Source organism: Pleurodeles waltl, chromosome 7, assembly GCF_031143425.1.
Source record: "Pleurodeles waltl isolate 20211129_DDA chromosome 7, aPleWal1.hap1.20221129, whole genome shotgun sequence".
NCBI lineage: Eukaryota > Metazoa > Chordata > Amphibia > Caudata > Salamandridae > Pleurodeles > Pleurodeles waltl.
The window spans coordinates 1,423,414,403-1,423,486,491 of record NC_090446.1 but is presented as its reverse complement, the minus strand read 5'-3'; the positions used below and the strand labels follow the sequence as shown (position 1 = coordinate 1,423,486,491).

The following is a 72,089-nucleotide window of genomic DNA, read 5'->3' as shown; positions in this document are numbered from 1 at the left end:
ACTTTCTATTGCAGAGTCGCCTTTGTCCACAGGTATATTTGGAGTTCATGTTCTTGCCTCATGATTCAAAGAAGGGCCATGCCCTATCCAATACGGTCTCAACTTGCTACTGAAGGGACGCCTTTGTCCATAGGTATAATTGTGAGTTAATGTTCTTGCTTTATGGTTCAAAGAAGGGCAACACCCAGTTTTTAAGGTTCTCGACTCGCAACCACGGAGATGCCTTTGTCTAAGAGTATAATGACATGTTAATGCTGTTATAGATGAGTAATACATATCTGTTTTAACCATTTTCCTTTTCAGATCTCTCTCCCTGCAGTTCCCTATCCTAATTTCCCTTCTCCCCCCTTGGCTTCATCAATACTCAGTGTTCTAATAACTTTCTGAGTTGGTGATGCCAGGAGGTGGGCCATTAGCTCGGCGGTGTGCCGATCCCTAGGAAAGGGCATTGTGACAGGCAGGGGCAGAGGTGCCTGGGGCAAAGGAGATGCCCTACCTCCTTGGTGAGCAAGCACGAGCCACAGGGTGGGGAGCTACCGGGAGGGCGGTGCTGGTATGGAGGGTGGCCGACAAGGATGATGCAGGCATGGGGCCTGAAGGTTCCGCCACCACCAGGGAGTCACCATCAGAGGAAGAATCAGATGATGGTGTAAATGTTCCTGTCTACCTGTGGTGTTCCACTTTCCCTCCGTCCCACTGGTCCCCTCGGCTCCGCTGGTATCAGCCTCCTGGGTCTTGTGGGATGGAGCTTCTAAATGCTTGTTAGAAATGGGGTCTTTGGTTGGCAGGTTACCCCCTGTTCAAACAAGGACCCTCACTATAGTCAGGGTGAGTCAAACACAATCCAAATTATCCTGTGCCCAACAACTGGTAGCTTGGCACTGAGCAGTCAGGCTTAACTTAGAAGGCAATGTGTAAAGTATTTGTGCAATAACTCATGCAATAATACAGTATAACACCACAAACATACACCACACAGTGTTTAGAAAAATATAGAATATTTATCTGGTTAAATGCAGGTCAAAACGTTCAAGATTTGATAAGTACACATTAAAATATCACTTCGGAGAATGATAAAAGGAGTCTTTAAAAAGTAACAAGTGTCTCTTGCAATCACAAAGTACCTGGTTTGCGTTCAAATTCTCCGCACGGGACCACACAGGAGGAGATGCATGGAAAACGTGGAGGTGTGTGTCGTTTTTTCTGGGCGCACACAGATGATGTGTCAATAATTTGCCACACAGGGAAGGCTTTGCGTCGATTTCCGGCACACTGACTTGGATCCTCTTTAGGTTGTGGGGTTTTCAGACCCTCCGCGGATGATGCAGAGAAATCCTCAGGGTGCAGGATCAGGTCACAAGAGCTACATCGATCCGGTGGGCGATGCGGGGACATTTCTGTGGCACGCAGGCGCTGCATTGATTCTTCTTGCAGGAAGTCAGGCTGCGTTGTTCTGGCTTGGATATGCGTCAATCCAGTGGGCCATGCGTTAAAGTTCTGGTCGCAATGCTGGTGCTGCCTCGATCTCCTCTCAGAGAGCCGGGCTGTGCTGTTCTGGTTCGGTGTGCGGTGGCTTTCTCACCTTGATGTAGGCTGTGCATCCTTTCTGGCAGGCTGTGCATCAAATATTTGCCGCACAAAAAGTTCTTTGCAGGAGGAAGACTTTTTGGTCCTGAGACGTCAAGGAACAGGAGGCAAGCTCTATCCACGCCCTTGGAGACCACTTCTCAGCAGAGCCAGAGGGCAGCAAGGCAGCAGGGCAAAAGCAGAGTAGCAGTCCTTTGCATAAAAACAGTCAGGTGAGTCCTTTGGGCAGCCAGGCAGTTCCCCTAGGCAGGTTGCAGGGTCTGGTTCAGAGTTTCTTCACCAGTGTGATCTTGTCCATAAGTGTCTGAGTTGGTAGGGTCAGAGGCCCTGTTTAAATACCCAAATGTGCCTTTGAAGTGGGAGAGACTTCAAAGGCTGGCTTGGAAGTGCACAAGGTACCCTTTCACTTCCATCCTCTCAGCTAGGGTCCCAGTAGAGGGTTTGGCAGTCCACTGTCCTTTCAAATGTAAGTGTCAGGCCCTCCACCCTCCCAGCCCACAAAGGCCCATTCAGTATGCAAATGTGTGCAGGCATGACTGAGCATCCTGTGTTTGGGGTTGTATGGGTGAAATGCACAAGGGAGCTGTCAAGTAATCTAGCCAGACGTGGATTGTAAGGCACAGAAGCATTTAAGTGCAGAGAAATGCTCACTTTCTAAAAGTGGCATTTCTAAAATAGTAATATTAAATCAAACTTCACCAGTCAGCAGGATTTTGTATTACCATTCTGGCCATGCTAAATATGACCTTGTTACTCCTTTCAGATCAGAATCTACCACTCAAACAGTATATGAGGGTAGTACTAATGTTAGCCATTGAAAGCAGCAGGCCTCTTAGCAATGTAAAACGAATGTAGGAGTTCTACACTACCAGGACATATAAACTACAAAAGTATGTGTCCTGCCTTTTACCTGCATAGCACCCTGCCCTATGGGTTAACTAGGGCCTCCCTTAGGGGTGACTTATATGTAGAAAAAGGGGAGCTTAAGGCTTGACAAGTACTTTTAAATGCCAAGTCAAAGTGGCAGTGAAACTGCACACACAGGCCTTGCCATGGCAGGCCTGAGGCATGGTTAAGAGAATACTTATGTGGGTGGCACAATCAGTGCTTCAGGCCCACTAGTAGCACTTAATCTACAGGCCCTGGGCACATATAGTGCACTTTACCGGGGACTTACAAGTAGATTAAATAAGCCAATTGGGCATGAACCAATGTCACCATGCTTTAAGGGAGAGAGCATAGTCACTTTAGCACTGGTTAGGTGGGGTAAAGTGCACAGAGTCCTAAAACCATCAAAAACAGTATCCAAAAGTGGAGGGAGGCAGGCCAAAAAGTTAGGGGTGACCACCCTAAGGCTGTCAGGTCTAATAATGCTGTTGTACGCAAAGACAGAGGAGGCGAGGGAGGAAGAGTGGGTCCGTGAGAGACAGGGTGGGAGAAAGAGAAACAGGGAGCAAGTGGGCAATGCCGGCACAACAGCCACACACAAGTCACTACAACATACTCTAGTGCCTTGTCATTACATGCCATGCCTTCAGACACACATGCTACTGCAATGACAGCCTATGCGTGCCACCTCAGTCATGCACATGAGTTTCATTCATGCTGACACACAATGTATTCTGTACAGGATGTAAGCCATACTCTCAACACATGCCTGACCCACCCCATTGGCTCATGGTTCTTTAAGATCACTAGAACCATATTTAATACTCTATGGGCATTTGGAGTCATACTTGCACAGCCACATAATCCAAGCACATATAGCTGTATGATGTGAAACCTCAGACTTTTCAGACCACACATACACCACATGCCAGCAGACAGGGATGTGGCCCCAGAAACACTGATTGGATAGCTGGGAGAGCAACGTGTGAGAAGCAGGTACCCTGTCCACATCTAAGACCCTGCTCATGTACTACACAGCTTCCCTGTCATCAATGCCACTTAGCAGTTAAGTCAACCTCAACTCACATCCTGCACGGCATATGAACACTTGTATGTAGCCTTTTCGGCCTCTATGTGTCCCAAGCCTAGTCCGACAGTAGCTGCCTAGCACAAATTTCACAGCTGTCACACACTGCACAGGCTGCACCTATCACTCACCACATAACCTACGTACGAATGTGAACTCACCCCCTTGTGGATGCTGTGCTGCCCTCTAGTGCCCATCCACCTCAGGGTACGCCACTGCCAAAATGCGGGACATAAGGGGGCTCAGGGTGCGACAGACACTCCTCCCTTGTTTGGAGGACATACCCAGCTGGGCCTCACCGATCTTCCTCGCCCAGCGTCTAGGTCCTCCAGGGTCCGCGCTACCACCATGACGTCTTACGCCGGCGGGATTCGCTCACTTCCATCTGTCCTGTGCACTCAGGACAGGCAGCTGCCATTTTACTTTTAAAATGTGTACGAGGTGCGTCATGGATGTTAGATAGTGACCTGCGCACAGCTCCACTGCGTCCACACAGTCCTTAATGCACATAATGATTGCCTCTCCCTCCTATTCCCAAGTACAGTGGAAGAATGATGGTGAGTAATGCTCCTGTCTACAGGCCCCTGGTCGATCTTGCCACCCTTGGAGAGAGGCACGTCATCCAATGCTATTGGGTCAACCGTCAGACCATCCTGGAGCTTGTGAGACTGTTGGAGCTGGATCTGCAGCCTGGTATTTGTCATCCCAATGCCATCACAGCCATAGTACAGGTATTGGCAGTCCTTCACTTCCTTGCCTCAGGCTCCTTCCCAATAACAGTGCGCTGGGCTGCCGCAATGTCCAAGGCCATGTTCAGTAACATCTTGAAGAACATCCTATGTGCCCTACTGAAACATAATGGCAGCTATATCAGGTTATAATAGAACACACCTTTGGAGTGCTGAAAGCCAGATTCAGGTGCCTGCACCTTACTGGAGGGACCCTACTGTACAGACCAGCAAAAGTTTGCTAAATCATTGTATCATGCTGCATGTTGCACAATTTGGCTCTCTGAAGTAACATCCCATTACTGAATGCTGAGGAGATTGCAGCTGTGCCCGTGGCTGATGAAGGGGACAAGGGAAGTGATGAGGAGGAGAATTACAAGGATGCAGCTGATTCCAGAGCATAACTGATACAACAATACTTCCACTGCCACACAGGTATGTGCCACAGCCATGAAATGTAACCAGTAGCAATGTGTGCTGTGTGCATGGGTTGAACCCATTACTTTAGACGTGGTGCTGTTAACTGTATTATAGAATTTGTAAATGATTGCTCCCCCTTCTGGTACTGTCACATGAATTTGTAGGTCAATGGTCTTCCTATTACATATGTCATGCCTGTATATTTTTTACTCATGGTAGATAAAGACGTAGACAGAAACTGTGCTCAAAAGGGTTTATTTTTATAATAATACAAGTGCAAGGCTTATGAATGGGGTCATGGCGAGTGAGATCATCAGAGTACTTAGCCCACCCTCGGGGAGTCATTGTGCAGTATGATGGCCATGTGAAAAAGGTGTTATGACAGTGGACAGTCAATAGGGTGCCAAGCAGACAGTGGAAAGTGCGACGGGTGCTGCTGCACCCACCGCACCGCCACATTGCCGCCGGCTTCATTAGGAGCCGACTGCAATGTTATGGCCCACATCCCTGCCGGCCCAGCGGGGATGTTGTAATGCGGCCGGCAGGTTTGCGGCCTTTAGGCGGCCTTTAGGTGGTTCAACATTGCCGGGCAGCCTCCGCCGCCCACCAAGGTTGTATTGATGGCCTATATGTCTTGCCCAGCAAGGATTCAGACTTGTAAGGCTTGTGGGGGCAAGGGTCACATTAGCAAATGTTGCAAGATTAAATTGGAAGGGATTACTTTAGACACAATTTCAGAAGTGTGTCAAGAAGTGGTATTACATATAAGCGGGGTAACGAAGGATTATCCCACAGAAGCAGTAGAAATTGATCGAGCACAAGTCTCTTTGAAATTTGACACTTGTTCACAGGTTATCACAATCTCACAGAAGACTTAAGAGAATTGCTTTCCTGGGGGAAAGAATTGAGGGAGATGGATGTCAATCCTTGAGGATATGGTGGATCTCTGATCAGGATGTTGGAATATTTTTAGGTATGCATCAAATTTAAAGACAAGCTGACACATGGGAATGTGTTTGATGTAGGCAACTGGCCCCTTGTTTCAGTTTCCCAGCACTTTTTGTCTGATATTTGATGCTAACTTGCCTGAATGTGTGCTGGGATTCAGCTAACCAGGCCCCAGCACCTGTGTTGTTTCCCTAAAACCTTATTGTTGCTTCCACAATTGGCACACCACTGGCACACAGCTAAGTCTCTTGTAAAAAGGTACCAGTGGTACCAAGGGCCCAGTGGCCAGATAGGGTCTCTAAAGGCTTCAGCATGTATTATGCCACCCCAAGGGACCTCTCACCAAACACATGCACACTTCCACTACAGATTGTGTGTGCTGGTGGAGAGAAAAAGTCAAAGTTGACATGGTACCCCTCCCTGGGTACCATGCCTACAACACACTGCCTGTGGCATTGGTAAGTCACCCCTCTAGCAGGCCTTACAACCTTAAGGCAGGGTGCACTATACCATAGGTGAGGCGATAGCTAAATGAACGATATGCTCCTTCAGTGGATAAGTCCATTCTAAGACATTGTAAGTACAGTGTAGCCAAGTTGAGTACATGGTCTGGGAGTGTGTCACTATAAACTCCACAGCTCCATGATGGCTTCAGTGAATGTTGGGAAGTTTGGTATCAATCTTCTCAGCTCAATAAACCCACACTGATGCCAGTCTTGGATGTATTGAAAAATGCACACAGAGGGCATCTTAGAGATGTCCCCTGAAATTCACCCAACACAGTAGTGTATGGCTGACCAATCTATGACAGTCTGCCACCACTGGACAACTTTCTGACCTCATGAGCTGAAGGCCTTTGTGCTCTCAAGGGTCAGGGACAAAGCCTGCTCTGGTTGGAGGTGCTTCATACCTCCCCCTGCAGGAACAGCAACACTTGGCGGTGAGGAGCCTCAAAGGCTCCTGCCTTTTGTTATGCTTACCCAGGGCACTCCAGGCAGTGGAGATGCCCACCCCCCTGGGCCAATCCCAACTTTTGCAGCGGGTCTGGTGGGAAAATTAGTAAACACCATAAGGAGTGTCCACCCCAGGTGGGACCACCCCCTAGGGTGCCCAGAGCTCAGGTGAACCCCTCTCTGTAGAATCCTTCATCTTGTTTTGGAGGAAGGTAGCCAATAGGGTTAGGAATGTGCAATCTGTAGCAATCCTAAATCTAGTATTTAGGGACACCCCGGAGCCTTGCTCTTCAGGTTCTTGGTGATCTTAAAGAAGAAGAAGGACTGAAGAGCCTCACAAGCAGGGAAGACTCCAGATAACAACTGACTTGACCCCAGCCCTACTGGCCTGTCTGCAGCTTCAAGATCCCATCTACAAACAGACGACTCATCCTGCAGGACCAGTGATCTCTACAAACCCCCAGAGGACTGCCTGCCTACCTAAGGACTAAGAACTCCTGAGGACAGCAGCCCTGTCCACAAAGAAACCTCCAATAATAAAGAGGCACTCTGTACCTGACACCCACGGCCCAACTTCAGGTAGCCTACTAGTCCAGAGAAGGTCACCAAGAGACCTTTACAATTACAACAGCTAATGCCTTCTGTAAATTTTCCTGGTCTATTTGCCTTAACCTGGCAGCAGCTTCTTGTTGGGAAAGCTTCCAAATTTCATTATATACTGCATATAAGAAGCACTTTCTCCATTGCTTTCTGGGGCCTACCAGGAAGTCCTATAAGTCAGTGTTATTAGACAGGAGACTGAGGTGTTCTCTAGCAGCATCTAGTAAGGAACTCTTTAACCATTGTTGGCATAGTTTCCCTACACTGTATGTTGTTACTATACCCGCATGTTCGGATGATACAAAGCGAGGGTCCAGCCTACTAGATCTAAAACCCCCCATGGAGGGGCAGGAATACTCGGTGCATTCAATTCCTTAATCTTTGCTATGGCTTAACAACTTGCTTGTTGTACAGTTTCATTTAAAAATAATATTTGAACAGATATCAGGCATGCTCTAAACAAAGCTTCCTTCCCCCTTATGTGCCAATTTGCGGTCCCAACACTTTTTAAATCAATCAACTTCAGCCAATATTCATAGCCTTCTATAGCCAACTGGAAAACAAAGGAATCTGAATAAATACATTTCATATCCTTCAATAATATATGTACATTTTCCATTGATGGCAATTTAAAATAATCTGACTCAGCATTTTTTAACACTGTGCCCAGAAAAATATACAAACTTTTCAGAAAATGTTTTAGAACTCCCCTGTGGTGCAGTCGGACAATGTTCCCATTGTGTGTAATTAAAATAGTCTTTGGGGTACTTGCTCTGTGAATTAAATGGTGGCCATAATAATTATAGCAAAACATATCACCATAATTCTCTTTAGATTGATAAACATCTTCACTTTTAAATACAGTATAATACTGTAATTCAGTCATCATAGAAACAACTGTTTTCACATCCCAGTCATCAGAAACAACTCTGAGTATTATTACATCATTTATTGAAAGTTTAAACACATAAGGTATTTGAATGACCTCTGTCAGGCCGTCTATATCAAATGTTACTTTATCCCAAATAATCCCATCAGGAATTGGTATAGCGGAAATGTTCACAAAAGACAAGTCTCTGCGGCCCTTGTGAGAAGAAAAATGGGTTTTGGGACCTCATCAACCAGTTCAACTGTTGATCTTTCAGGAAGAAAATGACCATGTATTAATAAAAAGAATGTTATGACAAAACCAATCCAAAGGAAACAAGCTAATATAGTCAAGGAGAGCAACAGATAGTTCCATGGGAAAATAAAGTTATTTGTTTTAAGCCAGTTTATCAGCTTATGTGTTTTTGACAGTTCAGATGTAGAAGAGTCGAATGAGTCCGAAAAGGTGTCATTGACGTTGGCAAAGTATCCAGAAGCAGTTCATGCAAAAACCTGAGCTGTGTCTGTAGGTGGAGAACCGGTGGGTGATTCAGAATGAATAACGCCTTCCGTCTGTGATGACGTTGTGTCAAATTGATCAGTTATTTATGTATTATTTGTTGAAATAGATGTCAGTGGAACTAATGTCAGATCATTTTCAACCCTCCCCAAGCTCGGAGAGGTGTCAGTGTTGCTGCTCACAACTTGTAGAGGGATGTCTTGACCAGTAGTGAGAGGGATTTAGGAACTACTGGCTGTTCCTCTTGGTCTGCTGTGCAGGATCAGCCACATGGTGTAACTTGACATTGTCGATAGATACAAAGCGGTTTCTTTAGCACCAGCCAATGGTGGTAGAATGACAGTTCTGGTACTGTGTATTCCCAAGACTGGGACAGGTGCAAGATAAGAAAGACCGAACTCCTTTTTCACAGCAACTTTCTCATGTACTAGATCCCCAACTTTTGGAATCCAGCCGGTAGGTGTTATTGGTACATCCTAAATTCCTGTGGAATCAGCACTGGCAAAAGCGCTCTCATCACGGAACTGTTGTAATTCCTGTAAGATAGTGACACTTTCATTTATGTCAAAAGGTGTTTCTCCCACCACCACGCCAGGAACATCAAGATCTGGAACATACAGTGGAGTTCCGAACAGGCACTCGTATAAAGTACGATTCCCCAAGGACCTTGTAGGAAGATTGCTATGTGCTCTCTGGACTCCATACAGGTGATTAAGCCAACTACGACCCGTACCTAAGACTCTGGCTGATAAGGACTGCTTTAAATCACGGTTTTGTCGCTCCATTACACTATTTCCCTCGGGATGAAATGGAGACAAGTAATGGAGTTGGATCCCTAATGAAGCCATGGCATCCCTGAATGCACTTGAGACAAAAGCAGGGCCCTAGTCTGAGTGGAAAGGAGCAACTGCATATGTACCGATAAAGACTCACAAATCTTTACTAACAGTCCGAGTGTCAGCAGAGCATTGTGTCCACACCCATAGAAATCTGGAGCAAGAGTCATCATCGACTAAAATGTATTTGTATGCACTATCCGGTGTTAGGGGACCACAATTGTCCACGTACACACATTGCAATGATGGAAGTTAGGAGGGGTGTCTGCGGTGGGCGTTAGGTGGTGGAACCCTTAATTTGTTGGCAGATGTCACAACAAAGGACATACTGTTTGTCCTGTTTGTATAGACCTGGCCACCAATAACATGCTTGCAACAATGATATTCTACCCGCCACACCAGCATGGGCAGATGCAACCCCCTCATTCGCTGCTTTAATCAACTCTGACCGTATGTCTTTGTTGGGAATTACTCAAACCCCTACTACTTCAGAGTCTAGGAAGCCTCCCTTTCAGCAGGAATATTTAGCAGGAAATGCTTTTGGATAAGGCGAGCCTTCAGCCGTAGCTTTCACAGCAGCCCATATGTCATTGTCCGGTTTTGCTCCTGATCGAGTTACTGCAGCAACAGTAGCCATAGCAACAGCTGCTTTAGTGGCTTCATCAGCCAGTGTATTTCCAGCAATGTGTGTTCCAACACGCTGGTGTCCAAGTGTATGTACAACATGGACGTTTGGTAGCGTTTCCTAAAGATCCTCTACTTTTCCCCACTCTGAACCCATTCTGGTGCCAGTAATGCAGGTATTCATTGAAGGACTGGACACAGTAGTACGAATCACAGACAATCAGTGTTAGCTGTGTAGGATCCGTATGTTCCAATGTAATCACCAGAACCTTCAGCTCTGCCAATTGTGATGTGCAATCGCCTAGGGTTTGCGTGAACGTATGCTGGGGACAAAATTTATTATCCTGCATATAGCCACATAGGACAGAGCAAGCAGCGGAGTATTGATGTTTTGTGTCAGTTGCAGGTTGTGCTGAGCCATTGGTATACATGACTTTTTGATACTGATCAATATGCAATATGCATTGTATTTGCTGTAACTGGGTATTCTAGTTCATAGTGCAAAAATTCTTGAGTTTGTGATTTTGGGTAACAAATGTAGTCTACATCAATGGCTGTCAAAGACATTGCCCATTGAATCCAACGTGGACATAGGCCCTCATTACAACCTCGGCGGTCTTTTCCAAAGACCGCTGAGGCTGAGGGCGCCAGAATACCGCCAGTACTGGCGGTATTTCTGGCTCCCTATTTTGACTTTTCCGCTGGGCCAGCGGACGGTAACAGTGTTACCGTCCGCTGGTCCCAGGAAAAGTCACATCAACATTGCTGGCGGTTCGTAATAGAGCTGGCGGCAATGATGATGTGCAGTGGGTACAGTAGCACCTGTCTCGCATTTCACTGCTCGAAATTCGGGCAGTGAAATGCATGACAGGGCTATGCCTTGGGTCCCCTGCACTGCCCATGCCAAGTGCATGGGCAGTGCAGGGGCCCCCAGGGGCACCCCAAGTCCCCCTTACCTCCAGCCTTTCCATTGCGGTGTTTACTGCCGTGTGCCGTGGCCAGGCTGGTGGTCGGGACTGATAATCCCCAGGGCAGCGGTGTTTGCACCACTGCCCTGGGGATTATGACCACCAGGCAGAAGCCTGGCGGTATAGTGGAGGGTCCAGTGCTATTGCGCCATGGTCATAATAGCTGGCAGAACATCGTCAGCCTGTTGGCGGTCTTACCACCGGCCACCAGGGTCATAATGAGGCCCATAATACTTAAGCGTCTGGAACGCTGGCTTTGGTAACAGCCTTAAGGGCTGGGACCAGAGAGATGACAATGCGTTTGCCTTGGGCTAGAGGTCTTTCTTTAACCCCTTCACTGCCAGGCCTTTCCCCCCTCCTGTGCCAGGCCTTTTTTTGGCTATTTGGGGCAGTTCGCGCTTAGGCCCTCAGAACTTTTTGTCCACATAAGCTAGCCAAGCCAAATTTGCGTCCTTTTTTTCAAACATCCTAGGAATTCTAGAGGTACCCAGACTTTGTGGGTTTCCCTCAAGGAGGCCAAGAAATTAGCCAAAATACAGTGACAATTTAGTTTTTTTCAAAAAAATGGGAAAAAGGGGCTGCAGAAGAAGGCTTGTGGTTTTTCCCCTGAAAATGGCATCAACATAGGGTTTGCAGTGCTAAAATCCCCATCTTCCCAGCTTTCAGGAACAGGAAGACTTGAATCGGAAAACTCAATTTATCAACAAAATGTTGGCATTTTACTGGGACATACCCCATTTTTATAATTTTTTGTGCTTTCGGCCTCCTTCCAGTCAGTGACAGAAATGGGCATGAAACTAATGCTGGATCCCAGAAACCTAAACATTTATGAAAAGTAGACAAAATTCTAAATTCAGCAAAGGGTAATTTGTGTAGATCCTACAAGGGTTTCCTACAGAAAATAACAACTGAAAAATAAAATATTGAAATTGAGGTAAAAAAACAGCAATTTTTCTCTATGTTTTACTCTCTAACTTTTTCCTGCAATGTCAGATTTTTTAAAGCAATATACCAGTACGTCTGCTGGACTCCTCTGGTTGCAGGGATATATAGGGCTTGTAGGTTCATCAAGAACCCTAGGTACCTAGAGCCAATAAATGAGCTGCACCCTGCAGTGGGTTTTCGTTCTATACTGTACCGGGTATAAAGCAATTCATTTGCTGAAATATAAAGAGTGAAAAATAGCTATCAAGGAAACCTTTGTATATCCAAAAGGGGCACAAGATAAGGTGTTGAGGAGCAGTGGTTATTTGCACATCTCTGAATTCCGGGGTGCCCATACTACCATGTGAATTACAGGGCATTTCTCAAATAGACGTCTTTTTTACACACTCTCTTATATTTGGAAGGAAAAAATGTAGAGAATGACAAGGGACAATAACACTTGTTTTGCTATTCTATGTTCCCCCAAGTCTCCTGATAAAAATGATACCTCACTTGTGTGGGTAGGCCTAGAGCCCGCGACAGGAGATGCTCCAAAACATAACGTGGACACATCACATTTTTTGAAAGAAAACAGAGGTGTTTTTTGCAATGTGCCTACCTGTAGATTTTGGCCTCTAGCTCAGCCGGCACCTAGGGAAACCTACCAAACCTGTGCATTTTTGAAAACTAGAGACCTAGGGGTATCCAAGATGGGGTGACTTGTGGGGCTCTGACCAGGTTCTGTTACCCAGAATCCTTTGCAAACTTCAAAATTTGGCTAAAAAAAACACATTTTCCTCACATTTCGGTGACAGAAAATTCTGGAATCTGAGAGGAGCCACAAATTTCCTTCCACCCAGCATTCCCCCAAGTCTTCCGATAAAAATGATACCTCACTTGTGTGGGTAGGCCTAGCGTCCACGAAAGGAAATGGCCCAAAACACAATGTGGACACATCACATTTTTTCACTGAAAACAGAGGTGTTTTTTACAAAGTGCCTACCTGTGGATTTTGGCCTCTAGCTCAGCCGCCCCCCGGGGGGGCAGAAATGGCCTGAAATAACTATGCCCCCCCAACCTCCCGGGAGCGACCCTTGCCTACAGGGTCGCTCCCTTTGCGTGACATTGGCGCAAAACAAAATCCCCGGTGCCTAGTAGTTTCTGCCACCCTTGGGGGAAGATTGACCTCAAATCGGCTGATCTGCCCCCAAGAGAGGCAGAAATGGTCTAAATACAATTTGCCCCCCAGGGGAGAGACCCTTGCCTAATGGGTCGCTCCCCATCTCTAAAAAAAAATAAAAAAATAAATAAAAAAAGTTAGCCCTGGTGCCTAGAGGTTTCTGCCCCCCCTGGGGGCAGATCGGCCTACTAACAATAGGCCGATCTGCCCCCGGGGGGCAGAAAAGGCCTAAAATAAATTTGTCCCCCCATCCCTCCAACTCCCCCCGGGCGCGACCCTTGCCTACGGGGTCGCTCCCCTTGCGTGACATTGGCGCAAAAAAAAAAAAAGCTCCGGTGCCTAGTGGTTTATGCAGATTGACCTAAAATCGGCTGATCTGCCCCCAATGCCGGCAGAAATGGCCTAAATACAATTTGCCACTCCAGGGGAGCGACCCTTGCCTAAGGGGTCGCTCACCATCTGTAAAACAACAACAACAACAAAAATGCCTGGTGCCTAGTGGTTTCTGCCCCCCTTGGGGGCAGATTGACCTAAAATCGTCTGATCTGCCCCCAAAGGCGGCAGAAATGGACTAAATACAATTTGCCCCCCAGGGGAGCGACCCTTGCCTAATGGGTCGCTCCCCATCTCTAAAAAAACAAACAAAAAAAAAAAACACACACAAAAAAAATTAGCCCTGGCGCCTAGAGGTTAATGCCCCCCCTGGGGGCAGATCAGCCTAATAACAATAGGGGGGGCAGAAATGGCCTAAAATAAATTTTAACCCACAACCCCCCCGGGAGCGACCCTTGCCTACGGGGTCGCTCCCCTTGCGTGACATTGGCGCAAAAAAAAATCCCTGGTGCCTAGTGGTTTCCTAAAATCGGCCGATCTGCCCCCAAAGGCAGCAGAAATGGCCTATATACAATTTGCCCCTCCAAGGGAGCGACCCTTGCCTAAGGGGTTGCTCACCATCTGTAAAACAACAACAAAAAAATCCCCAGTGCCTAGTGGTTTCTGCCCGCCTTGGGGGCAGATCGGCCTAAAATAAATTTGACCCCCAGGGGAACGACCCTTGCCTAAGGGGTCGCTCCCCTTGCGTGAAATTCACGAAGAAAAAAAAACTCTCTGGTGTCTAGTGGTTTCTGTCCCCCTTGGGGGCAGAGTGGCCTCATAAAAAGAGGCCAATCTGCCCCCAAGGGGGGCAGAAATGGCCTAAATGTAATTTGTCCCCTAGGGGAGCGACCCTTGCCTAAGAGGTCGCTCCCCACCTCTAAAATAATTTTTTTTTATCCCTGGTGCCTAGAGGTTTCCGCCCCCCCTAGGGGCCGATCGGCCTAATAATAGGCCGATCTGCCCCCAGGGGGGCCAGAAAAGGCCTTAAACAAAATGCCCCCCCTGGGAGCGACCCTTGCCCAAGGGGTCGCTCCCCTTGCGTGAAATTCGCAAAAAAAAAAAGACTCCCTGGTGTCTAGTGGTTTCTGTCCCCCTTGGGGGCAGATTGGCCTCATAAAAATAGGCCAATCTGCCCCCAAGGGGAGCAGAAATGACCTAAATGTAATTTGCCCCCTAGGGGAGCGACCCTTGCCTAAGGGGTCGCTCCCCACCTCTAAAAGAAAAAACAAAACAAAAACAAAAAAACAAAAAAAATGATCCCTGGTGCCTAGAGGTTTCTTCCCCCCCTAGGGGGCGATCGGCCTAATAATAGGCTGATCTGCCCCCAGGAGGGGCAGAAAAGGCCTTTATAAAAAATGCCCCCCTGGGAGCAATCCTTGCCCAAGGGTTTGCATCCTTGTGCCAATTTCCATATAAAAATTAAATCCGGCTTTTGAAAACCTGAGAGAGACTTAAAAGGGAAGGAAATACATTTCCTTCCCTTTGAAGCCTCTCTCGGCCTCCTCCACTTGATCGGAAGAGAAATGCAAAGCGCTGGAAGCTGAGCTTCCAGCACGAAGGAGGAGGCCTCTGTGACAATCAGCGCGCAATGCGTGCTGACGTCACAGGGGGGGTCGAGGTGGAAGGGGAAGGGATTCCCCTTCCATCCACGACGGGGGTGTGTGGGTAGGGGGCACATGGGAGGAGCGCTAGCGCTCCCCCCGGTTCCCGGGTGCAGGACGAGGTGATCTCGTCCAAGGCTCCTGGGAACCAGTGCCTTGGACAATATCACCTCGTCCAAGGCACCGTAGGGGTTAATGACGGCCATCTGAACAGCAATGAGAATTTTCTCAGTGGGAGCAAAATGTTGTTCTGCTGCTGAATACAAATGTGATTTGTATGCAGTCGGAACTGTCTCACCCTCATTGAAAGTTACATAGATGAAACCAATGGCACCAGCAATTACTCTTGTTGTCCCTTGTGTATAAGTGTTGTGCTGCAAGGATGTCTGTTTGCAAAGCTCTGAGAATGCGTGTGTGTTCAACTGTCAAAAATTTACTTGAAAAGTCTGGACGTATTAAGTTGTATAAAAGTTTTATGCATGACGCATAATCAGGAATGTAAGTTCTGCCAAAATTAGGAAACCCAACAGGGATTGGAGTTTTTTAATGGTATTTGGAGGTTGTACCTGTGCACATTTTTCCAAGAATTGTGGCACTAGGCTATTTCCTTCACTTGATAGCTCATATCCCAGAAACGGGATGCTAAGGAAGGCTATTTTTGTTTTTATTGAATTTGTAGCCGAAATGGCAAATCCCACAACAATGTGGGCTACCCGTCTTAAAGTTGCAGCAATTCATCATCCGTGAGATAGATATCATCTACATAGGACAATGCTTCTGGGTCAATGTTGTGCAATATTGAAGTCACACAAGCTGCAAACAGTCCTGGACTGTTCTTATAACCCTGGGGTAAATGACAGAATTTTTTCTGGGAGTCTAGTGCACTGAAACTTGTTAAGTTTCTACTCTCAGCGCTATATTTTGGCAAAAGAAACCATTGGAAATGTCCAATGATGTTTTGTATTTTTTGCGCGCTATGTTGTTGATGATTGCTATGCTATGTTAGTTTTGTATAGCATATGTATGTGTATGACTGTATAAATGTCTGTAGTCTAAGACTATTCTGTATGAATGGTCCAGTTTAGCTACTGGGAATAATGGATTATTTATTGGTGAGACACAGGGTTTGATTATGCTCTGGTACTCCAGTTGTGTGAGGATTTCCCTTACAGGTGCTTTAGCATCATGTTTTATTGGATATTGGGGTTGAGGTTGATTTTAATAGGGATTACATGATAGGGGGAATCTGTATCCCATCCTATGTGTTTCCGATACATCGCGGGTGCCTGCGCCAAAGCCCAGTCAATGGCTTAGGATTCTACGAGCTCCTCTGGAACAAGGGACGAGAAAGAAGGTTTGACAATATCTTCCCCATATGGGCATATAGGGACAAATTCAGGTGGTCAATCCTTTTCGGCCAGTGGAATATCATATAGGTTTACGAAGCGATCGCAAAAGATCGCGTCTATTGTGCGCTCTATGTCTCCTTCTAACTGTAGGGTTACTTTGTACACCCTATCAGGCTTGAGACACGCATGTACCCCATTTCTACTTGTAGGAAGTCATCAGTTGCTTTCACCTCCAGATGCTCTAGAAGATTCTGGTGAACTATAGGACCTGTGGAGTTTGGGGTCTCTGAAATCACAATTTGAAAATACATCTTTTAGTAAAGTTGGTTTTGAGATTGTGTGTTTGAAAATGCCACATTTAGAAAGTAGGCATTTTCTTGCTTAAACCATTCTGTGACTCTACCTGTTTGTGGATTCCCTGTCTGGGTTAGTTTGACAGTTGGGATGTTTGCACCCCTCTCTAGACAGTGACACAAAGGGAGCTGGGGTCTAGCCTGCATATCCTGATGAGCCATCTGTGCTAGGAGGGAGAGAGGAGTGGTTACTCACACCTGAAAGGGCTGTGCCTGCCCTCACACAATGCATTCTCTAACCCCCTGGTGTGTGTCAGGGTCCTGGCCTGGGCAAGGCAGGATTTCACAAACAAGAGAGACTTTCCTTTGAAGGAGGCCTACTTCAAAGGCAGAACTGGGTATAAGAAGGGCACCCAAACCCCTGAAAATTAGATCACTTCTGGAAATCAAGAGGAACCTCTGCCAAGGAGAAGAGCTAAAGAGCTGAGGAGCAGTGCTGCCCTGCCTGTGACTGTGCTTTGTGGAGCTATCCTGCAGTTGCTGCTTCTGCCTGTGAAAGGAGACAAAGACTGGACTTTGTTGTGCATTCCTGCTTATGAAGAAATCTCCAAAGGCTTGCCCTGAGCATGCCTCCTGTTGTTAAAGTCTCTGGACCATCAAAGACTTCCCCTGCCAGCACCTGGACTCTCTGCTGACACTCCTGCCCTGCCAAGTGGTGCCCTGTCCAGTTCCTGGGCCGTTGAAAAGTGAAGCTGGCAGCCAAAGACTGAAAAGCCATGCACAGACGGATGTGCGGGGAAATTTTTGACGCAGCTTCCGAGACGCGGCTGAGGAACTTCGTGGCTGAAATCGACGCACCACCTGCATCGCGGCTGGAAGATCAAAGCACGTGGCTGGAGAAACGATGCGCAACACTCGTTGACGGAGGCTGATAATGTCGCAACCCACACAGCGTGGTTTTCCTGATACTGTGCGGCCGGATTTTTGACGCAACCTCGCTGGGCGGAGAAAAACAATGCACTACTGTCCTGCGGAGAGAAGAAAAGATGCACACCAACGCGACCGGGGGAGGAGAAACAACGCACGATCTCATTGGCGAGTGAGAAATCAACGCATTGCTGGCTTTTTCCAAAGCACACTCGCACGTGCGTATTTTTTTTATGCTTCTCAGGTACTTTTAAACGCTAACAGTGTTAGTACTGTTTTCTCAAGGATTTAAGACTCTTTTGCTTTTAAAATTCATAACTTGTTGGATTTTTGTAGTTTTGGTCTTGTTTTGTTTAGATAAATATTTCCTATTTTTCTAAACCTGTGTTGCGTCATTCTGTAGGGTTTTCACTGAATTACTGTGTGTGTTGGTACAAATACTTTACACCTAGACTCTGAAGTTAAGCCTGCCTGCTCGTGCCAACCTACCAAGGGAGTGTGCGTGGGTTAGCTGAGGGTGATTCTCCTTTACCCTGACTAAAGTAAAGGTCCTTGCTTGGACTGGGGGTAACCTGATTGCCAAACAAAGACCCCGTTTCTATCATTACTATTTATACATCATCATTCATACCAAGTTAAAACATACATATCGCCTTCAGACTGAACATCCTAACATGAATGATTTTCCCTGTAAAACACAGAAATTTACTTGCATTTACATTATCAACATGTCTCCATATTATATCTCACATAACACGTTTCACAATATTTATTTATATTTCACTTTTACTTCTTTTCACACAGATATAGTAGACATCTGGGATTGCTTAAATCCTTAGTAGGTGTCTCGAGGCTTAGGTGCAGGTGACAAAGTGCATTTCAGTGTTAGTGGTCTGAAGAAACAATACCCAAAAAAGGAATACATTCTTATGAGGGTGGCAGCTCTGAAGCGGGGACTGAACGTAGCGGATCCCTAAGTTAGCAACTTCACTCCTTATCTATGGAGGGAAACCAAGGCAGATTAAAACACTAACACTTATAATCAGTATGCTTAATGTGGAAGAGAGGTAAGAATGCAGTCAAGAAAAAGTACAACAGATAGCGCTCTGAATTCCTAGGGCCACAAGGTCCAAAATTCAGGAATTCATGGGATGGGTCACAGCAGACTATTTAGATTCAGATGGACTTCTACATGGTCCGTGCCACATCTCAGCTCAGTGAGCATTCTCGCCTTGAACAACAAAACACAAGTGAAGGTGTCATGTCTACAAGACACTTCCTCCTCTGTTGGTATAAAATATTTAGAGAAACTATTCACAAGTAAGAGTTATCCTTGGAGTTTTTTCACCAACACTGGAGTTCAGTTATGCTCCAGAGAACTGGAAAGCTATTTTTCAAAGAGTGCGGGATATGGCACAAAGCCTCAGCTTTGTATCATCCACAGACTAATGGTGCAATTGAGAGGGTGGTGGAAACAATGAAGGAAGGGATACAATTAGCCAGAGCAAACACCATTGATTGGAAATTGGAGTTATTGTATGTCCCACAGTAAACCGAAGGCAAGTCTCCGTTCAAACTTTTCAAAGGTAGAGTGTCTAACACCAAAATGTGTCCAATGTGGATGTTTTAAGATAAAGGTTGCGTAAACAATAACCTGGGAGACTTGAGAGAGAAAGAAGCTTGCTTGTAAAGAAAAATAAAAGCGATTGTTTATAGTAATAAGAATGTGAAAGATGTGGTGTTGCGCCACGGCGGCCTGCGGCGCCTCCCAGCCTGTCTGTTGTTTTCACCCAGTGTATGGTCACTGAGTTGTCACTTTCCCTTACGATTTCACAGATGTGGGTCCCACTGTGTGACATCTGCTTTGATTCCTCATGGACTAGAGCTGTGTGACATAGGTATGTTGACATTACAAATGAAAGAGCTTTTTGCCACAGTAATTGCTAATACAGTATTCCAAAATCACAGACTGACTCCAGATTGTTTTGTGCTTTAAGGGTGTTTATTTTAGTGCTCAAAATTGGAGGGGTTGCATACTGGTGAGGGGTGATGGCGGAGGAATGTCCATGGCAGAGTCCAGTCTATTTGTCTCACAGGTGTATTGTCCAAATAGCAATTGGAAGTGGAGCTGGGGCAGTTTAAGGATGGACAGGGTGACAAAGTGGGACAGTAGGATGACAATCAGGGTGGTCTCATTTCTTGGCGGGGGTCTTGGCATCGTCTTGGCATCGTTCTCTGTCTTTGTCGTGGATCTCGGGGACCGCTTGCGGGGTGGTTCTCCACCTGCAGGGGGTGGGGTGCTGGTGTGGTGGTCCTGTGGCGGTGCCTCCTGTCCACTAGCGCCGGCGGAGGTGGTGGGCAGTTCATCGTCCAGGCTAGTGTCAGGGGCCCCTTGTAGTGCCACAGTGTCCCTCCTGGTGTTGAGTACTTCCTTCAGCACCCCTACAATGGTGCCCAGGGTGGAATTGATGGATCTCAGTTCCTCCCTGAAGCCCAAACACTGTTCCTCCTGCAGGCGCTGGGTCTCCTGAAACTTGGCCAGTACCGTTGCCATCGTCTCCTAGGAGTGGTGGTATGCTCCCATGATGTTGGAAAGGGCCTTGTGGAGAGTGGGTTCCCTGGGCCTGTCCCCCCCGTCGCACAGCAGCCCTCCCAGTTCCCCTGTGTTCCTGGGCCTCCGTCCCCTGGACCGTGTGCCCACTACCACTGCCCCCAGGTCCCTGTTGTTTTTGGGCTGGTGGGTTAGCCTGGGTTCCCTGTAGTGGTGGACACACAGCTGATTGACATGTCCTTGGGACGGAGGTATGGGCACGCTGGGTGGGTGCTGTGCTGGTGTTTCCAGAGGGGGGAAGCTCTGTGGTGGCCTGTGACTGGGTGAGGGGAACCGACTGTCCCGAGGTCCACGATGGGCCGGGCTAGTCATCTAGATCTAGTTGGACAGAGGTGCTGTCATCACCGTGGGCCTCTTCTGTTGGTGGTGTGAACATGTGTGGACCCTCCTGTCCGGTGACGTTGGGTAAGGGTCCTGCAGGGGTATAAAAGGATGTTTATTACATTTGTGTGTTGCATGGTGTGCAATGGGTGGGTGACCGTGTACCCCAGTGCTTGCATTCCTGTTTGCGACCTTGTGTGATGATGTTTTAGGGGCGTGTATGGGTATGTGCAGTGGGCATGCTTTAGTGATGGGTGTCCATGCTTTGTTGTCGCATGCAGGGCTTGGGTTAGGATGTGTGGTTTGTGATATTGGGACATTTGTGAGAAGTTAGAGTGGTGAGGGTGAGGGTGGGGGTATGTGCTGGCATGCAGGTAGGGTGGGGGATGTAATAGTTAAGATTTTACTTACCAGAGTCCATTCCGCCACCTACTCCTGCCAGGCCCTCAGGATGCAGAATCGCCAAGACCTGCTCCTCCCATGTTGTTAGTTGTGGGGGAGGAGGTGGGGGTCCGCCGCCAGTCCGCTGAACCGCCAGGTGATGTCTTGAGACCACGGAATGCACCTTCCCCGTAGGTCGTTCCACCTCTTCCTAATGTCCTCACGATTTCTTGGGTGCTGTCCCACTGCGTTGACCCTGTCCACTATTCTTCGCCATAGCTCCATCTTCCTTGCAATTGAGGTGTGCTGCACCTGATTCAAAAGGCCAGGACACTCGTATGAAATAAGATAAGAGTCTGTACAGTTAGGTTCTTGGTCTTCGGGAAAATCAATATATAATCAAAACAGAGTTAAAGTTCAGTTTCTTTATTCTTGTGCAAGGTTTTCATACATGTTTATCACATCCGAAACATTCCATAGGTGGTCATCACAACAACATCCAACTGCCAACACGTGTTTCGTCTCCGATAAATTAATCTCATTGACTTCCTCAGGGCTGTCAGAAACATAATAATGAGCTTGGTCATAATCTGTAGTTATACATGATTATGGAAAATTAATACCTGGCACTAAAATCGTGGCCAAGTCCTTCACCAGTACCACATGAGTGTCTAAAATCATCAACTGACATTATCAACCGGAGCCACAGAGAAAAAACAGTGATTACAGTTTACCACAAGTGATAAACTTGTTATTATTATAAATATCACCAAAAGTTTGATGTGCACGTGAAACGAAGTAGAAATTGAGAATTAGAAATAGCTATAAAGACTCCCACTGGATATGTGGCGATGAGAAACGGAAACTAAGGTTGAGAAATATACTCTTAATGACTGGGTGTCATTAGGAAAAAAGGAAACAGAAAGGTGTCATAACACCTAGGAAATTGGTGACTGAGTGTGCTAAATTAAGCATTTGCAAGTGTGTCTGAATAAAGGAAAACGTACCAAAATATAAGTAAGGTGTTAACATGAATAGATGGCTTATCCTAATCAAGTAAAACTCTTCAAGATAATGTACCATCTGAAATAAAATGATTGTAGTTCATTAGGAGGAAGATAATGAGTAAGCTGAATTTAAAAGGAACTAACAAAAGGACTATCACGTACCAATAGAGAAAGAGTAGTTGGAATCACGTGACGGGGGCAAAACACTATTATCCCCGAATCTTCGTGAGGGAGTACTCATAAGTCAGCACGTATGGATCCAAAATCTTTTACGGTGCGATCTAGAAGAGAAGATCGCTATACTAAGGAAGTAGTGACAAGCATAAGCAATATGGCATAAATCTAAAAGTAAAAGGTCACGTAGCTATAAACAAAACAGTTCTTTGGGGTAAATTCTTGTGTTGGGGCACTGTGTCTTGCTCCCTGATAATTAAGCTGGCGTGTATGTAGGGAAAACGGACGTGTAAGCCCTCCATCTCATCTAAAACCGATGTAACAAAGATTATAATCATATGTTGCTTCTAAGTTGAGCAACCAGACTCAGCCCCCTCAAAATAAAGTGCAAAATACATAAGTTAACATTAATGTCACTTACCTAGAGGCATAAGGTATAGAAGAGACACAGAGTAAGGTCTCAGGAGTGTGTGTGAAACTCCTCGGCATGACGGGCAGTATGTTTGTTTGGTCCTTCTTTTATTCGATGATGAGAATCATCGGCTGGTCCGAAATAGAAAAAGGACAGAGTGTTGAAAGAAAATGTGGGCGCCATCTTGGAGTGTGAAAGACACAACTAAAAGACAGTGTCCAACTGGGTGGATGAATTTGCTAAGCATTATCTACTGCGAATAATCTTAGGTGCTTACAAAAATTGATAGAAAGACACCGAATAAGATCTTACACGACACAGAGTAAGGTCTCTGGAGTGTGTATAAAATTCTTCGCCATAACGGGCAGTATGTTTGTTTGGTCCTTCTTTTAATCGATGATGAGAATCATCGGCTGGCCTGAAACAGAAAAAGGACAGAGTGTTAACAGAAAAAATGGGCGCCATCTTGAAATTGCTATGCATTAATTAATGCGAACAGCCTTAGGCGCTTACAAAATTGATAGAAAGACACCGAATAAGGTGTCACACGACACAGAGTAAGGTCTCAGGAGTATGTATACAATTCTTCGGCATGACGGGCAGTATGTTTATTTGGTCCTTCTTTTAATCGATGAGGAGAATAATGTAACTTAGAAGTAATTTGTTTGAAGGGTCCCAAGAATAAGAGATGATACAAAATAGTAAAAACAAAGTGTAATCAGCCACGTAATCCTAGGTAGTCATCGTCCTAATTATTCGTTTCACGTGATCATCAAAGATTGGTGATACTTACCAATAAAGTGTGAATTCATATGTAATGTAAATACTGTAATAATAGTAACACTTCACATTTGAACAGAGTTCACCATCTTAGCACCAGAATTAACCTGGGCTCATTCTTACATATTAGGTAGTGTTGTATACTATGTTGATAGAGTTTGACAGTAATGATTAAGTTCATATTTGGACATACAGGCCCATATTTATACTTTTTTAGCTCCGCATTTGCGTAATTTCTTGAAGCAAAAGCGGCACAAACCTACAAAATACAATTGAATTTTGTAAGTTTGCGCCGCTTTTGCGCCAAAAAATGATGCAAACACGGCGCTAAAAAAGTATAAATATTGGCCACAGTGTACAAATTATAAGTTATTATGATAGTAAAATTAATCACCTACGAATGTAAATTACGTAATTGCTGTTACATGTAATGTGAGAGGTGATGGGAAATCGATCACCAATCTGATTATGAAAGGTAGAGATCCCCTTTCTTGCCCATCTACACATTTCACATTGCCCACATTTATAGAATCCCTTGTTGCGGCTAGTGAGACAATCTTCGTGGTGTCGTTTACTGGGGTAGCTAGGAAATAATGTATTTTTAAGAGTTCTGCAACAACGGAATGTAAGAAGTGGAGTATCTGAAATAAAACTGCTGAGAGTTGTATCCGCTCGTAATATCGGCCAATGCCTTGTCATACATTTGCGTAGTATTGAGGTGGCTTGTGAATAGTCAACTACACAACGAATGTTACTATTAAATGTTCTAGATTTTTTTTGAGAGTGTCACTTCTTGAAATGTTTAAAATCCTATTACGGGCTTGCTTAAGAATACATGGTTTGTATCCCCGTTGTTAAATCTGTGCTCCATATCATTGATGCATTCAAAGAAATCAGTGTCCAAGCTACAGTTGCGTCTAACTCGGACCATTTCACCAAACGGAATCGCATCAGTCTGATGCCTGGGATGTGAGCTTTTTGCATGTAGTATTGCATTGCATGCCATGCTTTTTCTATAGAGACAGCTTTCGATCTTGTTATTGTGGATGAATAATTCAACATCAAGAAAGGGAATACTCTTATTACTGTGCTCCCAAGTAAAAGCAATGTTGAGGTCATTAGAGTTAAGGTATTCTATAAAACTGTTCAGTTTGGGTATGTCCCCCGTCCAGATCATGATACAGTCATCAATGTAGCGACCCCAAAATAATATGTCCATGTTCCATGTGTTCCCTTTCAAACTCCAGATCACGTTATGTTCAAAATAACCCATGAAGAGGTTGGCGTAAGCTGGTGAAAATCTGGATCCCATAGCAACTCCACGTTTCTGACAAAACCATTCTTTTTTAAATAGGAAGAAGTTATTGTTCAAAATAATGTCAATCAGAAAAATCTCTCTGCTCCAGTCCGAACTAATCCCGGAGATCCTCAAATGATCCGAGCCCAGACCCCTGGTAAAAATCTTCGTACCCCCAGAAGGGCCCATTTAGCAAAATGATAATCTTTGAATATCACAGGCAGGGAAGGATTATTATCTATTAACATGTAGCAATTAAACCTCCCACGTCCTGCCTTTTTCCTCCATGGCTGCCAGCATTTAAAAGCAGCTTCCAGTACCTTGAACTGAACTTTCTTATAATAACTGGGTTCCATGAAGGCCAGCAATCCCCCAATAGCTATCGGACCAATCAATATTTGGCCAGTAGTCTGCCCCTGTCTTACCATATTTCCCCACCAACAATGGGCGCATATATTGAAAAGCTGCTGCCATCTGAAACAGTTTTAGGTTCGAGAGTGACCACCCCTCCTTCTCTCTGGGTAAAGACATTAATTTGCTTGCCCTACTGCACTTGCCGTATGCACATATAAATCTTGTTACTAACTGATCCATCTCCATAAACCGAGATTTTTCAAAAACCAGTGGGATTGCCCGAAATAGATACAGCACCTTAGGTAAAAAAAATATTTTGACCATATTGCATCTCCCCATTATAGACATATGTAGATTATTCCCACTGCTAAAGTCCTGCTTAGCTTTCCCTAAAATCGGGTCCAAATTAATACTAACTATCTCTTCCACCATCGGGGCAATATCAACACCTAAATCCACAGCATGGTCCACCTTGCGAGAACCTTGTGAGATCACATGTTTATTCACCAATAGCTGGGTTTTCTCTTTATTTGATAAATACCCAGAAAACTTCCCAAATTTGCTCGACTCTTTCTCTATTTCTTTCAGCGCTACCTCTGGATTGGCGGTTATAATGGCTATTTCATCTGCTTATGCCAGAACCTTTGTGTTCCCATCCAAACCTATGAACTGGCGAGAAATCAGAATTACCTTCTAGCTGTCTCAGCAGGGGATCAATATATATTGCGACAGCAATGTAGAACATGGACAACCCTGCCTAGTGCCTCACCCAATTTGTATACAATCAGATTGCCCTCCCATTAACTGTATCCGTACAACAGGAGATTTATAAATGGCTTTGATTGCCGACAGAAAGTTTCCCCTGAGGCCATAGATTTCCAAAATCTGCCAGAGGTAATCCCAGTTCACCCTATCGAAAGCCTTCTCTGCATCCAGTGGCACAACTGCCATAGGCTCCTCCGCCACCTCTGTCGCATCAAAATGCATAATGACCATTCTAATGTGAACAGTGGTGTCTTTCCCAGGATTAAACCCACGCTGGTTTGGTACTACTAACTTCTTGATAACCATAAAAAGCTGAGCTGCAAAAATTTTAGAATACATTTTTACATCACTATTTATTAATGTGATTGGTCGATATGAGCCCGGATTCTGCTGTATCTTCCCCTTCTTCAAAAATACTACTATATTGGCAGAGGCCCAAGATGGAGGGGCTTTACTACCATTTTGCACCTGAGAAAATAGTTCCAGCATCAAGGGTAGCAATAGTGTTCTGAAACATTTATAAAATTCTAGAGTAATTGCAACAGGGCCGGCAGCTTTTCCCATAGAGAGTCCCCATATTGCCTCTTCCAACTCCCCTATACTAATTCGATCCCCCAGAAACTGTTCTTTTTCCGAGAGTTTACCGATCTTAATAGTACTTAAAAACCCTAGCATTGCTTCTTCTACTAGAGGGGGGGCCGGTTTCTAAAGCTCAGCATAATACCTCAGAAACACCTCTCTAATCCCATCAGTGTCTATTATGATCCGTCCTTGTTGATCTTTAATTTCCCTGATGACCCCGGCCACCGCCTTGTGGCATGCGCCTACTGCCAATAGACGACCAGTCCTCTCGCTATATTCATAACTTTCAGAGAGCTTGGCAAGGTATTTTTCTGCTACTTTATTTGCTGAGATTTCATTAATTGCTGCCTTCGCGATAGCAATCTGCTCCCGGGCGTTATTCATATCTGCCCCCTTCTCAAAAACCGAGATCAGCTGGTTTTCTGCTTCTCTGAGCTTTAAATATGCCTCTTTAATCAGAGCTTGGACATACTTCTGTCTTCTGAGGTTAAAGCGCAGAGTTTCCCCCCATATCCCAGCTTTTAAAGTGTCCCAGACAATCTCCACCGGGGCACTCCAGAAATTCCAAAAATTCATTTATCCAACTGTTCATATGGCTATATTATTCTAAATCATTGAGAAACCCTCTCTCAAAAGTCCCCTTCCTCTCCTTATATTTGAAGCCTTCCAGATCTACTTCCAATATTAATGGGTTGTACTCTCACATGAAACGTGGATATAATTCCATGCCAGCCCCTGTTAATAATTGGGGGTATATTAAAAAATAATCTAATCGAGCCAGCTTCGCAAGGGGAGCGGAATAATATGTATAGCCAGGATCTGGTTCACAAAGCTTTACCCAAGCGTCCACCAGCCCTAGCTCTTTCTGCAAACTAGACAAAGCCTTATATACCTGGGGTTTACGACCACGACACCTCTTAGGGGTGGTATTGAACGAATCAATTACACCCATCCCAAGAACCATTAAAGTTCAAATCTCCACTAAGAATATAAGGAGAGGGCCATTCCACTAGTTCCACTGACAGATAATCCATCAGGGCTGGATCATCCACTACTGCACTGTAAATAAACACAGGATAGAACATCGTTTGCTATAATGGCACTCTACGGCCACCAATCTTCCATTTCTGTCTGCCGTCTGCCTTGTAAACTTCAACCTGTTGTCCCAACTAAAATCGCCACCCCATTGGTCTTGACATTCTATTCAGTGCAAATCTTCAGCAATTTTTTGCCTTTTCCCGGGGATTATTTAATGCATAAACATTAATCAATGCAATTCGCAATCTAGTCATATACCCGTTGAATCTCCTTATCAACTGATATACCCATTTTGCCATTTCTGGATTCCATCTTTATATCCATCTTTATATATCTCAGATGACATACCTCTGCCTTTTTTGCAGCTTGAACATCCCTCTTTCTTCCCTCTATTTCATCTCCTTTAGTTTTAAGCATCCCATCTCCTCTTTCTTTTCCTTTTTTCTTTATACCTCCCCCAATCCCCCCGCTCCCACCCTATCCCCCCTACTCCCATTCCCTCTTCTCCCCCCCACCTGGCCCCCCTACCAAATGAGCAACCACACCACCGTTTGGCCTGAATGATGGTGACCCTTGATGCTGGTCAAAGACCCTCCCTGGGCAGCTGCGCTCCAACTATTCATATTTGCCCTCCCATCTGTGAGACAGTTTTTGAAAAGTAAAAAAAAAAGGGGGGGAAGCCCTTGAATCTCTGGGCATTTTCCTACACATTCTGTACCTTCAATTCCATCAGGTATTCATTCACTTGAACTTCAGATGTAAATATTCTAACTTTCCCATTAACCACCATCTTCAGCCTTGCTGGAGCCAACAGAAAAGCCTCCCCTCTCCTGTCCTGAAAAGACTTAGGGCCTGATTCTAACTTTGGAGGACGGTGTTAAACTGTCCCAAAAGTGGCGGATATACCACCTACCGTATTACGAGTCCATTATATCCTATGGAACTCGTAATACGGTAGGTGGTATATCCGCCACTTTTGGGACGGTTTAACACCATCCTCCAAAGTTAGAATCAGGCCCTTAATCAGCTGTCGCAGCCGCCACCTTTGCTCTACTGTTATGTGGCAATAATCTGGTTGTGTGAAAAAGGTGATATTCTCAGCACAGCAAGGGGCATCGGGACAGGCTTTCTCAAAAATGGTTTGCCTCAGCAGGAAGTTACCAAAAAAAAAAAATAAGATGGCTCTAGGACGTTTAAACCCGGGGTTACGATCTCCCCCTCACCTGCCCAAAGGGAATCTATGGACTCTTTGAATTTCCGCCTCCAAATCCCAGTTTACAAGTTCTGGAAAGGCATTTCGTAGCAGCTTGATCATGAATGCTCTAATATCATTTCCCTCTGCCCCTTCTTCTGTCCCCAAGAAACGTAGATTATTTTTTCTCTGCCGGTTCTCGAAGGCTTCCAGTTTCCACATGACATCCATTAATTGTCCACCTTGTGCCTCCACATGCTCCTTCAAAGCCTCATCTTCTACCGCTACCACTGAGGTTCTACTCTCAATATTCAACTTCTCTTCAATTTCAGCACAAGATTTAGCAATCTTATGGACCGTGACCTGTAGTTGCTTGGGGGCCATTCGGGCTCTTTGGCTCTCTGCCCGTGTCTCAGTTTGCAATTCCCTTACAATGCCGTATATCAAATGTAGCGTTTTCGTATCTGTACTAGCCATATTATTTATCTAATCACTCAGGCAGTTTTCACCCGTATTTAAACTGGAATTCAAAGCAGTATCTTTGGAGCCCTTGAGCTCTTTCTCAGGTTGGGATAATCTGATTCCTGAACAGTCCCACTTGAGCGTCGCAGCACACCTTTCCAGAGAGTCTGCTGCACCAACCGAGCCTGCTCTGGACTTTATACGCTTGCGATGCCGCCGCTGCGGTTTCAAGGTAGGACCTACCACCGAAGATAAGCTCTCAGCCTCCAATGAAACACTCCCATCCTCTTCACTCAGATTATATCCACTACTGACTGCTTCTGAGCCTTTGGTTAGTGAATAAAATTTGTTTCCTGCATCCTTAGACCAGTCGATATTCTTCCCATCCTTCTCCAACTTTCTGGTCTCAAATGTCCAGTCTTTAATCACATCCTCCCCCCCTAGAATTCTTTCTTTCTCCTTCTCTGACTCTTCCCTACAGCGGAATTCTGGGCTCTCCTTGACAAAATCGTGAGTGTCTTTTACCCTACCCTTTCTTCTTGCTCTTGCATACTGTTAGGCGCAGTGGGGATTTTGGACTGCATTGTCTGTCATTTCAAACTCTTGGTTTCATCTACTTGCCCCCCCCACAAGCTTGTAATCTATTAGGGTCCAGGCTGCTCTCAGCGAGCCCATTGCCAGCGCTTAAGCCCTCCTCCCCATGGCTTGCTCCCCCCAGAGCCTCCTCCTTAGCGGTTGAGACATCTTTAGAGAGGAGAATAGGATTCACTGTGCTGCTCCCATGGTCCCCATGGGTAAAAAATAGTTATGATTGGTTGTATTTTGTTCTGTGTTCTGTCTCTTGCTTTGTTGTCAGGCTGGACCCCTCTAGACAGGTCCTTACTGTCTTTCGCAGTCACAGCCCCAGCACTGACTTTGCAACTTATCTCGCTTCCCTCCCCCCACACCCTCCACCCCCCCAGAGGTGGTACGAACCCCCTGCCCCCCCCACCCCGACATGCACATACACGCACCCCGACATGCACGCACCCCCAACATGCACATATGCACACCCCCTACACACACACATACACAACGGGGGCACATACCCGCACACATACATGCCAACATGCGCACCCGCCGAACTACACACATTGCCCATAGGCACAGCAGCACCCCCCGCCCGCATGCACGCACTCACACACCCCCTCTACACACCCCCATGCACGCACACATCACACAACACCCCCCCACCCCCTCCCCTCACAGACGATCAACTTACCTTGTGCGTTGGTCCTCCGGGAGGCGACGGGAGCCATAGGGACGTGACCGCCAACAGAAGACCGCCAACAGAAGACCGCCACACAGAAATGTGGGTCGTAATTCTGGGGGCGGTGTTCTGCTGGCGTGGCGGTGGAGGTTGACCAGTCTCCACTTTCCCGCCGACCGCCAGTGTGGCTGCTGGCGGTTTTCTGGCAGAACGCTCCCAGCGGTCGGAATACGCGCAGCGGCATACCGCCGCGGTCCAAAGTCTTTACCGCGGCGGTAACTCGGCGGTCTTGCGAAAAGACCGCCAAGGTCAGAATGAGGGCCTTAGTGTGTAGGTATGGAAGTCATTTAGGGGTTGCCGGGGTTGCAGCTGCCCCGGGCTCTGCCTTTGCGACCCCTGGCTCCAGAGGTGGCAATTTCAGAGCCAGGAACACAGGGGCAACTCGTCAGTCAAGGTTCCACTCTTTATTTTCTGTCAAATTTTTATGACACTATTAGTGAATAACAATATATTACTCACTATTAGTGTAATAAAAGAAGAATACAATTAGCTGGAATATGCCCTCCCTTGGCAACTGAAGTAAGTAGAAAATGCTTTTAAATGTATGTTGTGCGGTTGCTTGCGGGTGAGAGTGTTTTTATGGGAGAGAGTATGTAAGTGTGAATTTGTGTATATGTGTATGCATGTGTGTGTGACTGAAAGTGGAGGTTAAAAAGAGTGTGATGTCACTTCTGCTACCTCTGGAAATTTGGCAAATTGATGCCCCTGTGCGTAGATGTTTAGCTTTTGTTCACAGTAGCACGCAGTGCACTATTGTGTCCCAGACGCCCATTTCGCAGTCACAAAGGTCAGAGTTAATATGTTTTTCAGGAATTTAGGGAATGTATTGATTTAACAGGTAAAGTGTGCTGGCGAAATTTTAAATATAAAGTCTGACGTGCATAAGGGTTAATGTCCGATATTGCTCCATGCCCAGGGTAAGCTTTTTGTGCAAATAATTATAGGTCATTATAGACAACTTCGATGTGTGCTTTAAGGTTTACTGTTAGAAATGGGGTCTTTGGTTGGCAGTCAGGTTACCCCCTGTCCAAGCGAGGCTTTCACTCTAGTCAGGGTAAAAGAGAATCACACTCAGTTAACCCCCGCTCACACCCTTGGTAGCTTGACACAAGCAAGTAGGCTTAACTTCAGAGACAAGGTGTAAAGAATGTTTACCAACACACAAAATAACTCAGTAAAAACATCACCAGATGACTCAACCCAGGTTTAGAAAAATAGTCAACATTTATCTAAATAAAACAAGACCAAAATTACAAAAATCCAACATACATAAGTCGGTTCTGGTGCTGTGGGGAGAAGGAACTGAGGCGTTCTTGCTGCAGAGCAGTGAAGGTGAGGCAGTGTCATTGCGAAGCGTTGAATCCGGGCACTTCGGGCGGTGTCAGTCACAACGTGGTGCAGCGACATCCACGGAGTCGCAGATTTTGTCGGGCTGCAGTGGTGTCGGGCCTGCGAGGGTCATCATACTCCAGCGAGGACCACAGAGTCGGTTGCAGGTGGCCTCACAGGATTTGGCAGCGACGTCGGTCCGGAGTCGCCTGAAGTTGGTTTTCTTGGATTTTCACCAGCTTCTCCTTTCAAGGGCCCACGTACTGGATAGGGCACCACTTGTCAGGGCAGGAGTCTCAGCAGATAGTCCAGGTGCTGGTAGGAGAAGTCTTTGATGGCCCAGATACTTCAGAACAGGGGGCAAGCTCAGTCCAAACCCTTGGAGATTCTTCTCAAGCAGGAATATGCCACAAAGTCCAGTCTTTGTCCCTTTCCCCAGGCAAAAACAGCAACTGCAGGATGGCTTCACAAAGCACAGTCACAGGCAGGGCAGCACTTGTCCTCAGCTCTTCAGCTTTTCTCCTTGGCAGAGTTTCCTCTTGATTCCAGAAGTGATCTAATTTTCAGGGGTAGTGGGTCCTCTTCCTATACTCCTTTCTGGCTTTGAAGTAGGCAAACTTCAAAGGAAAGTCTCTAGTTTGTAAGCTCCTGCCTTGACCAGGCCACAGACACACACTATGGGGTCGAAGACTGCATTGTGTGAGGGCAGGCACAGCCCTTTCAGGTGTAAGTGACCAATCTCCCCCTCTCTCCTAACACAGATGGCTCATCAGGATGTGCAGGCTATACCCTAGGTCCCTTTGTGTCACTGTCTAGAGAGAGGTGCAAAGAGTCCAACTATCAAACTGACCCAGACAGAGAATCCACAAACAGGCTAAGAGTCACATAATGGTTTAAGCAAGAAAATGCCTACCTTCTAAAAGTGCCATTTTCAAACACACAATCTAAAAACCAACTTCACAAAAAGATGTATTTTTAAATTGTGAGCTCAGAGACCCTAAACTCCATATTTCTATCTGCTCCCTAAGTGAATCTGTACTTTAATAATATTTAAATGCAACCCCCATGTTAACCTATGAGAGAGTCCTTGCAACGGCGAAAACCAACTTTGACAGTATTTCCTTGTTAGGACATGAAAAACACATAAGTACATGTTGTAGGAAGGTAGCCTATTTCTAGCATGGTTACCACCACTTTTAGACAGTTTGTGAGTGTGTGTCAATCTGTTTTTATTGTGTCACTGGGATCCTGCTAGCCAAGACTCCAGTGCTCATAATTAAAAACCTATATGTCAGTGTGTTTTGCCTGTCTCACTGGGATCCTGCTAGCCAGGACCCCAGTGCTCATAGTTTATGGACTAATGTGTATCCCTGTGTAGTGCCTAACTGTGTCACTTAAGCTCTGCAAATCAGAACCTTAGTGCTTATGGTCTCTCTGCTTTTAAATTTGTCACTGTAGGCCAGTGACTACATTTACTAATTTCAATTGGCATACTGGACCCCCCTTATAAGTCCCAAGTGTATGGTACCCAGGTACCCAGGACATTGGGGATCCAGGAGATCCATATGGGCTGCAGCATTTCTTTTGCCACCCATAGGCAGCTCAGACAAACCCTAACACAGGACTGCCATTGCAGCCTGCGTGAAATAGTGCACACACTATTTCACAGCCATTTTCACTGCACTTAAGTAACTTATAAGTCTCCTATATGTCTAACCTTCACTTGCTGAAGATTAGGTGCAAAGTTGCTAAGTGTGAGGGCACCCTTGCACTAGCAAATGTGCCCCACATAGTTCAGGCCATTTCCCCGGACTTTGGGAGTGTGGGGATGCCATTACACGTGTGCACTACACATAGGTCAGTACCTATATGTAGCTTCACAATGGTAACTCAGAATATGGCCATGTAACATGTCTAAGATCATGGAATTGTCCCCATTCCAAATATGGTATTGGGAGCCAATTCCAAGCATCCTGGGGGCTCCACCATGGACCCCCAGTACTGCCAAACCAGCTCTCTGAGGCTTGTATTGCAGCTACAGCTGCTGCCACCTCACAGACAGGGTTCTGCCCTCCTGGGGTCTGGGCAGCCCAGTCCCAAGAAGGCAGAACAAAGCATTTCCTCTGAGAACAGGGTGTTGGAAATAGGTGTTACAGGCTGGGGAGGGGCAGCCTCCTCCAGCCTCTGGAAATGCTTTGAAGGCACAGATGGTGCCCTCCTTGCATAAACCAGTCTACACCAGTTCAGGCACCCCTTCTGCCCTGCTCTGGTGGGAAACTGGACAAAGGAAAGGGGAGTGACCACTCCCCTGTCCATCACCACCCCAGGGATGGTGCCCAGAGCTCCTCCAGTGTGTCCCAGACTTCAGCTATCTTGCTTTGCAAGGTGTGGGGGCACTCTGGAGGGCTCTGAGTGGCCAGTGCAAGCAGGTGATGTCAGAGACCCCTCCTAATATGTTCATACCTGATAAAGTAGCCAATCCCCTTCTCAGGGCTCTTTAGGGTCTCTCCTGTGGGTTCTCTTCAGATTCTGCTTGCATGTTTCCTTCAGGAATCCTCTGCAACAACTTCAGACTCTTCTGACCTCGGATCAACCGCAGCCTGCTCCAAGAAATGCTGTAAATGCAACACAGTGTCTACAAGAGACAATTTTCTAAAGCAACCTCAAATCCAAGTCAGCAACTGCAACAGTTTCCACGGTGTGCATGCTCTGGGGACTCCCTGTCTTCATCCAGAAGAACCAAAGAAATCTCCTGTGGAGTGATGGATTCACTCACCTGCTTCAAGTAGGCACCTTCCAAGGAGTCGACTGGTACCCTGGGACTCCTCTCACAGCAACAAGCGTGCTCCTAAGGACACAGAGGGTGGACCTCATCGACATAGACTGTCTTGAGGTCCTGCTGACGCAATTTGGAGAAGGTAAGACCTTGCCTTCCCGAGAACAATGATACTCCTGTGTATTGTGTCTTCTTCACCTCCTGAGGCCTCTGTGCACTCTTTGCAAAATTTCTTCATGCACCAGGCTGGCCCAGGTCCCCAGCACTCCACCCTACAACGCTCAACTCGCTGGGTTGTTCTCCGGTGGCGTAGGACCTTCTTTTGTTGTGCTGCATCAACCACCTTTTGCACCTCCTTTGAATCTGGATTCTGCGGCTTCTAGGGGTGCTAGCTGGCATCCCGAGGGCTCTCTAAAGTGCTGAGAGCCCCCTCTTCTTCCTCACACAGAGTTGAGGCCCCCAGGTCCCTCCTGGGTTTATCCAGCTCCATTTTGATGAAAAATTCACTTTTGTCGTAGTCAAGGCTTGTTGGTGCCTTCCAACATGAAATCTTGTCTGCAATGATCTTCATACCGTGGGAAATCTTTTGCATCATGCAGAAAACTGCTGGCATCTTCCTAGGGTGCATTTCTGCAGTCTTCTACTAACCGGGGACTCTTCTTTTGCACCCTCTTCTGGGTTGGCAGGGGTTCCTGTCCTTCCTAGAACTTCTTTCGACTTCTGGACTTGGTCCCCTTCCTTTGCAGGTCTTCAGGTCCAATAATCCAGCAGCTGTTCTTTGCAGACTTGGTTGACTGCTGCAAAATCCCAAAAATGAGGTGTAGTGTGTCCTAAAGAAACTTGCAGTACTTTACTCCTGCTGTTCTGGGTTCTGGGGTGGGTTAATGTATTTACCTTTATTGTATTCTTACTCTCCCAGCGATTCTGCACACACTACACTTGTCTAGGGGGGAATTTGTGATTTACATTCCACTTTTTTAGTATATGGTTTGTGTTGCTCCTAGACCTATTTTTTCCCATTGCATTCTATGGAATCTCCTACTGTTTGCATTGTTCTATGACTATTTACTTGTCTAAATTTGGTGTCTAGTGTACATATTGTGTATAATACTTACCTCCAGAAGGAGTATTGTCTCTAAGATATTTTTGGTACTGTGTCACCCAAATAAATACCTTTATTTCTGGTAACACTGAGTATTGTATTCACTTGTGTATATGTAGTGTGTAACTATAAGTGGTATTGCCTGAGCTTTGCATGTCTCCTAGTTCAGCCTAATCTTCTCTCCTATAGTTACCTCTATCAGCCTAAGCTGCTAGAACACTACTACTTCACTAATAAGGGCTAACTGGACCTGGTGTAAGGTGTAAGTACCCAAGGTACCCACTACAAATCAGGCCAGCCTCCTACACATGTCTCACCTTTAACATACACTGCACCCTGCTCATGGGGCTACCTAGGGCCTACCTTCGGGGTGCCTTACATGTATAAAAAGGGAAGGTTTAGGCCTGGCAAGTGGGTACACTTGCCAAGTCGAATTGGCAGTTTAAAACCGCACACACAGACACTGCAGTGGCAGGTCTGAGTCATGTTTACATGGCTACTAATGTGGGTGGCACTACCAGTGCTGCAGGCCCACTAGTAGCATTTGATTTATAGGCTCTAGGCAACTCTAGTGGACTTTACTAGGGACTTACTAGTAAATCAAATATGCCAATCATGGAAAGCCAATCAATAATATAATTTACACAGAGAGCATATACACTTTAGCACTGTTTAGCAGTGATAAAGTGCTCAGAGTCATAAATCCAACAAAAACAGGTCAGAACAAATAGGAGAAAGGAGGCAAAAAGATTGGGGAACACCCTGAAAAAGGGAAAAAGACCAACATTTATTAGAAAACTTTATTTGATCACAGTGGCGGTGACAACAGCAATAAGAGCTGGGTGTGACCTAAGATGTATGAGGCAGACTTCCATTAAGCAGTTTCCTACATAATTTGACCAGAGATTGAAGTGGACTCTTCCTGTGGCTGAGTAATATTCTCAAGTTTGACTCGCCATGGTGGTTGTTATAGCCAGTACGGAACCAAGGCAAGGGCAATGGTATAACTGATGGGAACCCTTGGCAACTCAGAAATAAAAGGAGAACGAGGCTGCCCCACCCCAAATTTAATAGCGATCCCAGGAAGGAGTTTACTACATTTTGGAGATGTTTACTGCTACTATCCCCCATAGGTCTGCATCATAAATTGCTGCTTCCACTGCTTTCAGCCTGAGTACATGTAGAATGACACTCAATGATTGACAGGCGGTCTTGTGCGTGGCACTCAGAGTGGCAGTGGCAGGACACTACATATACTTTCTGCCTTGTCAACATGCTCTTGTCAAGACAGTTTGCTTTTGAAGGTACTCCCCAAGTAGTCGTATTTCTTAACAGTTTCAAGCACTTGACCAGCTATTCTCGGGCCTCATTTACAAGGCCCGTGGTGCAGTGCAGCGCAGCAAGTGCCTTGCTGCGCTGCCCTTTATAACTGGGAAAGGACAGAAATGCGCTGTATCTACAAGATACAAGATACAGCGCAATCCTGTCCTTTTCTCCTTTGCTGGTGCACAAATTGGAGCCTAGCGCCAACACAGGCACCCTTACACTTTGGTGCAAGGATGCCTGCGTTGCGGGGATGATTGTGTTTGTACACGAAGCGACACCTTCGTGCACAAAAGCAATCACAAGAGGTGTTTTCCTCTTTCTATGTGTGCTGCAGAAGGCAGCGCACATAGAAAGATGAAAAAAGAGGAGCAATAAAGATACTTCTCACCGTAGTGTTAATCTTAGGCCACCCCTGAGGTGGAGTAGGAATCTGATGCATTCCCAGACTTGTAAGTCTCGGAATGCATCATATTTCTTAGGTTCCTTGGGTGCTGCGTGGGAACACCCTTCAAGTAAAACCTGTGGATCGCTCCTTTCCCTCAGTGTTATGGGTAAAGGGGGCCATATTTAAAAGGCCATAAAAAGCCACACAAGTTGACTTTGTAAATATGGGCTGGCACACTGCTTCACTTCAGCTTTAAAAAAATGACTTCATGGGGTGCAGCAGTGTGCTGCTAGGGCCTCGTACATGAGACTCTTGGTGTTTTATCACACGTGGGGAAGACCCAGTGGCATTATGAGGCATATTTATACTTATTTTGCGCCAAATTTATATCATTTTTTTATGCAAATTCAGTGCAAAACTAGCTCCATATTTATACTTTGGCGCTAGACCCGTCTTGCACCAAATTTTTGGAGTTAAAGTCATTTTTTGGACCTACCTTGCGTTAATGAGATGCACGGTAGGCACTCCCGGGCAAAAAATGACTCTATGGCCTTAGCGCCATATTTATCCCCTCGTGCTAAAATCACGCACGGGGAGGAGGAGGGGTCAAATAATGGTGCAAAGTTTGCTTTGCACCATTATTTAACACCTGCGTCAAGCCAGGCGTTAGGAGGCCTCTGGTCCTAAATCCATTGCGTCAGAAAATGACTCTAGGCAGGTTAGAGTCATTTTTTTTTACTCTAACCTGCTTGGTGTCATTTTTTGGTGCAAAACCCCCTTTTTCCAGCCCGCCAGCCCCACCCGACTATCATCATTTTTGTTGTTTACACTATTTTAACCTTTGCACCAGCTTGCACCATTCCATAAATATGATGCCCGGCTGGTGCACAGAAATGGTGCAAGCTGGTGCTAAATTTTTCGGTGCAAAATTGCGTTAGTGCAGATTTGCACCAAAAAGTATAAATATGCCCCTGTGTTTGTCTTGTGCTTGTGGATACGGAGATCTTCGGAGTGGCAGTATCTTTCGAAGGTGTCTAGCCTTTCTGTGCAGATCATTTTGTGTACAATATTACAGCATCCCCTGCAAACTAGAGGGTTGCTATCTTTTTCTTTCCCAGCTTGGGTACGTCCGTCTGCCCCTTGCAGAAAAATTCTTCAGAGTCGTTCAAGAAGTAGGACAGTAATGGAGCACGAACGCATCCCTGCCGTACCCCCCTAGCAGTTGTCAAGGTAGGGGGTGAATTCCACTCTGCTTCCATAGGGGACATAGGCAATGTGTCGTTGTGTATAATTAGGACAGCTTGAAAGCCAGTTTCATATAAATAACAATGTTCATTCGAAATGTTGCAGGCTGCCACCCATGTTGTTGATGAAACGTGGGAATCACAGATACAGGTAACTGCACATAATAGCATGACCTACAAAATAAAGAGAATTGACTTGAACCATCACAATAGCAAACAATCTGTGTTTGTGCAATAACACATTGAAAGTCGGTATATTATGAGGACAAAATTAGGCCAAATTGGGCACTTAGCATTGCTGCAAGGAGGGGTTAATTATAGTTGTCAGCAGGCATTACACTAATTCTGCCTTTAAGAGAGGTAAAGTGTCGTCACTCGGTGCATATTTTCCGAGGGTGTATATAATTTATAGGGAAATTCAGAAGTCAAACCCACTCAAGTGTGGAGTAAGTCATGCTTAGTCATAGAAACAGCATTGTTTAAATACGTCAGAGTGATAACCCTTTGAATTATGACAGTATATAAACTCGTTCACTGCTCCGGTCCTTAGCATTCCCAGCCAAGCTTTGAGAGGAAGCTCTGAACGCAGCTGAACTAAAACAGGTATGTTTCAGTTTCTGTTAGTTTTTCGGCTCTTTCACTTACTTGTAATATTTTGCAACAGTTGCAGACACTTGGAAATGTAATTTATAGACTGGACCATTGACTGCGCCAGTAAATATTGTTCAAATTATGATCCAACACACTGACATCATTTATTGGGTAACCATGGAAAGCAGATGATATCCCTGAAAGTGCGATTGATACCAATAAGTTCAGGCATTAAGATAGGCAGGAAGATAAAGATGTCTCCAAAATTCTTTTTTATTCTCTGTACATTTCAAGCCATGCCCCTCTCTCAGCTACTCAGAAGTAGGGGGATATCAAGAGTGCAACTGTGAGACAAGGGGTCAATCATGTATTGTCACTGGAGATAGTTTGTACGGTGTCGTTTCTGCTACCCTTGTAAATTTGTTGAATTAATTGTAATGATACAATGTCCATAAAAAAGTTCGTGGTAAAACTGAAGGAATCTTCTAAGTGCATAATGAGTCAATGCCACTAAGATATTCTCAGTGTGTTATGCCAACGATGCTTTGCATCCTTTTTCAGTGTATACTGGGACAAGTGAAACGGACCATTGCAGCAGGTAAAGTAGTGTTGGCTGAAGTCTACAGAGGTTAAACAATGTATTCATACAATTCATACATTGCATCTGGGTACTTGACGTTCATCTAATTCACAAGATAAGAGATGCAAATATTCCCTCTATCATCTGATCTGAAGCTCGATATTCCTTACCATTTTCAGCCCAGGAAGCATCTTTCCTAAACTGGCAGAATCACGCATGCATGGAATCAGGAAACTGTAAAGCTTTATCAATCTTGATGTCTCTGAAAGCATCTTCTTCTTCTGAACTGTTTTCTCTGAACATCTCTTCTCTAGTTCCTTTGCTATCTGTCATCGCACTCCTTTAATACTCTTCTTCCAAACATATTCTTAATTTTTTGGGCATTCGCCGTATCCGGCGTGTTGCTCATACTGCTCTGTAGTCTATTTCCTCATCAGCTAAAATGATTTTGTTCATTGTTACTCCCGAGGAACTTATAGAGCACATGATAACCTGTATGTATCATGCCATTATTAATCTGGAGACTAAAACAAGGCACCAGCAAAGACTATATATCAGGGCCAAAAGCGTTCCAGAACAGACAAGTATTCAGTACTCATTTACAATAATGGCAATGATCGAATGAGCATTGAAAGAGAATATCATGTCTTAGGGGTTGATACTAATGAACCCATGCCCCCCATCCCAGCCTTGTGAAATCCTTGTCAATCAGTCAATCAGGATTTATAAAGCGAAGCTATTCACCAGATAGGGTATCTAAGAGCTTGCAGGCCCCGGAAGCTTATCCGAACATCCAGGTCTTGAGGGCCATTCGGAATTTCGGAAGTGAGGTGATGGTCCGGAGGTGCATGGGGAGGCTGTTCCAGGTTTTTGCTGTGATGTGAGAGAAGCATCTTCCACTTCTGCTTTAGTAGATGCAGGGAGTATGGGCAAATTAAAGGGAGGTAAGCGTATTCTTCTCGACGGTAGGTGGAAGTTCAGGCAGATGTTAATGTACACGGGTCCTTGTTTGTGTAGAGCCTTGTGTGCGTGGGTCAGTAGCTTGAATTGGCATCTCATCTGTATGGGGAGCCAGTTGAGGTGCCAGAGGTGAGGTGTGATGTGGGTTTACCGGGGAAGTCTGAGGGTTAGTCCTTTAACAAATTGGCTGTAGAAGAGTGCAGAGTTATTGTAGTATTATTGGGAGCTAATGAAATTGTTTTAGCAGAGGACAGGAGCTTGTCTATAGGGGAGCCTTGCATATCATCCTAGTAGCAGCATTTTGAAGGAGATGGATACATCTCAGCTCACAATCTGGCGGACAGAATAGATGTTGTTACCATAATCAAAGCAGCCACCAATAATTGCCATCATAATCATTTGTGTGGCTCACTCATTAATTTGTGGTCTCAGAGACAACTGCTGGTTGACTAAGCTACCCAGACTTTTCGCTTCAACTTTAGGTGTAGGAAGTGGACCAAATTCACACTGCCAGTATTGGTTAGTCTAGGGTCTGGAATTACTGTTAAATACAACAATTTCAGTCATTTCAGCATTTAACTTGAAAGAATTGGCCTTCATCCACCCATGAATAAAGAGCAACAAATCTTGAAACAGTAATAGGGAGACACTCTGGGCCTCCAAGCAGAGTAAAATCTGAGTCGCTCGCATAATAGAAAATGCAACAGCATTTTCTCACCAATTACTTAATCTAAGGATGCAACTAGATGTTAAACAAGTGGAACTAAAAGGCATCATTTGAGGGAATCCACAGTAAATAATTACTTCAGTAGCTTTGAAGGGTTATAAATATATTGCTTGATTTCTACTCCAAAGATATGAACTTAGACATTTGTGTGCCGTTCCTAGTATACACGCAGCTTTACTGGAGAAGGATCTCATAATCTATTGTATTGAATGCAGTAGAAAGATCTATCAGGACCAAAGCCATAGTTTGAACTACATCCAGATTCTTCCTTATATCACCAATGACCAAAACTAAAACAGTTTCAGTACTGTACTTTGGACGAATCTCTGCTTGATGGGAATCCGATAATTTTCCAGATCGTAGATGGCTACATAGCTATGAGAACAGGGGATTAACAGATCAAATTAAATTAGATAGTGATTAGACAGACACTGTTTATGTTGCACTCACTTGCCATCACCTCTATTATCCAAAGGGGATTTCTATTTCATCAAATCTTCTTGGTTCTTTCTCCACGCACCTCTCTTTACTTCTGCCTACAATATACTGTGTACAATATCTTTCTTCTTAACTCTCACTGGAATGCCATATGCAGGTGTGCTTAAAAGTGACTGCATTCTCAGGACTCTGGTATTCCAGTGACAGAGGTACCAATAGAGCGCTAAATCCTCCACTGGATCAGAAGAGATAGAAAGGTGAACTTCTAAACCAATGAGAATGTAAATAGATATTGGGTATTTAACAACCAAATTCTAAAAGGATAAAAAGTTTTCTGTAGTATAAAATAAAAGACACAATTCTTCTTCTCCTTATGTAAATTTGAAAACTTTATATATATTGTAAGGAAATGCCTCCTTGGCATTGTTACCCCCTGACTTTTTGCCTTTGCTGATGCAATGTTTTGAATTGAAAGTGTGCTGAGGCCTGCTGACCAGGCCCCAGCACCAGTGTTCTTTCTCTAACCTGTACTTTTGTTTTCACAATTGGCACACCCTGGCATCCAGGTTAGTCCCTTGTAACTGGTACCCATGGTATCAAGGGCCCTGATGCCAACAAAGGTCTCTAAGGGCTGCAGCATATCTTATGCCACCCTGGGGACCCCTCACTCAGCACAGACACACTGCTTGCCAGCTGGTGTGTGCTGGTGAGGACAAAACAAGTAAGTCGACATGGCACTCCCCTCAGGGTGCCATGCCAACCTCACACTGCCTATGCAGTATAGATAAGTCACCCCTCTAGCAGGCCTTACAGCCCTAAGGCAGGGTGCACTATACCATGGGTGAGGGCACCAGTGCATGAGCACTGTGCCCCTACAGTGTCTGAGCCAAACCTTAGACATTGTAAGTGCAGGGTAGCCATAAGAGTATATGGTCTGGGAGTCTGTCAAACACGAACTCCACAGCACCATAATGGCTACACTGAAAACTGGGAAGTTTGGTATCAAACTTCTCAGCACAATAAATGCACACTGATGCCAGTGTACATTTTATTATAAAATACACCCCAGAGGGCACCTTAGAGGTGCCCCCTGAAACCTTATCCAACTACCTGTGCAGGCTGACTGGTTCCAGCAGCCTGCCACACCCGAGACATGTTGCTGGCCACATGGGGAGAGTGCCTTTGTCACTCTGTGGCTAGTAACAAAGCCTGCACTGGGTAGAGATGCTATCACCTCCCCCAGGCAGGAGCTGTAACACCTGGCGGTGAGCCTCAAAGGTTTACCCCCTATGTTCCAGCGCCACAGGGCATTCCAGCTAGTGGAGTTGCCCGCCCCCTCCGGCCACGGCCCCACTTTTGGCGGCAAGGCCGGAGGAGATACTGAGAAAAACAAGGAGGAGTCACTGACCAGTCAGGACAGCCCCTAAGGCAACCTGAGCTGAAGTGACTCTGACTTTTAGGAATCCTCCATCTTGCAGATGGAGGATCCCCCCAATAGGGATAGGAATGTGACCCCCTCCCCTTGGGAGGAGGCACAAAGAGGGTGTAGCCACCCTCAGGGCTAGTAGCCATTGGCTACTGCCCTCCCTGACCTAAACACACCCCTAAATTCTGTATTTAGGGGCTCACCTGAACCTAGGAAATCAGATTCCTGCAACCTAAGAAGAAGAGGACTGCTGAGCTGAAAAACCCTGCAGAGAAGACTGAGACACCAACTGCTTTGGCCCCAGCCCTACCGGCCTGTCTCCCCCGTTCGGAAGAAAACTGCTCCAGCGACGCTTTCCCCACGACCAGCGACCTCTGAATCCTCAGAGGACTGCCCTGCTCTAAAAGGACCAAGAAACTCCCGAGAACAGCGGCCCTGTTCACCCAAGACTGCAACTTTGTTTCCAAAGAAGCAACTTAAAGACAACAGCATTTCCCGCCAGAAGCGTGAGACTTGCAGCTCTGCACCCGACGCCCCCGGCTCGACTTGTGAAGAAACAACACTTCAGGGAGGACACCCCGGCGACTCCGAGACTGTGAGTAACCAAAGTTGTCCCCCCTGAGCCCCCACAGCGACGCCTGCAGAGGGAATCCGCGACTGCCTGACTCTCAGATCCCGACGCCTGGAAAAGACCCTGCACCCGCAGCCCCCAGGGCCTGAAGGATCGGAACTCTAGTGCAGGAGTGACCCCCAGGAGTCCCTCTCCCTTGCCCAGGTGGTGGCTACCCCGAGGACCCCCCCCCCCTTGCCTGCCTGCATCGCTGAAGAGACCCCTTGGTCTCCCATTCATTCCTATTGAAAACCCGAGGTGTGTTTGCACACTGCACCCGGCCGCCCCCGTGCTGCTGAGGGTGTACTTCCTGTGCTAACTTGTGTCCCCCCCGGTGCCCTACAAAACCCCCCCTGGTCTGCCCTCCGAACACGCAGGTACTTACCTGCTGACAGACTGGAACCGGGGCACCCCCTTCTCCATTGAAGCCTATGTGTTTTGGGCACCACCTTGAACTCTGCACCTGACCAGCCCTGAGCTGCTGGTGTGGTAACTTTGGGGTTGCTCTGAACCCCCAACGGTGGGCTACCTTGTACCCCAATTTGAACCCCGTAGGTGGTTTACTTACCTGCAAAAACTAACATTAACTTACCTCCCCCAGAAACTGTGAAAATTGCACTGTGTCCACTTTTAAAATAGCTATATGTGTTTTATGTGAAAAGTATATATGCTATTGTGATTGTGATTGTGATTATTGCTATTGTGATTATTCAAAGTTCCTAAAGTAGTTACCTGCAATACCTTTCAAATTAGATATTACATGTAGAATTTGAACCTGTGGTTCTTAAAATAAACTAAGAAAAGATATTTTTCTATACAAAAACCTATTGGCCTGGAATTGTCTCTGAGTGTGTGTTCCTCATTTATTGCATGTGTGTATGTACAACAAATGCTTAACACTACTCCTTTGATAAGCCTACTGCTCGACCACACTACCACAAAATAGAGCATTAGAATTATCTCTTTTTGCCACTATCTTACCTCTAAGGGAAACCCTTGGACTCTGTGCATACTATTCCTTACTTTGAAATAGTGCATACAGAGCCAACTTCCTACATATATTTACTACTTTTGTCATGAGATGAGAAAAACCCATAGAACACATAGGCCCTCATTCTGACCTTGGCGGGCGGCGGAGGCCGCCCGCCAAAGTCCCGCCGTCAGGTTACCGTTCCGCGGTCGAAAGACCGCGGCGGTAATTCTGACATTCCCGCTGGGCTGGCAGGCGGCCGCCTTCAGGCCGCCCGCCAGCCCAGCGGGAAAGAGGCTTCCACGATGAAGCCGGCTCGGAATCGAGCCGGCGGAGTGGAAGCTGTGCGACGGGTGCAGTTGCACCCGTCGCGTATTTCACTGTCTGCGGGCGGACCGCCGGGAACTGGATGGCGGTAGGGGGGGTCGGAATCCCCTCGGCGGCGCAGCTAGCTGCGCCGCCTTGGAGGATTCCAATGGGCGGCGGAACACTGGCGGGAGACCGCCAGTGTTGCCGGTCCGACCGCGGCTTTACCGCCGCGGTCGGAATGCCCATTGGAGCACCGCCGGCCTGTCGGCGGTGCTCCCGCGGTCCTCCAACCCGGCGGTCATGGACCGCCAGGGTTGGAATGACCACCATAGTAATACTCAATGGAGATCGAGCAAGGCAAACTACAATTTGGATAGTAATGTTCCACATAAAATATACTTTGGCAATACTTAAAACCCCTAAAAAACGTGTTCATTCCTAGAAGTATATGAATTGCGTTATGCTGCTCAATGAGCCATTATGCAGCATAGAAAGTTCCCTGAACTAAAATAGTATATCAGATTTCAACTGCCATGGACCCATAACATTGATTAATCACTACTTAATACTGTACAATGAGTAATACATAATTCTCTTTTGCCAGTGTAATCCTTCCAATCAGGACAAATAACAAAGGAATGCCATTGTCACCCCCAAAGGGTTTTAATCATTTTATATGAAAATGACAAAAAACAAAGACTCCAAATTGAAGAACAGACCATTCAGCTAATGTGTCCAATAAAAGGAGCATCAGGGGAAGAGTATGAAGCTAGTACTACTCATCAAAGTGAACGTATTCAAACTATCAGAATGAGTGCTAATCCTGTCTCACAACCTAAAATTCCAGCTCCCTGCCCAAACAAACAATACTGCAAACTTCCACTCTGAGGGAATACAGAAAATCCACAAGGAGCCCAAATAGGGCAAAATATGTCCTCATTTCACACAATGGATCGAAGCATCCCAAAGAGTTTATCATTTCAAGAACCAGAATCTTGCTCTCCAGTGCAAATTATCGAATCTACTTACCCCATAGAAAATGGCCACATCCCTCTGTGAGCAATCCTAATTCAAATAGGTGCACTTTTATAATTCACAAGATTACGAGAACCTTACTAAATTAACGCATATTACCCTTATCAGTAAAATCTGGAGAGAGCAGCACCACCTCCAAGAACCCTAACCTTGATACTGTAGACCTCTAAACTTAAGCTCAGCATCTAAAACCCCCTTTCTATGGAGACATGTCTTGCTCACATCTCCAAAACTACTCAGTAAATACATTTCAATTGTCTGTGCAAATCAGTACTGAAACCCAAATAGTCCAAACAAATACTGAATTACACTATTGCAGTTCTTGATGGAAGTGCTGCCAGTCTATTGGTTCTATTTGATTACTGGCATTCCGCAGCATTGATCATGTGTCTCCACCAAACATTCTGCAGTGCAGGATGAGAGTGAAAGAAGTATTTCAAAGTTGTTTCCACTCTCTCCTTACATCAAGATTTCAATATCTAAAACGTGATTCTTTTAGATTCACGATACGCCTGCTACCTTACAGCATTCAACATTTCTCAATACTTTTGGTTTGCCAATTTTGCCTTTAAATGGGACATGCAGATATGCTTAAAGACAAAATATGTCCATATATCAATATGCTGAGGATTGGCATCCCTTTGAGAAGATAAAGCTTAAAACAATCTGTGAAAAATTAATAAATTAGATAAGTTCAGTGCCTCGTGATCTCTTGACCAGTGAAATGTGTTGAGGCAGCTGGTCAAGGGATTATCCCAGAGTTGACAGTTGGAGGCTGTAAATGAGGTTTCTTGAAGATTAAAACTGACATTAACATCCTACCTTGTTTTGGTGTGTTATTGCATGGTGAAAACTTCACAATGAGCCTATTCTTTTCACAACTGGACAGAATCCAAATGTTCACTCCTCTTAGCTAAATTACTATTCATTCTTATTGACCTGAAATTTATCATGCAACTGAACTACACAGACACAGAAGATTGCATCATTTCAACTTCACATCTTTAGAGACCTCAAACTGATAATCACAAATTTCAGCAGTGACATTGCCTTACATGCTAATTTCCCTAAATATGCTATTCATACTTTCCACATTTTTGAAATGTTTACGTACCTATCTATAGGACAAACTTCACACCACATGAGGAAAAAGAAACACATGAGGTCTGGATCTCTCTACACTAAAGCAAGCAACACTTTAGATGTTCCCTGGCGAAACACCCATAAAAATTAGATCAGGCCTGACATATTGTCTCTCATGAACGAAATGGAAACTTATTTCTTCAGATCACATCTGCAGAACATACAAAACATGGCAATTACCATCCTCAGTCTATATTCAAATGTATCTCTTGTTATAAATGTTTGAAAAACACTCTGTTGCCCACCTGACTTTTCCTGCACAGCACAAATACCACATGTGATTGAATAAAACACCAAAAAACATCACCAAAACTTAACATTTGGATAACTGTGTGTTACTATCCAATGCAATGCCATCAACATATCTCTGTTGAATCAGTATTTTACTCTTGTATTTTCTGATTGTAGGACAATTGATTATCAAAATGTTGAAAATGACGACTCTTCTTCCAATGCTGGCAGTAGGTGAGTACCACAAAAATAGAGTAGATCCAGGATAAAACTGATATATTTAACCAATTGGTTGTGCACAGTACGTTCAGTGACCCTTTCCCAGGCATTTCACACGTAGCTAACGGCACTAGAACTAGGGGTGATTTAAACATCTGGCAATTCAAATTTAGTACTCAAACATCTGTCAGATGGTAGCAGAATGTCCTTTGAAGTTAATAGATTACTAGCTCTTAATGTTATGTGGAGAATTGAACTATGCCTTTGCATAAACTTGACTAATTCAAAATAAATAAATAAATTACACCATATTTACCTTTATATTTTGAAATAAACTCATGCATCACACAGTACTGGTAAACTGAATGGAAATTAGCATGTTGCTTTCTGGTTTTGAGTGGAAGAGAGAACTTGGATCAAGAGAGTGGGAGAACTAATAGTCAGTCAGTTTGTCAAAATGGAGTATTTCTAATGGTGTTCCTTTTCTGCACACAGAGGCTGAGGATCTAATTATCTGTTTTGTTAGCGGAAGGAAGGCTGAAGACCATAGATGAGTGAAATACCGAAACAGAGCCACCCCTGAGGAGTACGTCTCTTCACTCATTGTGTCATCGGTTAAAATGGTCAGCTTTAGTGCCTGCCTCATTAATTGCAGGTCACTCTCCAAACATTCCTCTGACATATGGCTGGCACTATCTAACAATTCCTGGGATGTCATGTTTCTTACTGAAACATGGCTATATGTTGACTCTGAACCCGACCTTGCTTTGGCCATTCCCCAGGGTTATCAAATACTGTGTGCCAACCAGGCTAGAGTTAGGTTGGGAGGTAGTAGAGCCATTATTTATAGGGGCACTTTGAGGTTTCTTCTTGGCTGAGCCAAATTGGGAATATTAAGTGGCTCACTTTCTGTATTAAACTCACCCCCTCTTTCTCTTTGACTGGCTTGCTGATCTGCAAACTCCCAGACTGCCCTAACAGCTTCCTCCCACAATTATGTGACATCATTTCACAACTATCTGTACACTATGACAACTTCACTGTTCTGGGAGACTTTAACGTTCATGTTGATGTCCAAAACTGTTCTCAGGCTGTTCAATTGATCTGGCCTCTGGCAGGCCTTAATTTGATCCAGCATACCAGTACCCTTACCCATATATCAGGTCACATATTGGACTAAGGGCCAGATTTATGAAAAGTAGTGCTGCACTCAGTGCAGCACCACTTTCCCTGCACCCCTTAGTGCCCCCCTAAAGCCAGCATGTGTGCACTGTGTCTAAGATACAGTACACCATGTCAGTAGTTAGGGAACTAGAGTCAACATTTTTTACGTTAGTTCAGAGATTTACAGGATTAGCATCAAAAATGTTGACGCTAATCCTGCAAAGCCCATTGAGGCCCATTGTAAACAATGGTGTGCCTCCTTTAAATTTCTGCTCTGAGCAGGCATTAAAAGTGCCAAAAAAAAGACCCAAAGAAATCTCCATTTATTCGGCCCCCCTGACAGGGGAACACTCCTTTGCATACATTATGCCTGGCACAGGTATAATGTAGCACAAAGGGTTACAAAGTGATGCAATGCATGCATTGTGCCACTTTGTAAATATGGCGGGGGAAAAAGCCACCTTAGCGTCACTTTAGCATCAAATAATGACGCTAAGGTGGCCTTAAGGTCGGGCTAGGCCCTCCTAAATCAGAGCCTTCATCTTTTCCAACATCACTGGTCTCCAGGCCGAGGTACCCATGCACCAGTTATGGATGGACCATTTTCTTGTCTTGTTCACTGTTTATGGCTAATGCAACCAAGTGGAGACCAGGGTAGCACCTGAGAGGAGGAGAAACTGAAGGAATGTTACGAAAGAGGCATTTGAGTTTTCCATTCAATCTGCCCTTCCAGCTTTCATAGGCAATCCCGACAGCGACTCAAGCCTTTTTTATCTGTGGATCTCTAACACTTTGGATCCTCTTGCTCCTTTAAAAACATGTAAGGCCAAGAGATCCAAGACATCTGCTCCTTGGTTCTCTCCTTCCTTGAGAGCATAGAAAGGCTGTTGTAAAAAGTTGGCACGCAGCTGGAGAAGGTCTTATGACCCTGTAGCAAAGCTTTTTGATGAGGCAGCTCTCAAAACTCCATAAACGTACACGTCAAGCTAAGAGGGAGCATTTTACGTCATATATCGGGAAGACGGCTAACTCTTCTAGGGAATTCTCAATATTGTTTAATCTCCCCTAAATTGGTTAAAAGTGTCCTTCACCCTTCACCTGCCCTCTGCACAAGCCTCTCTGTCTCCTTCAATGAAAAAAATCAAAATCTCTATTCAACCTTCCTGCAAGTTGCTGGCTCACCAAACCTTCTGATGCTGCCCACAAGCTCAAAATTAGTTCCTTCTGAATTTTGCCTAATTTACAGAGCCAGGCAATTGCAAATTTGGCTCTTCAGTGGACCCTTGTCTCCGTCCCCAATTTCTTGGACTGGCTGCCTCTACAGTAAACTGGTGTTCTACTTACATCATTGTTTTTGGTAGGTGGCCAGACTCAAGTGGGCAACAATTAATAGAAGAAAAGTCTAGGCCCAGATTTATGAGATTTTGGTGGAGGGCAGAGCAGCAAGTCACCTTGCTGTGCTGCCCTACATCAAAGGGTAAGGGCAGGAATGTGCCGTATCTATGGAATATGGCACATTCTTATCCTTTTCCCTTGCACCAGCACCCTTTTGGCTGCCTATTACCAATGCAGACACCCTTGCACCATGATAAAAGGGTGTCTACATTGAATGCAGGATTGTTTTGTGCAGGAAAGGACACATTCCTGAATGAAAGGAATCCTGTGAAGGGTTTTCCTCTATGTATGTGTGCTGCAGAATGTAGCACACAGAGAAAGAGTAAAAAACAGATAGAAATAGTGCTAGTAAGGTTTTGGTGCATCCCTAGGTTTACAAGGTGTTGTAAATTTGGCGAGGGATCAACATCGATGGGAGTTGCGTGGGAACACCCATTCCAACCCCCATGGAGTCCTTACCCAGGACAAAGCAGCGCAACACAGTGACTTGCATTGCATCGCACTACTCCAGATTTATGAGGTTACTCAAACCCACATAGAGTGGCTTTTCGTGGTTTCATAAATCTGACTGTGAGCCGTGCATCATGCATGTACCAATTTGATTGGTTCAAGATGTGGAACAGGACTTGTTAGACCTGGCATCCTTGGTGTGGTCTACCATGTCTTTTTTTGCCTCTGCTTCCTAGGTTTTGACTGTGTGATGGATCCTGTTTTTACATTTTTTGGTACTCTGAGTACTTTACCACTGCTGACCAGTGCCAAAGTGCAAGTGCTCCCTGTGTAAATTGTATGTATGATTGGCTTTTCCAAGATTGTCATATTTGATTTACTAGTAAGTCCCTAGTGAAGTAAACTACAGGTGCCTAGGGCCTGTAAATCAAATGCTACTAGTCGGCCTGCAGCACTGGTTGTGCCACCCATGAGTAGCCCTGTAAACATGTCTCAGACCTGCCACTTCTAGGTCTGTGTGTGCAGTTTTAAACTGCAAATTCGACCTGGCAAGTAAACCCACTTGCCAGGCCCAAACCTTCCCTTTTTATACATGTAAGGCACCTCTAACGTAGGCCCTAGGTAGCCCTATGGGCAGGTTTTCACTGTTGCAAGGCCTAACTCTCTCATAGGTTAACATTGGGGCTGCCTTTAAATATCTTTAAGACTGAGTTTCCTTTTGATAGCAGATAGAGATATGGAGTTTGGGATTTCTAATCTCACCATGTAAAAATTCATCTTTTAGTGAAGGTGTTTTTTAGATTGTTAGTTTGAAAATGCCACTTTTAGATAGTGAGCATTTTCTTCCTGAAACAATTCTGTGACTCTGCCTTCTTGTGTATTCCTTTTCTGGGTGAGACTGACAGTTGGGCTGTTTGTGAATCTTCTCTAGACAGTGACACAAAGGGAGTGGTGTAGCCTGCATTTCCTGATGAGCTATCTGAGCTAGAGTGGAGGGAGGAGTGGTCACTTACACCTAAATGGACTGTGCCTGCCCCCACAAAATGCAGTCTCCAAAACCGCAGTGTGTGTCTGGAGCCAGGCTTGGGCAAGGCAGGATCTTGTGAACAACAGAGACTTTCTTTTGAAGTTTGCCTATTTCAAAGGTAGAAGGGATATAATTGGTGGACCCAAAACCCCATATGTTCAGATTTATTTAAGATTTCTTCTGGAACCAAGGAGAACCGCTGTCAAGGAGTAGAGCTGAAGAGCTGGAGGAGGGGTACTGCCCCTTTGCCTGTGACTGTGCTTTGCTGGGTTGGCCTGAAGTTGCTGCTTCTGCTTGAAAGAGGACAAAGACTGGGTTTTGTGGTATATTCCTACTTGTGAAGAATCTCCAAGGGCTTTGACTGAGCTTGCCTCCTGTTTTGAAGTCTCAGGGCCATCAAAGACTTCCTCTGCCAGCACCTGGACTCTCTGTTGAGACTCCTGCCCTGCCAAGTGGTGCCCACCCAGTCCTTGAGAGGTGAAGTTGGCAGAACAAGAACTGCAGGGAAAAATTGGGAAAATGTTGATGCACCACTTGCAATGCAACAGAAAAATGATGTGCCGCCCGCTTAACTACTGCAATCTTTGCTCCACCTGCATCGCAGCTGGGAGATCGATGCTTCACGGCTGAAGAAACAACACAACACCCGCTTGTGGCAGCTGATAACAACGCAAATCCCACGCAGCACAGTTTTCCAACACCCTGCAGCTAAATTTCTCATGTATCATCGCAGGGTGTCTGTTAAGCTCCAGACATGTAATTTGGTAAGATGAGCTTTATTAAATACCACCAACCCACAGCAGATGCAAACACTTCCAACCCTCACCAACTGTCAAGACTCTCACCTACCCAGTGACCTCACCTGGAACCTAGATGACATGTAAGTTCCAGGCTATGCCCAACATTCCTAGATAACCACAACACATCCCCTTTACATACATAGAAAATATTTCACAGAAACAGAGAAGGAAGAACATTTAAAGAATAAACAGGATAAATAAATAATAACATAATGTAACTGTGTGGTGACGACCAACAGTACCCGCAATGCACAAAGGCATATAATATCGTAAGTTACAAATTATCAAGGAACATAATCACTCAACCACAATGGTCTTGAGCGAAGTCTGGAAGGAGCCTTGATGCATGGTGTTGCCTTAGACCCGCTCAAGGAAGGATCTTCTCTTAGATCAGGGCTTAAGTCAGGGGAATCTACCACCCGGTTATTCCATTTCACTATTCTAGACATGCTCCACACGTCTCCATTATTAAGTACAACCACATTCTTCCTAACTTCCTTAATGCAGAAAGGACCTTTGAATCTTGACTTGCCCTTGGTTCTAAACCCAGGATCCTTCAGCAACACCATGTCACCAACCTTCCATTTGACACTGGAAACACCATGTTTGTAATCATACCGCAATTTGTACTTACATTGGTAACCCCTTCTACGATCAGACGCTCTACTAAGTTTCTCTTGATCAAGATCCCCTAGATCAAACTTATTCCTAAACCAAGCAGGAGACATTTTGGTACATCCCGATCTACCTCTCATATATTCAAAAGGGGCGATACCAGTGATACTATTGGGAGTATTACAATATGCCCACCACTGGTCTCTCAGAAGATCCGCCAGGGGAGCTCTGGTTTCGATTGCTTCTTGGACACAGGATTTTACCATCCTGTTCATACGTTCAGCAAGACCATTGGCCTGAGGTAAATACAATGCGGTTTTCAGGTGCACAACGGCTAAGGAATCCAAAAACAACTTCATTTCCTGAGAAGTTAACTGTACACCGTTATCTGTGATTAAATGACTAGGTACACCCTCCCGAGCGAATTCTTCCTTTAAAAACTCAATCACAGTTCTAGTGTCCACAGAATTCACACATTTAGTTACCACCCACTTCGAGGTGTAATCCACTATGAGCATGACATAACGCTCATTTGCAGGTAGGAGATGGAAAGGACCCATAAAGTCAAGTCCTAATTTCACCCATGGTTTCTCTGGAACTGCAACTGGGGAAAGTGGAGATTTCACTACAACTTTGTTTTTATCATTGCGTGCACAGGTCAAACAATCCTTCACCACTGCTTCTACATCCCGATCTAAACCTGGCCACCAGTATACTGTTCTTAACCTTGATTTAGTCATATTCCTGCCTAAATGACCCTCATGAGCCAAATTGATAATTTTACTCCTCAGACTAGAAGGAGGTATGGATTTAGTACCACGGAATAATTCACCACCATTTAGAGACAGTTCATCTCTAACATTCCAGTACCCCTTTAAAGAATCGGAAACGTCCTTATATTCTGGCCAACCTTTCACTACGAGCTCTGCAAGATCATGTCTGTCAGAATCCTGAATAGATGCAGTCTTCCAATCATCTTCACTTACGGCCAACTCCCTCACCCAGTTAACTTCTATCTCGTTTTCAGTCTCATCATCACCACCAACCGATGTTCGGGACAGGAAATCTGCCACGATATTCTTTGGCCCAGGCACATATTCAACAGTGAAATTATATTCCATTAATCCTTCAACCCACCTTTTTATCCTGGGCGTCAATTCTTCCCCTTTCTTAGAAGAAAATATTTGAACAAGGGGCCTGTGGTCTGTTCTCACTACAAAAGGTAAACCCCACAAATAAAATCTGAAGTGCTTAACTGCCCACATGCACGCAAGTGCTACTCTTTCTATAACGGAATACTGTTGTTCAGCTCCTTTGAGGGATCGGGACGCAAAGGCAATTACTTTCTCCTCCTGGTTAACCCTTTGGATCAATACCGCTCCCAGTCCCTTAATACTGGCATCTGTGTACAAGAAGGTTTTGGCATGTATATCGAAATGTCCTAAAGTGGGCATCTTCCCAATACAATCTTTCACAAAAGTGAAGGCAGCTGTACACTCATCTGTCCAAACAAATTCACACACTTTCTTTAGGAGAGATCTCAGGGGTTGGGTCACACTCGAAAAAATGGCAATAAACTTAGAATAATACTCTGCTAGACCTAGAAAGGATCTTACCCCATCTTTATCACCGGGTTGAGGTGCCCTGACAATGGAATCAACCAATTCTAACTTGGGCTTGATTCCCTCACTAGATATAGTATGGCCCAAGTAAGTTACCGAAAAGACTCTAAACTTGCACTTCTCCCTCTTCACAGTCAGACCAGAACGGGCCAGCTTACTCAACACCTCTCTAAGAACTTTGTTGTGTTCTTCCACAGTACTGCCATGAACTAAGATATCATCTTGGAAAAATAAGACTCCAGAGACTTTCCCTAAAATCTTCTTCATGATTCGTTGGAAACATGCAGCCGCAGAGGCCAATCCAAAGGGCATCCTTAAAAATTGGTAGGCTCCCACTGGCGTCACAAATGATGTGAGATGTCTAGAATCGGGATGCAAAAGAATTTGGTGATAGGCTGAGGATAGATCTAACACACTAAACACCTTCGAACCACCCAAACCTGACAATTCTTCAGAAATGTTGGGTAAGGGTTGGCGATCTACCCATATATGCCTGTTGAGGTCTCTAAGGTCCACACACATACGGATCTGCCTCCCCTTGTCTTTAGGTGCCAGAACAACGGGAGCCAACCACTCAGACGATTCTATCTCTTCAATTACACCAGCGCACAGAAGCTTATTCAACTCTGCTCTGAGTGGTTCTAACATCAACTTAGGGACTCTTCTCACCTTATGCACAGAAGGAACAGCACCTTTCTTCAGGATAATTTTGTGTTCGAAATTAGTTAAACATCCCAATTTGTCATTAAATACTTGAGGGAACTCCTTAAGGATCTTAAGATTATCATCTCCGTCATTCACCACCATAACCTGACACTTAGAGTTGGGGTCTAACTTAATTCCCATGTCACGCTGGTGACGCCAACCTAGCAGGTTATTTCCACGCCTCGCTACATAAACTTTCCCCACAGTGGTTTTGTTCTGAAATTGAATCTTCATGACCTTATACCCAATTACTTCAATCTTAGTGCCACCATAACTAACAGGATTGATATCAGGCTTAATTAAAGAATGAAAATCCTCCCCAAATATCGCTCGCCAATTCTTGTCCCCCACCATAGTGTAAGGCGATCCTGAGTCTGCTAAAACTGTAACTATTCTGCCATCAAGCTCAATAGCACACTCAGGCATGACAACTGGCCCAGTATCGACAACTTCACCATTGTTCTCAATATGGTTGATATCAGGTTCAATATACAAAATCATCTTGCTAATATTATCAGTTATAGAATCTATGCCACATTTGTCACTATTGCAGACCCTAGCATAGTGGCCTTTTTTTCCACATTTTCTACATAGAGAGTTTCGTGCAAAACAATTTGAGCTGTTCTCTGTGTGACCAGAGTTGCCACAGCGATAACAACGCTGATGTTTGGCTTCTCTCCTCTTCTCCAGAGTGGGTACAGGTGCTTTGCTGTCGTTGCTGACCTTCGAAACCTCTTCACGAATCTGAGGTGCCTGTACCATGCATAACTTGTCTTCTTCATGGTCATTCATCTCCTTGATCCAATTGCTGGTACTTTCCATTCCTTCCACAATTGCAATAGCTTCTTTCAAATCTGGGTTCTTCGTTAACAACTTTTCTTGAACCCTCTTATTGTTTGTACAGCGGACTAATTGATCACGAATGAGAGAATCCGTGATATCACCAAAGTCACATGTGCGTGCTAACGTGCGTAAAGCAGCTACAAAGTTTCCTACACTCTCTGATTTGCCTTGGAATCTTGTAAAAAATTTGTGTCTTTCCAAAACCACATTGAGCTTTGATTCAAAATGTGCAGCTAAAATTGCTACTGACATTTCATAAATATCCCTGGGTTCCCCCTCCGCCCCTCCTACTGGAAGAGTTTCAAGACTATCATAAATGTTCCTGCCCTCAATTCCCAAATTATGCAATAGAACAGCCTGTTTCCTAGCTGGAGAGAATTTCCCCCCCCCAATTGCTACAAGGTAGGAGTCAAAAAGGTTCTTCCAACGTTTCCAAGGAAGAATAGAGTCCCCTTTGTCTGATAAAAAGGGGGGCGGTTGAGACATCGTGGGAGAAGCCATAATGAGTTTGGAATTTAAGTCTTAGAACAGGTGAACAGGTGAAGGTACAGGCAATACAAGTAAATGGACACCAGCAGAGGTAAAGGTGCGCATTTAAATGTATTCACCGCAATCTGAAAAGCTTAAGATAAAACGGCAACCCTGTATTTAAATGTAGTAACGGCCACAAGGCAAAATAAAACAAACGTCTTACAGTTTGAAGTACTTAGACTTCACATTGAACACTCCGTAATTGAGTCATACGTGTATAGAACAAAAGTACAGTGAGCAGTCTAGTGTTCAGCCGAAATGAGCGAAACAAGCGAAACTTCACACCGAAATCCCGTAATTGACCATAACCGGCGTGGAAACACCATGCAAATTGCGGTCTAGTGTTCTGTACTCACACGCGCGTCATACTTCCAGAGCAAGGAGACGCGTTTCTATGGTTGCGCGTGCCGCTCCTCGCGAACAGGAAGAATTGTTGAAAGACGCACTCTCGCGCACAGTGAAAACTCCCCGCGTGCGGAGAGAAACCGTTGAAAGGCTCGCGCTGAGAGGTAACAGGGAGCCGAAAATAGGTGGAAAAGGAATAAATAAATAAATAAATAACAACGATGACTTTGGAGATAGCGCTGCGCGTCTCCCGCTGCATTAGAGGTTCCGATTTTCCAACACCTCACCGCACAAGGCTCCAACGCGTCAATCACCACCAGGAAGCCTCCCAATTACATCTGCTGCAAGTGTAAGAGGAGCAGGGTCAGTGCTGCCAGGATTTTACTGTCTTCAGGATCAGGATCTCCAAGCCAGGCACCCTCGATCAGCCGATCTCGAACAGAGCAGAAAAACAGATGCCAACAGGAAGAAGATGCGTGGGTTCCGAGTTGGTGGTGACTCCTCGTCGCCAGTGTTAAGCTCCAGACATGTAATTTGGTAAGATGAGCTTTATTAAATACCACCAACCCACAGCAGATGCAAACACTTCCAACCCTCACCAACTGTCAAGACTCTCACCTACCCAGTGAACTCACCTGGAACCTAGATGACATGTAAGTTCCAGGCTATGCCCAACATTCCTAGATAACCACAACAGTGTCAAAAATCAACACAAGCCTGCGTGGAACCGATGTGTCTCGTCCAGAAATCTTGCGGGAGAGCAAAGCGACGAATCGCCTACCTGAGCAAAGAAGAAATGACGCATGGCCTCACTTGCCAGTAAGGAATCAACACTTTGATGACTTGCCTGTGCAGCTTTATTTTTGACTCAAACCAGGAACTTTGTGTACATTCAACGTTTTTATTGTTTTCTATGAAGTAAGAAACTTACTTTAAAAATTCATATGTTTTCTTGTGTATGTTGGATTTTTGTTGTTTTGGCCTTATTTGATTGAGATAAATAATGCCTATTTTTCTAAACTGGGGTGGTGTCCATTTTGTAGTGTTTTCACTGCATTATTGTGTGTATTGGTACAGATACTTTACATATTGCCTTTGAGATAAGCCTAACTCCTTGTGCTAAACTACCAAAGGGGTGAGCAGGGTTCGTCTTAGAAGTGTAACTCCCTTACCCTGACTCGAGTGAGGGTCCCTGCTTGGACAGAGTGCAAACTGACTGCCAATCAGAGACCCCATTTCTAACAGGGCTCAAGCAGTAGGACAGGCTTCTAAGAGCTGAAGGCAGCTATCAGGCAGAAGAGCAGTCCCTCCAGGTGCAGCAAAGCAGACTTCTGAAGAACGCAGCAGTCCACATTAGCAAGTAGTCATTTGAGAGTCCTTCCACAGGTCCAGAAAGAGAATTGAAGAGTAGGTATGAGGGCTATCATTCAAGTAGGATGTGTTTCAAGATAATTCCCATTTAAATGCTTTGAGTTTCCTGCCTTCCCTGCCCTGGCTCCAGCCTGGCTACCATAGCAATGCAGTGGTGTGAAGTTCTTTCTGTGAAGACAAGGTCGACAAAGGTGAGACCATCGCACTCATCCTCCTAGACCTCTCAGCAGCCTTTGACACCATCTGCCACCACACACTCCGCACACGCCTCCACAACATAGGAATTCGCCACAAAGCGTTAGACTGGCTCACCTCCTTCCTCACCGACGGGACCCAGAGAGTCCGCCTTCCACCCTTCCACTCCAACACTACCAAGATCACCTGCGGAGTCCCCCAAGGGTCCTCCCTCAGCCCCACACTCTTCAACATCTACATGATCCCCCAGCCAACATCCTCCGAGCACACGGAATCACTATCCTCTCCTATGCAGATGACACCCAACTCATCCTCTCCCTCACCCTCAACCCCACCATTACCAAAACCAACCTCCACACCACTCTCCTCGACACCGCCAACTGGATGACCACTAACCACCTCAAACTCAACTCAAATAAAACCGAGATCATCATCTTCGGCCCCAACAAAACCACATGGGACGACTCCTAGTGGCCCTCCGCCCTAGGTCCTGCACCCACCCCCGCAGACCACGCACGCAACCTCGGCATCATCCTTGACCCCTCCCTCTCCATGACATAACAAATCAATGCTCTAACCTCCTCCTGCTTCCACACACTCCGCACTCAAATGGATTCCCCCAGAAACCAGAAAGACAGTCACCCACGCACTCATCAGCAGCAAACTGGACTATGGTAACGCCCTATATGCCAGCACCACACTCAAACTCAAACGCAAACTCCAGAGAGTCCAGAACACAGCCGCACTCCTCCCCCGCCACAAACAAATCTCACCACACCTCAAATGCCTTCACTGGCTCCCCATAGACGAGAGAATCACATTCAAGATCCTCATCCACGCACACAAATCCCTCCACAACACCGGCCCAACCTACCTCAACAAAAGAGTTAACTTCCACACTCCCACACGCAACCTCCGATCAGCCGATCTCGCCCTAGCCACAGTCCCCCGCATCCAATGCACACTAACAGGAGGCAGGTCTTTCTCCTACCTCCCCCCCAAAACCTAGAACTCCCTCCCCACCGACCTTCGCAAAACCAAAGACCACCTGGTCTTCAGAAAGAACCTCAAGACATGGTTGTTCGATTAGTGACCCTCCCTGCCCCCCCAATTTCTCTCCCCACCCACAGCACCTTGAGACCCTCACGGGTGAGTAGCGCGCTCTACAAATGTTTTTGATTGATTAATTGATTGAAGGAAGGGTGCAGCGTATTGATTTGCAAGTGGGGCTGTTTCCAGCTCTGCACCCATCCTGCTAGCGATGGCCTTTCCAGGCACAGCTAGTCCCTCTATTGTACGGATGTCTAGGAGGAATAAAAAACATCCAAATGCCAACTATACCCAATCATGTTGCAAAGGAACAGGCTGCAGGCACTAGTTAGTTAGGACATCTTTCTACAAGTGACACTTTCAAAACTCTGAACTGTGACTTAAAATTTGAGGTTACCATTGGGAGAAGTAGGCCTCACAGTAGTGAAAAACAAATTCATGTGTTTTTCACTACCAGGACATGTAAAACCTAAATGTACATGCCCAACCTTTTCATGACAGTGCACCCTACCCTATGAGCTGCCCAGGGCCTGCCTTAGGGAATGACTTATATGTAATAAAAGGGGAGTTTTAAGGCTTGGCAAGGGGCTTATTTTGCCAAGTCGAATTAGCTGTTTAAACTGCATTCAGGCTGCTATGGCAGACCTGGGACATTTTTTAATGGGCTACTTAAGTCAGAGACACAATAAGTGCTGCAGGCCCATTAGTAGTAGCAATTAATTTACCACCCAGGGTATATCGAATACCACCTTACTAGGGACTTAGAAGTAAATTAAATATGACAATTATTTGTGAGCCAATTTAACAATTTTTAGGAAGTGAGCACAAGCACTTAACCACTAGTTAGCAGTGGTAACGGGCAGAGAGTCCTAAGGGTAACAAAAACGAATTTAACAAATATACGAAGGTCAATGCAAAAAGTTTAAGGGAAGATCATCCTAAAGCTGACACATATGAGATAACACACATGACTGAATGTAGTGACATGGTGAGCAAAAACGATTTCTCTTTGTCCTCTCCAGGACACTGAGGTGCGGTTTGGATTATGCTCAAGTCTTAGACGGCCTCAAGATTTTTATTTGTTTCTCCATCGTGGATATTTGAGTTGCTAGGAGGAATTCTAAATGGTCTTGGTGGCCAGGATTCAAACTGATGTATAACTCAGGGAGGTGAAACACCAGATGCACAATCATGAACATGTTGGACTACTCAGAGAAAAGTCCTGAACTCAAAGAAATCCCATAAAATATGCATTAGCATAAAGGGGTGTATCAACAGGGCCTATGGCCAGGCAATCTTTCCTATTTCCAGAATGCATATAATGATTCCCTTTAGATTCATAACATTTAAACATATCCTCTGTGGAAATCGTGATAATGTGGCATGGATTGAGTCCTTGCGGTTTGCCACAGGACACACCTGACCTAGAATTGGTTAGGTAAGTGGTGCTGGATTTCATGGCAGACTTCAGTGACCAGGTGTAGCAGTTCGTTTCTTGAGGTTGGCCCCCTGTGGAGACTCTAGTTGATCTTCACAGAGTTTCTTCAGTTTGTTGTGTTTTTTGGAGTCTAGTTTTCTCTATGAACTTTCTAAAACATCAGTAGTCCTGCTTTGCTTAAAAGGGAAACAGAAAAGCAAGGTACACAAACAAATCTGTGTTGCTCATTGGTGGATTAGGCTTGAGAATAGCAAACATATGTAGACAAATGGTGGATTGAATGCAAGAAGGAATGGGTCAGGTTTATTGCAATGCATGCATTCATTCTGTTATTGGATGGTAAACATGTCCATTTACTATGGGACATATAATTTGCTTGCATAAAATGTAGGGAAAGGATTCAGTAAATTATGCTGTCAAAGCAACTGTATAAGAGTGATTACATTGATTATATTTCAAATAATTTCTCTTTTCAGTGTTGGCTGTGATGCTTGGGATTGGAAACTGTGTTGGTAAGAATATTTATCCTAACTTTTGTTCTGTATAGATAAATATATAGTTAGTGTAAACAATTCAATTCAATTTATAAATTTTCATGATTTGGAACTTCGCAGAGGTCCACATGCAAACAGTAAACAAATCGATGAGATATATAATACAATTCCTAAAACTACATTCATTCCTTACAAATAATTTCTAAGTACTGTATAAAAAGCATTCCTTCACTCCCCTTTCAACAGTGACAACACCAAATTCTCAGCACCAAGAATGCTTGCATAGAGTTAAACAACTCAATAAAATATATAATACACTTCCTAAAACTAAATTCATTCCTTATAATTAATTTTCTAAGTATGGATAAAAAGCGTTCCTCCACTCCCCTGACAAGAGTTACAACATCAAATTCTCATCATTAAGAAAGCTTGGCCTTCTCTTGGACAGATAAAATGCCTTCTCGGAACCTGTCCTTAAATACCTCCCTCCTGCGGACTGGCTTATCAACTTAGATGTACTAAACCTTGTTGTGCCTCCATTCTAGAATAAAATTAATATATCTTTAAAAAACCTTGAAAAAATGTAAAAGTTCTTATACAGAACATTTCATTTGGAGATTAAAAAAAGAGTCTAGAGTCTCCCTGGCAGATCTAATATTTAGCCGGACATAGAGAGGTTTCAGCCACATTCTCTGCAATGCGGTTACAGTCAGACAGACAAAAAATATGTGCTTGAGATTCTGCACCACCTCATGGCACAGGTCACAGGAATTAGAGTTGCCATTCCATTTAGAGGTTATCTCCCTAAGTGGAACTCTAGCTAGTCTAATCAGAATAAAGAGCAGCCTCACCCCATGTGGCAGATTCCATGATAGGTAAGGCTGCGCCACTTTAGGGCCAAAGACTTAATTTCACCAGCAAGGCCTCTCTTAGAGAGGCTAGACTCATGATCCATTGTGAATCCTTTAGACCATGTCACCGCCTTCAGTGTCTTTTTAAGAGATAAATGCCGAATCTCTATGATAAGATCCTTTTCCAGCTCTAATAACTGGACGGCGTAAGTATAATTTCTAAAGAACCTAGATTTCTCTCTCAAGCTAATAAAAATTTCCAAAAAAGCCAGGTGTCTCAGTGAAGATTCCATACTGTGCTATGCGATGTGCCCTCCTGATCACCGCCAAACCCTGCACGAGGATATTCTTGATGCCAAATTTGAGCCTTAAAGCTGCCACCGAGGCTGAATTATTACAGGAGGGTAGACGTCTTAGGATCGGCCTTCTATTTTGTTGAGAAAATCCCACTTAGCATAATCTATACATTCTATCGCACATAGGAGCGTGGATGGGATCTTTACTTGGTAGAAGGTCAGTAAATGGGAAAAATGGTTCTGACCAACTGCATTAAAGAAAGCTACCAAGTCTTGTGCTTGGGAGAGGGCCTTACTAATATTATTACAAATATGGGCCTGGTCACTAAGAGTGGAAGAGAAAATGTTACCAAGGAAACAGTATGCATTTACCCACTCTAGCGTGCGTTGTCCCAGGATCCATGATTTTTTTTTTTTCCCCCAACTTTTTTCCCTGAAATACATACCACTTGAGACTTAGAAGTATTAATGTTCAGGTGGTGCTGCATTAAGTAGCAGGTTAGGGCAGCCAAGTGTAGATTTCTGCCCTCTGGGGCAAGATCCAACACGACTATATCATCCGCGTATAGTAGACAGGCAATGGAACGGCCACTCACTATAGGCGCATAACCTGAATGTATAAGGAGAATAACAGTGGCGCCAATAGACAACCCTGCTTCAGTCCATTTTTTGTGGGGAATTTTGAGGAAAGGCCCTGCTCTCCTCCCATAAGGACTTTGCACCACATAGATGAATGCGATGCAATAACCAGGCACAGCAGACAAATTGGTATACCCACCTCATACAGTTTCCTTCACAGAATCTTCCTAACTACCTTGTCAAATGTGGTTGAGTAATCTGTGAATGCTACATAGACTGCTCCCCCCTAGTTTGGACATACTTTCCAATTATCGTTTGCAATATTAGGATGTTATCTAAAGTGATGTGCACCTTTCTAAAACCTGCTTGTTCCACTGGGAAGATAGTATTTTCCTCCACCCAGTTAGTTAAATGCTTTAGGATACTCTTCAAAATGATCTTACCCATGGCATCCAACAAAGCAATTTGCTGATACTTTAAGGGTGCTGATCTATGACCTTTTTTATATAAATGGAGTATAATACTCCCAGTCCAGGAGTCCGGGATTCTACCTTGAAAGTAGCAGTAGAGAAAGACCGGTTGGAGGATTCTTGCCCATAATTTAGGCTCTCGTTTAATGAGTGACATCGGTACCAAATCAGGACTCATGGACCTGGAGGCCCGCATTGAGCTTAATATCTCTTCTATCTCAAGCAGGGAGGGCAGGTCACTGAACGCCACTTCCATGCCTCCACATATGTTCGGGCGACTTTCCCGAAATCCATATCCTTATTTTCAGCATACAGGGCCAGTATATACTCCCTCCAGTCTACCTCTGCTATGGGCGGTTTGGTGAAAGTTTTGCGCTTTCCACTCCCATCGGAGATTATTGCCTAGAATTTACTGGAATTTCTTGATACAGCAGTTTCCCTCAGTGCGATCTACTTGCAATTGAACTCCTTCTGAATGGCAAATTTTCGGCTTTTACCAGTGCTGACACACAATCTGATCCCCAGCGCTAACACAGGCACCCTTGCACATGGTGCAAGGGTGCCCGCATTGTAAGCAGGATTGTTTTGTGCAGGAAGGGACACGTTACTGCATAAGAACAATCCCCTGAGGCATATTCCTCTTTCTCTGTGTGATGCAGAATATAGGTTGAAACCCATTGGTAAGAATGGCAAAGATTAAATTACTTCAATCCTGCAATGGTCTTTAGAGATTTGTGGCATGTATCAGACTTGTCTTTCACCATCACATTCTTGTGGAGCATGTTTTCCTCATATGCTCATTAGTGTCCCACATATGGCAATGGCACTTAGTATTAAACATGCACCTGTCAAGGAAGCTTATTTTATAAATAAATCTTTTCTTCGAAAGGCCTACCGCCACAGCCTCAGAGGGACTGGAAGACCTGACAGGATCACCAGCCTATTAGGCCATATTCACACTCCTTTGTGTAGAAAATGACAAGCCAGTAACTTAGCAGATGCATTGAGGTGTCGGAAAAGCATCAACTCCTGTAAGGCCACATGCCTCTCAGTCGTCCTGAGAGCAGGAGTGGGTCCTCCACAATGGCAGAGGAGCATTGCCCCCTTGGCTAAGAGCAGGCAGCTGTAAAATAAAATGATATTTCATTATTCTTTTATTTTACAGCTGCTGGCTCAGCCAGCAGCATGCACGGGGAAGGACAGGGCTGGGCCATGGGGGTAAGGAGGAGTGGAGTCTGTGCACTGTATGTGCATGTGCATTTGGCTGGCTGTCTTAGGCCAGCTAAACATACATGTACACTTAGGTTTCTCCAGCCCGGCTGTGTTACACAACCAGGTTGGAGGAACTGCACACGCTCCAGTGCACTGTCTTTGAGTGGCAGACCAAGCCATTCAGACCAATCCTAAACTATGTTTATTATCATTGTTTGGTAAAAGGGGCGGGACCACAAACTGTGACAAACACTGAGGGGGAGTGCATAGCACTCCCCCTCACTGCGCTTGTACGTTTGGCCAGCCGTCTTGGGCCGCACAAACACCATGCTCAGTAGGCTCTCAGCAGCCCGGCACTGTGTCACTGGGCTGGATAGAGCAGGCGCAGGCTCCCAGTCTGCCTGGGAGCGCCCTGGCTGGGCACTCCCAGCCAATCCTAATACTGCTTTGAGCAGTGTCAGGTTTAGCTGCAGGGCAGGCTGAAAGCCTGTGCCTGCAGCATGTCTGTGTAGGAGAAGAGCAGCGCAGTGGTGATAGTGGCAGCTGCGATGATTCAGGTACGTTTTTTTTTTTTATTAACCCACCACAAGCCCACCCCCCACCCACCCACCAGCACACACCGCCCAGCCCCTCTTTAGCAACACAAGCCGCTCCTGCCATCGGGTTGGATTTCTGCAGTGAACCTAAATATTGCAGTGATGGATCCCTTCTACTGTACCGGGTCTGATCTAGCTGTTAAAAGGCCAGTTTTATAAGGGATGACCTCAAGCTCCATTGCTGATGTATTGTTGGTCCCTGTGAGGTGGGCGATTTTATTGTTGTACTTCAAAATGTGGCATTTGCCTTTCTCTAACCTAAAATCACTTTACTGGATAACTCTGATAACCCAGATTAAGATGTGCTGAACTATTTTTGCGGGGTGTGCAATGTTAGTGGTCAGCAGCGGCGGCTCCTCCATTAGGGTGGAGGAGCGTCGCCCCCCCACCAGCAGCAGGAGCTGCAAACCTTTACAAATAAAACTATAATAAACTATGTTTATTATAGTTTTATTTTTAAAGGGGGTGGGGCCATGGGGTGACGAGCACAGAGGGGAGTGCACGGAGCATCCCCCTCAGTGCGCATGTATTTTTGGCAGGCCTTCTTGGGCTAGCCAAACACACATGCCCACAAGGGCTCTCTCCAACCCAGCACTTTGTTTCCGAGTTGTTGAGAGCTGTCCCAGGCTCCCAGTCTGCATTGGAGCACCCAGCCAGGGCTTTGAGCAGCGTCATGATTGGTTGCAGGGCAGGCTCAGAGTCTGCAGTGCAGCGGGAGCGGCAAAGAGCAGCGGTGACGTTTAGGTAAGATTTTTTTAAACATTTATATTAGATTTTTGTTTTATCCCCCACCGACCCCCCTCCATCCCCCGGCCTGCCACTTTCCCAAGTAGCCAGCCACCACTGGTGGTCGGTGCACTGGAAATTTGACACAAGTAGAAATTACCCCTAATAGTGAATTAGATACCTAAAAGTGTGGCCCATGTTTGCAAACTGGGCAGTTTTTAACTTGTAAACGCACTCTATTAGTGTTTTGCAATGTATGACATTCTGCATGGGTTTGAGCTTGCTGCAAGCAATACTGTTTTTTAATATTGACAAAATACTGGTCCACACACTGACCTGTTAGATGAACTCTTTGGGCACAGCCCGATAGACCAGTCTGTCCCTGATGAGTGTGCCCTCCCCCCTACTATTCACGAGTATAGCTATTATGAGTGAAATAAATGCAGTGTTTTCAGAGGTGAGAAGAAAATCGTTACACACAAGTAATGTCTGTCTCTTAATAAGAAACTAGTATCTTATGGTTAGTCCATTTTCCTTGGTTGCGTAAGGGCCGAGGGCACTCCTGCTATCCCGCTGGTAGAATAGAGTCCATGGGCAGCTAATATCTGGAACCTAGCAGGACAACTTATCCTATCGCCGCCGTCCTAATTTTGCTGTTTATTGTTGGTCTACCTTTTTGCTAATGTGCATTTTACGACCTCAGCATGCATTACGTATCTTTGTGATTCCTTCCGTGTCTGGTTCAGCTGATATATAATTAGGCTGAAGATATCTTGACCTATGTGAAAATGTGTGTTATTTGCATTGACACAAGATTAAGGGGGTGATTCTAAGTCTGGCGGGCGGCGGAGGCCGCCCGCCAGACTTCCCCCTCCAAAATACCGCTCCGCGGTCGAAAGACCGCTGAGGGTATTTTGGGTTTTCCACTGGGCTGGCGGGCGACCGCCAAAAGGCCGCCCGCCAGCCCAGTGGAAAACAGCCTTCCCACGAGGACGCCGGCTCCGAATGGAGCCGGCGGAGTGGGAAGGTGCGACGGGTGCAGTTGCACCCGTCGCGAATTTCAGTGTCTGCAAAGCAGACACTGAAATTCTTTTTGGGGCCCTCTTACGGGGGCCCCTGCAGTGCCCATGCCATTGGCATGGGCACTGCAGGGGCCCCCAGGGGCCCCAAGACACCCCATACCGCCATCCTGTTCCTGGCGGGAGAACCGCCAGGAACAGGATGGCGGTATGGGGTGTCAGAATCCCCATGGCGGCGCAGCATGCTGCGCCGCCATGGCGGATTCAAAAGGGCAGCGGAAAACCGGCGGGAGACCGCCGGTTTTCCACTTCTAACCGCGGCCAAACCGCCGCGGTCAGAATGCCCTGCGGGGCACGCCAGCCTGTTGGCGGTGCCCCCGTCATTTTAGCCCTGGCGGTCTTGGACCGCCAGGGTTAAAATGACCCCCTAAATGTTAGTCTGCGGGGTCACATTTTATATGTGGCCTTTGTTAATTCTGCAATCCCTCTCATATTTTCTCTTGCAGAAAAGTGTGGAAAGAACATGGAGTACAGCGAGTGTCATGGCAAATGTGGAAGAACCTGCAAAGATGTGGCCATGATTGGAGATATGAAGATGTGCGCATTAGCTTGCATTCCGGGATGCATCTGCAAAAAGGGATACGCCCTTAATTCTGGCCGCTGTGTACCTGAGCCTGCTTGTGGTTGCCCCGCCAATGCTCACTATTCTAAATGTGGCTTTTTATGTTCACCCACTTGTGGGAAGGATAACTCTGCACCTGATTGCGCAGCAAATTGTATGTCCGGGTGCACGTGCAACAAAGGCTATGCATGGTCTGCTAAGGCTGGTAAATGCGTGCTGCCTAAAGAGTGCCCTTTAGCGCCCAAGCCTTAAATTGGGAGCTCGATGGCTCCATCAAAATCAGTCACATCTGAAAAGTGTATATGCAAAGAATAACAATAAACGTTTGTGATCACAACATGAAATTCTATTTATTATATATGCTGATTACAATCCTAATGTGATTTTATTTTGTATTTTAGAATTCATCAAGTAAACAGCGTAAGGGACATATTGACAAGATCCTTTCACCACTTAGTGCCGGAGTAGCGTCATTTTTTTTTACGCTACAGCTGCAATAAACAGGCCCCACCCTCCTCCATATTTACAGTGGTGCAATGCTTGCATTGTGCCACTTTGCAACCCCTTGCACCACATTATACCTGCTTCAGGTATAATGTATGCAAGGGAGGCGTTCCAATGCAGGGAGGCCCAAAAACATGGTGCATGGAATTTAGAAGATTTCACTGCGCCGTTCTAGTGTCATTTATTAACACATGCTCAAGGCATGTGTTAAAGTGTTGCTAGTGCTATTTCCTATAGTCCCCCTGTGCTTTGCTGGACTGGCGCCAACATTTTTGGTGCTGATCCAGCAAAGCACCACAATAGCATAAAACATGTTGACATTATTGCCCTAACGTATCCCATGGTGCGCTGTATTGTCATTACAATGCAACCATGATGTCGTTAGGGGGGGTTCACGTGAAGCAAGGGAACTGCGCATCAGACCAAATGCACCAGTTCCTTGTAAATTTTCCCCTAAATTTGCCTAGTGTGCAGAAATGTACAATGAAGAATCTCAAAGTAATGCCCCAAAAGCCTGGTAGAGGCCCAAGGGAGTGTCTCTCTTTTATCCCGACCAATTAAATATGTCAGACAATTCCCCTTTCTGTGGATCCCAGTCGCTATTAGGGGTGGGTTAGCCACCTACCTCTTTGTCCTAGGCAAGGGTATCGAAACTTAGTGGAGAGCCTGGACGCCGAATGATGACGTTACCCATCCAGAAGATGAGAAGTGATGCAAATAGAGGTCTTAATCCCACAAATAAAAAGTATATGAAGTAGAAATCCTAAAGAGGAGAAGGGTTTAACACCTGAATTTCTATTGTCAATGATCCATTCAGTTTATGCATCAATGCATCTGTTTTTCAATTTTTTTCTCTTGCACTTCAGGCAAGATATAAACATTTGAATGGATTCTCCCGTGTGTTTTGATAGTAAGAAATAATACTCTTTGGGTGTTCCTCTGGCCTGGCTATGGTGTGCACAGAGGGTACTTTGTTGGAAGAAGTGTGACAATGCAGGATGATCAGACTCTTCCTGTTTACAGTGAAGTCCAGTCTTGTGTGGCCTGTAAAGGTGCGATAATTGTGTTGTTACAGAGGCGGCGTTTATGCTCACTAAAAGGCACGCATTCTTGCTTAATTCATTTTCAGTATTCTCTCTGCCACGCTGGATGGGATTTATAATTCATTCAAAAATATGGTGCCAGCTAAGGATTTTGGAAGATACAACTTTATATGGCATAACACTAGGAAATATTAATAATTTAGCATCTGCGTAGCTATCTAGTTTTCAAAAAATTGTGTTATTCGCAGATTACATTAATTCCTGGGTTTCCTTCTGTCCGTAGTTTTCAGGAATCCTTGGGCGTGAACTCTTTCTTTTTACGCCTCTCCCATTCTTTCAACCATATCTGTCTTGCTCCCCACCTTTTTCACACATCATCAACTGATTTCATTCTCACTGTTAAAGCTGGCACCTATATATACACGCCGCCTGACCACTTCTATTCCTAGACCATCAAGAGGAATACTGTCCTTGATTGTACTAGACTTCTTTGCTACTCTTTTTAAACCCTTTCATCAGAGGCTCCTGTCCCCATTTCCAATTAACTCTGGTCCTGACTCTACTAAAGAAAATCATTAAGCCTCCCCCGACTAACTTTACTCTTGTCTTCCTGTATTTGTTAGCGCTTAGATTTTAATCATCTTTAATTTGTATAGCAGATTTAATATTTATGCGTTTGCACTCAGCAAGAATCACTCTTTTCCACGAAGCCAAAGTCATTTGCTATGACAACTACAAACACATATCTCTACACATATTCTCGAGCTCCACAACTGATGTGTGCCTTCTGAACATCCACTCTTATAGATACACTAACCAACCTTGATAGCATTGGATTCAACCCAGCTCGTTCTTACACTAAACACAATTTTCTTGCACCTCCTGGGTCTCCGTACTCACCAGTGCACATCTGCTAGCTATCATCCTAAAATTATCAGGTCTGTTCTCTTCACTCTCTAGAGCTCTTTACTGGACAATATCATACCTACTTTTTGCTTTTCACATCTTTTCTAGCTAGATGAGACTCAACTCTTTCTCTTGTGTCCCCACATCCTGTAGCAGATATCAAAGTACCTTTGTGCCAACTGCCTTGGATTGTGGCTTGCGAGCTGATTTCAAAATCATCACCAACATATATAACTTATTTATTGTCCCTTCAACACTTGAACCCTATGCTGACATACTCCTTCCCCTGCAGAAAAGATAACCCCATCATCCTCAGCCTATGGATACAGTTCAATGTTTCAATGATCACAAAAACACAGCCACGGCATTCAGAATTCGATTATTGAATAATATATTCTTCAGATAAACCTCAGGTTGTACAGAACGCAGCAGCACTGACTCTGCTGAACATCCCCAGACACTGCTAAGCCCGGCAGGCCCTGCTCGATATCCACTCGCTCCCAGTCACCCAAAGGATCACATTCAAGACCCTGTGCGCTGCACAGAGAACGCTTCAAACTCATGGCCCTCTCATTTCTTGACAGCTGATCAACCCCTACACTTCAAAGAGAGCCCTACGAGCCTAGAAACGCACAATGGGTGCAGGTTCCCACAATAAACGGGCAAGAAGTGGAGGACTCTCCTTTGGCTATGTCATGGCAAAACTATTGAAATCTCTTCCCACCATCATGCGGATAGTAGCCAATTTATTGGCCTTCCACAAACTCTTAAAACATGGTTATTCAAGATTTAACCCTGCGTGGAGTAAACTGATAGTGTCTGGTCACTCAATTAATGCTGGGATGCCTACGGGTCACATAAATCTTCATAGAATAGCATATAAAGAAATACACTATAACATTTTCTTCTAAATAGCCAAGACACGCAGCTCCTTACCCAGCCTAAGCAACATTGACATGTGTATATCTTGAATATTTGTTGTCCTACTATATCATTTTGCCCCAAAAATTAAAGTTCTAATTTTCACTAATATAATTCACTTTAACTCTCATGACACACACCTATAGTCACCAAGTCATCTGATGACTGCTAACAAATGGGCTCAGTGCAAGATGATGATCCTGGTCTGCAAAGGTGTAATTGGGTTCTCCTTGAAATATCTCTTTGTAGATCTGAGTTGATATGTGTCTACTTACGCATTTCTGCTCAACCAAGAAGTATTTGATTAGCTACCTCAAAACCCCCGAGTTCAGCCCTAGTTTAATTCCTATTGAAAATTCCTCACATCATGTAAAATGTCACTCAACAAACTTTTGATCTTACAAGGATCTTCTTAACTACCATATCTGCAACTTAATTTACCAGTGTGAATATTTTATCTATGTGAATAAGACCCATATATGTGTTGCTCTGCATTTATCATATCGACTGTATTTCTAAGAAAGGTCATATTTTGTTG

The 72,089-nt window shown here is 45.2% G+C and overlaps 1 protein-coding gene across 1 annotated transcript; it reads left to right on the top strand.

Annotated features, from left to right (window-relative positions):
• Positions 1-39,017: 39,017 nt before the first annotated feature.
• LOC138246439 (alpha-tectorin-like) lies at positions 39,018-68,521 on the top strand. The gene is made up of 4 exons (XM_069201054.1): positions 39,018-39,125; positions 47,720-47,776; positions 61,789-61,824; positions 68,062-68,521. The coding sequence occupies exons 2-4, from the start codon at positions 47,737-47,739 to the stop codon at positions 68,427-68,429; spliced, it is 444 nt and encodes a 147-aa protein (XP_069057155.1). The 5' UTR covers positions 39,018-39,125; positions 47,720-47,736; the 3' UTR covers positions 68,430-68,521.
• Positions 68,522-72,089: the final 3,568 nt, after the last annotated feature.

Coding starts and splice junctions, on each gene's coding strand:
- LOC138246439 (XM_069201054.1), top strand. CDS start 47,737: ATGTTGAAAATGACGACTCTTCTTCCAATGCTGGCAGTAG. Junction 47,777..61,788: donor TCTTCCAATGCTGGCAGTAG/GTGAGTACCACA, acceptor TTCTCTTTTCAG/TGTTGGCTGTGATGCTTGGG. Junction 61,825..68,061: donor TGGGATTGGAAACTGTGTTG/GTAAGAATATTT, acceptor TTTCTCTTGCAG/AAAAGTGTGGAAAGAACATG.